Here is a 72,089-nt window from a genome sequence, read left to right on the forward strand (position 1 = left end):
TTCAAACTGGAATGGCATGGTGAGCAAAAAAACGATGGATTTAGGCCCAGATCTTTGTACTGGGGTGAATGTATGACATTGTTCTGCATTCTGTTCATCAACTGTTGTTTTTGCATTTGTCACACCGAGTGGGATGTGTATGCTCAGACGTTAATTCCGTGCTCTCCATGCCACTGGAATCAAGCCATCCTGGCTGATGGGGGCTGAAAGCCCGAAACCGGTCCTAGGATGCTTGTTTCCAGTCCAGGGAGGACCTGGCTTGGCAGTTCTGGATGGACTGTTCCCATGGGGCACAGGGTCAAGGCTGATTTGCATATGGCTGGGTTCAAACTGGAATGGCATGGTGTGCAAAAAAACGATAGATTTAGGCCCAGATCTCTGTACTGCGGTGAATGTATGACATTGTTCTGCATTCTATCCATCAACTGTTGCTTTTGCTTTTGTCACCCCGAGTGGGACGGGTATGCTCAGACGTGAGTCCCATGCTCTCCATGCCACTGGAATCAAGCTATCCTGGCTGATGAGGTCTGAAAGCCCAAAACCTGTCCTAGGATGCTTGTTTCCAGTCCAGGGAGGACCTGGCTTGTCAGTTAGGGGCTGGACTGTTCCCATGGGGCACAGTGTCAAGACTGATTTGCATATGACTGGGTTTAAACTGGAATGGCATGGTGAGTAAAAAATCAATAGATTTAGGCCCAGATCTCTGTACTGGGGTGAATGTATGACATTGTTCTGCATTTTGTCCATCAACTGTAGTTTTTGCATTTGTCACCCCGAGTGGGACGGGTATGCTCAGACGTGAGTCCCGTGCTCTCCATGCCACTGGAATCAAGCTATCCTGGCTAATGAGGGCTGAAAGCCCCAAACCGGTCCTAGGATGCTTGTTTCCAGTCCAGGGAGGACCTGGCTTGTCAGTTAGGGGCTGAACTGTTCCCATGGGGCACAGTGTCAAGACTGATTTGCATATGGCTGCGTTCAAACTGGAATGGCATGGTGAGCAAAAAAACAATGGATTTAGGCCCAGGACTCTGTACTGGGGTGAATGTATAACATTGTTCTGCATGCTGTCCATCAACGTTTGTTTTTGCATTTATCACCCCGAGTGGGACGGGTATGCTCAGATGTGAGTTCTGTGCTCTCCATGCCACTGGAATCAAGCTATCCTGGCTGATGAGGGCTGAAAACCCAAAAACGGTCCTAGGATGCTTGTTTCCAGTCCAGGGAGGACCTGGCTTGGCAGTTTGGGCTAGACTGTTCCCATGGGGCACAGGGTCAAGATTGATTTGCAAATGGGTGGGTTCAAACTGGAATGGCATGGTGAGCAAAAAACGATGGATTTAGGCCCAGATCTTTGTACTGGGGTGAATGTATGACATTGTTCTGCATTCTGTTCATCAACTGTTGTTTTTGCATTTGTCACACCGAGTGGGATGGGTATGCTCAGACATTAATTCCGTGCTCTCCATGCCACTGGAATCAAGCCAACCTGGCTGATGAGGGCTGAAAGCCCGAAACCGGTCCTAGGATTCTTGTTTCCAGTCCAGGGAGGACCTGGCTTTAAAGTTCGGGCTGGACTGTTCCCATGGGGCACAGGGTCAAGACTGATTTGCATATGGCTGGGTTCAATCTGGAATGGTAAGGTGAGCAAAAAAAACGATGGATGTAGGCCCAGATCTCTGTACTGGGGTAAATGTATGACATTGTTCTGCATTTTGTCCATCAACTGTTGTTTTTGCATTCGTCACCCCGAGTGGGACGGGTATGCTCAGACGTGAGTCCTCTGCTTTCCATGCCACTGGAATCAAGCTATCCTGGCTGATGAGGGCTGAAAGCCAGAAACCGGTCCTAGGATGCTTTTTTCCAGTCCAGGGAGGACCTTGCTTGGCAGTTCGGGCTGGACTATTAACACCATTAAAAAATTAGCTGAATTTATTAGAAGTCTGTGAATACCAGGTAAGTGTAGTTGGGGGTGACTAGGAAGGCCCATTGTGGCTAAGTAGTTATGAGTGCCGTTTGTTAGCATCTCCCGGGGAAGTTCATAGAGCATTTGTATGCCTACAAGCAATTGGAGGGTTACCCAGCATGGGGAGCTGAGGTGGGATGGGGAATGGGCACAGGGTAGGGAGCAATGGGATAAAAGCTTTAAAAAATTTTCTCTATATTACCAAAGAGCTGTTTTTATCTCCAGGAGCCCTAGATCTCTGTACTGGGTTGAATGTATGACATTGTTCTGCATTCTGTCCATCAACTGTTGTTTTTGCATCATACTGATACCTACCACATAGCAAATACCTATCACACCATAGCTTTTTTTGAAGCTCCCAGGATTCCTCTTAACCCCCTCCCACACCCACCCACGATTCACAGTATCATGTTCACCCTTTGGCACCGAAGAGTAGGTGCCTACACATTGGGAGCACACACATGGGTATTAAGCAATGAGGGACACCAGAATGGAGTAGGGGGCCTACACATCAACCCGCACCATTGCGCAAACCCACTCATTCATGCAACCGGCGTCAGCCAGCCCACTACATCCCACACTAGATTGTTAGAAGAGGAATACCTAGGCACAATGTGATGTTTCTTGCTTGTCATGTGTGATGTATAATGGGATGAAGGTTACATAATGTATTAATATCATTGTAAGAGGGCGGGTTTGATAAACAGGCGTGGAGGCGGTAGTGGTGGTTTAATGGAAGTAGGTTTATTGAAAACAAGTGACGATATGACAGGAGTTTGTAAAGATTCTTCAAACTTTTCTTCTTCTTCTGATGTCTCCGGGGAAGTGTCTGGTGATGAAAGGTCTTGTGTGGTCTTCGCCTTGTCTTCAGGACGTGGTTGGTCTCCCTGGTGGCTCATAAGAGAAGGGAGGAATAAATGAAGGGACCGTGAGAAGGACAATAATATCCTAGAGAGGAGTATTTCCCTTCACCACACCTTTAGTGCACATGGCCAGTAGGAAAGTGACAGAGTACGCAATCAATAGGCAATATTCTGTGATGGGTTTAGGTTTTGATAGTAAGGGATATGGGCAGAAGTTTATAGTGCCTAAGATAGAAAGTTAGGAGTGCTCACCGATAAGAGTGCTCACAGTGCCTAGGGCAAAACGATAAGAGTGCTCACAGTGCCTAGGGCAAAACGATAAGAGTGCTCACAGTGCTTACAGTTTGTAGGTTATGAAGGAACAAAATATGTCAACAAAGCGCCGTACGTTTAACCAGCCTATGTTGCAAGTCGTGGTCCGAGTATGTCACCAGATACACAATGCGCGCCAACACCATTAAATAAACAATCCCTCCCCGTATCTTTCCCACCCGCTACCCGCTACAGTCCCCTAGAGGCGATGTCACCCACCGACCCCGCCGTAACTCTTCCCAGAGTCACGGACGCTCTCCAGCATCCACCGGACACCACCAGTCCTCACACAAGCTGTCTTCGTCGACGTCCTGTTCTGGGGTGGGCTGGGTCTCCTCGGGTCCCGCGTCTTCCTGAACCGGGTCCGCACCGTCTTCAAGGGCTCCTGCCTCTTCTACGGGTCCCGCGTCTTCTTTCTCCATCTCCGTCTCTGAACTCCTTACTCCGTCTTCGGCGTGGACGACCGCTTTCTCCGCCCTCGCCTCTTTGTAGAGGTCTCCCATTCGTCCTGCCGTACTGAGTCCGGGTTGTTCCTCCTCCTCTTCCGGGTTACCACCTTCACCACGTCCGAATGCCTGAGGAGACACAGCAAAGGAGCGTGGTTGTTGCAGTCCGACTTTAGGGCAGCGCAAGGTACAGTTCTCGTCTATTCCGGTCTCCTCCTCACAATCATCTAACTGCTTGTGGGCACCTGACATAACGTCTAACTTGCAAATGCATAATGCTGTACCATGGAAAATCAAACTCTCAATAAAAAAATGTAAACAAATAAAAAAACTGTTGTTTTTGCATTTGTCACCCCGAGGGGGACGGGTATGCTCAGACGTGAGTTCTGTGCTCTCCATGCCACTGGAATCAAGCTATCCTGGCTGATGAGGGCTGAAAGCCGGAAAACCAGTCTTAGGATAATTGTTTCCAGTCCAGGGAGGACCTGGCTTGGCAGTTCTGGATGGACTGTTCCCATGGGGCACAGGGTCAAGAGTAAGACTGATTTGCATATGGCTGGGTTCAAACTGGAATGGCATGATGAGCAAAAAAATGATGGATTTAGGCCCAGATCTCTGTACTGTGGTGAATGTATGACATTGTTCTGCATTCTGCCCATCAACTGTTGTTTTTGCATTCGTCACCCCTAAATAGTCCACTGCAAGAGGAACTTGAACCTGGTTGATGATGATGGGCGTTGGCTGGAATATATGTCTTTTAACTTGGAATGTTAATGGTCTTAGGAACCGAGGTAGGGAGAGACTGGTGATGTGTACATTGATGTCTCGCCCACATCATTATTTTGCAGGACACCCCTTTGGCTGCAAGTGAGAGTAGAGATCTCCTTTCCAGGTGCAGATGGGTGGAGAGTTATGTGGTTTCGGATGAAGAAGAGGGTTGTAAGGAGGTGGTGATTTTGGTAAGGAAGGGCACTGGGGTTGAGGTTACATTTTCAAAAACTGATAGCTCTGGCAGGTGGGCCCTGGCTGGTATGAGATGTGCTGGTTTGGAGTTTGTGTGTGTAGGATTTTATGGTCCAAACTTGGATAATCTCCATTATATAGCAAATTTTAAATGGAATTTAAGACATTGCCCCATGGCTTTTGGGAGGTGATTCAAATACGCTATTAGACCCCATTCTGGATGGTTCAACCTGGAGAGGCTGTGTTCAAGCACCCCGGGCTAGACAGGCCCTTAGGAATATGCTCCAGGATTTAGGGTTGGTGGATGAATGGCGAAATCTAAAGGGCCAGATGAGAGGGTATACATTTTGATAAATCAAAAGGGAAACTAGGCTAAAGTGTACACAGTAAATCAAGAGGTATGATGTTCCTAAAGGTGAAACGAAGCAAGAGAAGGAGGAATAGCTCCTATAAGGAGCAAGAGCCCTCACACATCCCAAGAGGTGTCATGCTTCATCATAGGGCAGCTCCTTGATGAGCTAGCGCTGCAATGCCAAATGGGCCCTGCAGGGTGGCTCTTTGCTGAAGATCTTTATAGACCGTAGTCTTGGTCGTTGACATAAAGTGGGTGTGTGTTGTGTATTAAGGTGTTGAGGTGAGTGTGAAAAAGGGTGGGTTAAAAATCACTTTGGTGACCCCACTGAACTAACTTTAATTAGTGGGTTCCATGTCATGAATAAAAGATAGTTAATACTTGGAAAAAAGATGATAATAGTCTCTTCAAGTATTTAACTGTAAGCGGTGGTCGACAGGTCTCATGCCTTAAGTTGACACGATTGATCATGGCATTTCTTCTGGACCTAAAACAACTATTAACTACTCCAAAAACAAGGAGGAAGGAAATTAATACACATCAAAATATTAAAGTGCATTCACCCTTCCTTTTTAATTACACCGTCAATAGTCAGTGCATCCTCGATAAGTAGGAATCTCATCAAAGGGGACCCACGTAGGTGATCAGGACGGCAGACTGCTCCAGGGTGTTGACACCGCTCCGGACTCTCGGATGATAGGTCGGCCACCAGAGTCAGTCGTGACACCACTGTGCGTCCTGTCAAGTATTAAGAGAGCCAAAGAATCTGTCCGACTAAGGAGCAGAAGCAAAGATATGGGGCATCTCCAGCACAGGGGTAAGTGAGCTGTATCTGCTCATGCCAAACCTCTTCAGCACCTATATTCACAACATCTGTGGGAGTGCTGAGATTTAGAAGTTTATTAGACTGTATATCTCTTTGCCAGTGGGCTACAGGACAGCCTCTCCTTACTTTTGATTTATTGGAGCACTGCTGAAGTGCAGTTGCCAGCCTGTCCTTGGGTTAACAGTTAAACTTGGTGAGGCCACTGACATAGCTATGGGAAGGTCCATCTACAAGTTGTTAAGTTGACAGAACTTCCTGAAGTCCTGTTTCTGAGGGAGGGAGTTTGTTATTTTGTGTTCGCTGGCCAGTGTAAACAATGATGTTATGCCTAACCTTTCTACTTTTTCTCTGTTCAACTGTGACTGTATTTACATTTGTGCCCTGGTAATTGTTGATGGCAAATGTCTTTGTGCGTTGTGAGGAGAGCTTTCAGAGGAATGTAGGGCAATGGTGTAAAATATTTGCTCTCTTTTACACCAAAAGAGAAAAAGAGTCTGAGCTAGGCTTACACGTCTCCCTCTAGTACAACATCAAAACACAAATACGACATGGTAACCTGAACTGGAGCATTTAAAGACTTTTAAATGCCTACTCGAAGATTAAATATGCCTGCCACTACAACTTTCCTACTGTGAATCATGGCAATTCCAAGAATTGCATGAGGTGGTCTCAGTCACGTAATGTGACATGCTTCATCTAGGCCACCTCATCCCACCTAGGTAAGACAGCCCAACCTGAGGTCGGTCCTTCCTGATAGTACCATCTTACTGAAGTGGGATGAGGTGCCCTATGTTGAAGAATGTCACATTATGTCAGTGAGCCCACCTCACCCAAAGTTTGGAGTTTCCAGGATGTGTTGTCGTTCTAAAGGGTGAAGTATTGAAGTGGTAGTTGTGTGGGACATTTAGGGGTTTGGAGGTTCTGGAACCGAGCTGGATAGCCGTCAAAGACGCATTTCAGATGCATAGAAAAATATTTAGGAAGGTGTAACTGCAAGTTATTAAGTGTCATCAAAGTATAACATGTGAAAATGTCAATCATGAGCGCATCTCCGATGTGGCAATATCACAAACATGCAAACTAAAAAACTTGGCAGACCTGGTACAAGCAAGGTACATTATGAAATATAAGATTGTGGAAGGACCCAACATGTTGCTACCAATGTGAAAGGGGCCAAGGGGGGAATCTTTAGTATTTAATGTGTTACCCAAATGAAAGAAGAGCTGCCACTACAGGTGACTTGACACATACAGTCAGACAGAGGTGACGGTGAACAGGAGTTAGGGTGAGATCAAGGAATAAGGAGCATCTGTACTAAAAATTAATTGCTTGGATGAGGGTAAACATGTAAAGAACACCATAACTTTTTAAACTTATATGACAACAAATAGCATGGAAGGACATCCAGGAGATTTGGAGCGTAGGGATACTACAAAGAGGTAGTGAATTGTCCACCAAGCAAGGAATAAATGAGTGGCAGGATGCTTGAAAATGTTAAGTGACAATGGTTGTATGACAGAATATATTCAAACAACAATATTGTGCCAAACATTGTCTACAAAAATATCAAATGTACATAATTTGTATGTGAACTACCAAAATAGCAAGTGAAAAATATTGTTGAACAGAATATCATCAATAAACAGTATGCGTATCAAAATATTCGTACATATACCATTCCATGTAATCTATTTAAAATAGTAAATATAAAATAATAATGTAAAATAAATAATTTGTTTTAATTAATGAGTGTTATTGACAAAAATATATAGAGTACACGTAGTAAATGTTATTGTTCAATTAATAAAAAAAATAATGCATATTCGAGAACATAATGATTGAAAGGACACATAAATACGGTTTCATTAATGTTAAAAAGCAATAAAATCCCACATTCACATTTAATCTTGCAAAAATAAGCTTTAAGAACTTTGGGAAACTAGATAAATCAATGATGTCCTTCATGTTCAAACAGTAGCCCAGAGCATCCTTACATGTTTAACTCACACTCGTTAAAAAAACTGTTTTACTAGTAACTATGGGCGGAAAATCCGTTCGGCTCGCGGAATTTGTGGATTTTCTGCAATTTCACGATCCGCGAATCTCGCGAAATTGCCGAAAAATCCGCAAAACTGCTTGCGGGCGGATTTCAGTTAAGGCAGGTGCTCGAGTTGAAGAAAGCTAACTTTGTAACCATTTTAGAATGGCGCCGGCAAGCTGCCAGAGTTGCAACTTGCAAGTAAGCAACTCTGGCAGCTTGCTGGCGCCATTTTAAAATGGTTACAAAGTTAGCTTCAACTCGGGCACCTGCCTTAACTCTGTAAGTGCTTCCTGTGGGCCAAAAATTAAACCTCAATAGGAAGCACTTACAGATATAAATAATGCAGGTGCCCGAGTTGAAGCTCAAATTCAGTAACGTTTTAATCAGCCCAAAACATTAGTGAGCACGGTCGAGGCTGGGCAAGTGTGCTTTAACCCCATATCTGCTGTCGAAAAATAGCTGTAATACCCGAGGGAGGTCTTTGCATCCCTGAGATTCTCAAGCGCAATGCCCTTGTAGTTCCTGTGACCAGCAGGCTGCTTTCTCCTCACCTGCTGCCCTGCTTGCTCTCTGACCCTTTATACACAAGAGGCATGTTGACATGCATAGAAGCGCCACACCACACAGTAGCGGTATCAAACGTCTTCCCGCCCTTTCACAACTATGATGGACAGCTCACTCAAGGGACCTTGGCGCCTTTTGGCGTGGTGGCAGAGTTACAGGCACACATGGTCAGGAGAGACAAATCTTCTGCCCCTTTACGCAGCTGCAGTGTCGGAAAAGCACTTTACATTTACCCAATGAGGTAGCACTTACTGATTAGCCAGTAGAAAGTACTCCAGTTGAGTATAGGTATTGCACAAAACGGTGGCATCTTCGTGGATAACTATGCAGGGCAGGATTCATTCTGGCACGAGGCCCCTGTCACAAAAATTAAACCTCAACAGGAAGCCCTTACAGATATAGCAGGTGCCCAAGTTGAAGCTCAAATTCAAACGTTTTAATCAGCCCAAAACATTAGTGAGCACGGTCGAGGCTGGGCAAGTGTGCTTTAACCCCATATCTGCAGTTGAAAAATAGCTGTAATACCCGAGGGAGATCTTTGCATCCCTGAGATTCTCAAGCGCAATCCCCGTGTAGTTCCTGTGACCAAGAGGCTTCTTTCTCCTCACCTGCTGCCCTGCTCGCTCTCTGACGCTTTATACACAAGAGGCATGTTGACACGCATAGAAGCCCCGCACCACACACTAGCGGTATCAAATGTCTTCCCGCCCTTTCCCAACTATGATGGACAGCTCACTCAAGAGACCTCGGCGCCTTTTGGCGCTGTGGCAAAGTTACAGGCACACATTGTCAGTGGAGACAAATCTTCTGGCCCTACGCAGCTGCAGTGTAGGAAAAGTACTATCATTTACCCAATGAGGTAGCACTTACTGATTAGCCAGTAGAAAGTACTCCAGTTGAGTAGATGGAAATCGCAAAAAAATCCGCGAGTTCGCGGGAAAATACGCGAATTCCGGACTTTTTTGTGATTTTCCGCAAAATTCACCCATACTTAATTACTAGCAAAGGTTTTACTGCGATAACATCTGGCCAGCAACACAGGAGATGGAGAATTGTTTCCTGAGGAAAAAAAACACAACTCATTTTCACCTATATTTCTGCGTTCAGCTGGAATCCAAGCATGTGATGTTGTGCAAATTGTTCCTGTTCATTGCTCTTTTTATGTAATTCTGGTATTTTAATGTATAATACTTATAGTTAGGACCATGTTGCCATAGAAAATTGATTATTTGATTTGCTAATAACTATGGCACAGATTGATGAATCTTCACAAAACTTTACAAAAAGAAAATTCATCCACCTGTTCCTGGAATGTTTGGAATGATCAGCCAAGTAGGAGCCAAGAAAAAGCAGAGTTCCAAATTTTTTTTTCCACATGTAATTTTCCATAGGAAAATTGAACAGCGAAACTGAAAATGCAACTAAATGTAATCACATCAAATTTGGTAGAAAGCTAAATCTTGATCGAGAAAAAATGCTTTTTGCGACTGGGTGTAAATCCATTCAGTAGAGTTTTGCGAAATAAGGTTCACAATTTATGTACATTTCAAAGCATAGAGATCCGAGAACCTGCCATATTAAAAGATAAGATCTGATTGGCTGTCACAACATCAGCAAAGATGTTGCATCACCCGTTTTATAACTGAGGGACCCTGACCCCCTAGAGCCAATACCAGATTTATTTTGTGGACATGACAGCAAATCCTGGGAGGATCCCTTGCATTACCTGCAAAATTGACAAACAAATCGCTTAAACCTTCACATAATACATCACTCACAAAATGTTCAATGAGTGCATCAATAACATTCCAAATGAGAACTGAAATGACATAATTGATAGCAACACTGTGCATGGCAGAGGCGTGAGCTAAAGTTTCTTTAGGGCATGAGTTATAATCAATATACCGTGAATTTCAGTAGTTTTTGAGTTTAAAATGTTACCTTGTCACTGACATATTCACTTAACTATAACGACAGTAGGTAGTTATAGTTAGGAACAAAGTTTCCATTTGAAAAGCATTTTTTGTTTTGCCAATAACTTTGTCACTGCTTGATATTTCAATAAAACTTCCACTTCTTGGTTTAGCTGCTTAGTGTTGAAAGTTTTGGGGTGATAAGTCAAGCAGGAGCCAAAAAAAAGGGGGGTCCCAAAACGCATTTTCTTCATGTTATATCTATGGGGATTTTTCATTTTTTGAACATGACTACAGCCCAAACTGCTGAACGTATTTACACCAAATTTGGCAGAAAGCTAGAGGTTGGTCCAGAAAGCGTGCTTTTTGTCAATATCTGGGGATGCGAGTCCTTGTAGTGGACTGGTGGATCGTACTAAAATTTGAGTGGCTGCTAATACTTCAACCAGGAAGTGTTGGCAGCTATCCTGGGACTCGGCTTGAAGACGAGTCCCACAAAAAATGTTTGAAAAAAGAAAAGGGGGCAGGTTAGGAATACCCTGACCCTGCCAGATATGGGACCCAGCTGGGATTTAAAATCATTTTTTTATTTCACCACAAATTTGTGGGTAGATGCGCAAATCCATAGCAAAATTTTAAAAAAGACAAGCGGGCTGCCGTGCATTTTTATATAAAGCCCACATGTGGGACACATCCTGGGGGCCTATTAAAAATAAAGGAGGGAGCACAAGGGCCCCCCTCCTAGGGGTTAATTAAACTCCAGGGACTACCACTGGGGTTATTGTTCTGATTTATGCAGACATGCCTGCACGGAATCCCTGTGCCCGAGGGACCATCACTTCCATGGGGCTTGTTTATTTAATTACTGGAGGGGGCCTCTTGGACCCCCTCCCAGCCCCAGGGAATACCACCTCCCTGGGGCTTTACAGGCAATAATGTGGGTGGGCTGTGTGGACCCCCTCAGCCCCTGGGGCCACCACCTCCCCATTGCTTTAACTTTATCGATGGGGGCCATGCGGACCCCCCAGGCCCATGGACACCACCTCCCTGGGCTTTATTCAAAGAATGTGGGGGTGCGCAGACCTCCCCACATCCCTGGGGTTTATATATCATTTATGTGGGTGGGTTGCAAACCCCCGCAGTCCCAGGGACTGCCACACCTCCATGGAGCACTTTTTTAAAAGGAGTGGGCCATGTGGCCCCCTCCTGGATCCCTAGATGGCCCTGGGGACCGCCACCCCCTCAGGGATGGCTTCAACAATGTCCCGGGGTGCCCACCCCTGGGACATTGTAGTTTGCTAAGGCTTGGCACTGCTCCTGCAAAGCCATAGCTGATTTGAATAAGTGAGAGCATGTAAAATACTCTTGCTTACTCAAAGCAGAGCAGAATTGCTTTCGGACAGAAGGAGCTGCATATTCAGCGGTTCCCTCTGTCCAGAAGCAAAGCCGCCTCCCGCAGGAGACAGGGAGCCAACAGGGTCCCCAGGGGCCTTTAGGCTTCACCCCGGTCCCCAACATGAATAAAATGGGTGTCCTGGGTGGGATCAGGGCACCCAGTACTGTAGCCCGGCCAGGGGGAAAGGGACCCAGGGCCAATGAGGGTGCCCATGTGACCCAACAGCGGGGCCACATGGGCATCCTCCTGATTTTAAATGAAAAAAATAAACAAAGGGAAGGCTCCAGGGATGGGGTCTCTGGGGCCAGAAGGAGGGCCATGCAGCCTGCTTCCCTTAATTTGAAAAACAATTAAAGAAAGAAAAGAAAGGCCCGACCTCGGGGAATGCGGTACCCGGGGCAGAAATCTGCCCAGGGAAGAATGGCTGCATAGCCTCCCTTCCCTTAAAAAGAAACGAAAATATTTTAAAAAGCTAGCAACTCACAAGAGGCCACGCCCCCTTTCTCACCTTCTCTGTAAATGCACCTCCTAGTGTGCTGCTGATTGAGGGGTGAAGTCCCCTGGCTGCTGAGGGTCCATAGGGGCCAACGAGACCTCCTGTTCCCTCCAGTAAGCCCTACACAGTGGTCTTTCTGAGTGGTGGTCGGAGGCCACACCCCTGTTCTCCACCACTCTGCAAATTCATCTCTCGGCACACTGCTGGTGGGGGGATGATGTTCCCTTGCTTCCTGAAGGACTACTAGTTGGGCAGAGAATTCCACTTTAGACCTGTGGCCCTCAGGAGTAAATTGGAATTCATTCCCCAACCAGGAGCATGTCAGGAGGTGTGTGTGCAGAGTGGTGGAGAAAAGGGGTGTGGCCTCCACATCCTCTCAGCAATCCCAGTGTCAGAGAGCATCCCAGGGGACATCATCCCCCAACTACCACAACGCCAGGAGGCGCGTTTACAGAGTGGTTGCGAAGGGGGCGTGGCCTCCGGTGAATTACTGTAGGCTTGTTTTCTCCATTTTTTAATGGGAGGGTCCTGCGTGGCCCCCTTTCACTGGGCCACTTTCAGCCACAGGGACTTCCCCGGGGCACAGGCCTTTTCTTTTAATTAACAAATATAATTTATACGGAGGTGGTCCCTGGAGCCAGAGGTCCGCAATGTACCCCCTGCATATATATGATTTGAGCCCTGGGGAGATGGTGGCAACTGGGCCTACAGGGCGAGAGTGGGTCTCCCTGAATTTCTATTTATTATTTATTGCCCTAGAGAGGTGGTTACTACAATAATTGCCCCAGAGGGTGGTGGTCCCCGAAGCACAGGGGTGCTGCATTGGCACCCCCTGCATTACTATAAAAACTGCAACCAGGACCTGACCCACCTGGGGGCTAATTACTAATGAAGCCGTGGCTGAGGCAAAAATCGTTTTATGAATACCTGCGTGGCTCTGCCGGAAAGATAGTGCACCGCCCCATAGAATTGAGCACCAGCGTTGCAATCCTTGGGCTGAAAACTGTTATATATATATATATATATATATATATATATATATATATATATATATATATATATATATATATGTGTGTAATTTTGTTTTACTAAAATCTTTGAAGCCATTTGACGAATGTTCACAAAATGTTCAAAACTAGTTTAGGTGGTATGTGGAAAGAGGCTGGGGTGATTTGGGAAGCAGGGGGCCTGATAAGGGGGGTCCCAAAACACTATTTCCCCATTCATCAATTTTTATACAATACCGCAGATCTGCAGATTTTAGACAGATATATTGAACCGATTTAAAAAAATTATGTTTTTTAAATGAGTTTTGAGTCCTATAATGGCTGCCACCACATCTATGTTGATGGTGGGGGAGCCAATCAGATCTTACCTCTATCTGTCAGCTCCATGGATCCACAAAATCTGAAAGGATTTACACCAAATCACAAAAAGCACGCCTCCTGGGCCATAAGCTAGCTTTCTGCGAAATTTGGAGTCATTCTGTTCACCATTATGGATGTAGCAGTGTTTGTTTTTCCTATGGAAAATTGCACAGGATAAATGAGTTTGGGGACCCACCCCACCCCCCTTTTCTCAGCGCTTTTAATGGATCACTATAAACACTTCCTAAGAAAATGTGGCCCTAACTATACCTACCCAGCAGTGTACAACAAACTTTTTAAAGAACATATAAATTCCTTAAAAAATATTAAAAATATTTAAACCACAGTTTAAAAAACATTACTTTAAAATAGTAACACTAACTGAAAGGTAAAGATTAATAAAGATAATAATAATAACAAACATTGATAGAGTGCAACGTTCACCCTACAGATACCTTGGTGCTATAGCATCTTTACCTAGCCCTTCACACACAGTACAGTCCTACATCTGCAGCCAAAATCCAATATTATATCAGATCGGGCTAATCCTTCAATATAAAGAGCCATGTTTTTAAGTTTCTGATGGGGGCTAAAAGCTTTTTCCACAGCTGGGCCAACTTAATCTAGAAAGTCCTTCAACCCACCCTACCTTTCATGATTTTTTGTATACAGACCAGATTAGCCGTAGCAGACTGTTTCTCCATGTCCTTTAGTAGCTGAGTTTCCTGTACAGCAGCACTGGTCCAATTTCCTTTAATTCCACCATGGCGCGGGGGAGGGGGGTGCAGCGCCAAGGGGCTTGCGACGAGTCCAGCTCGTCACAACCCCACCCACTAATTAATTCTCCCGCACAGGTGGAGAATCAATTGCCCGTGGGAGTGCCGCGGCCTTTATGACGAGCCCAGCTCGTCATGAGCACAGCTCCACTGTGCCTCATGACGAGCTGGGCTCGTCATAGGCAGGTAAGGGGTTAATGCCTTATACACTACACACATTCATTTAAAGACAATCCTCTCTTACACTGGAAGCCAGTGTAGCTCTCTCAGAGTGGCTGAGAAAGAGTCATATCTTGATTTGTTCTATGCCAATTTTGTTGCTATTGTTAGAACCCTATACAATCTCCTAATCAAGCCAGCAGTCTGGGGCTCCCAGAAGAAGAGCATTTCAGTAATCTAATCTTCTAAAAATTGTGCATTGAACTACTAGGATTTTTTCTTGGCTAAGGCAATAAAGAAACAATTTTCCTGAGTTTCCTTAGTGTACCAAAGCATGTAGCTGCTGTTTTATTGATATGAGTTTCCAAGGGAAATTTCTCATCCACAAGCTTGAATCCGGTCCAGGGAAGGCATGGCTTGGCAGTTCAGGCTGGACTGTTCCCATGAGGCACAGGGTCAGACTGAATTGCATATGGCCATGTCTGAACTGGGGTGGCAGAGTGGGCTAAAGAACGGTGATGGATTAAACCCAGATCTGTTGACTGGGTGTGAGTGTTTGATTGGTTCAGATGCTCCGCCCATCACCACCCCTTTTGTACCGGTGTGAATGCGTTACCGGCTAGAAAAGTGCGGTTGTGCCAGCTTGCTTCCTCTCTAACATATATATGGAATACATATAAGAAACTCCATGTAAAAAGTATAAAAAAGAGTTTTAGTAGTAATGTGACCCAAATATGTAAATCATATATATATATATATATATATATATATATATATATATATATATATATATATATATTCACTGAAAAAACCATAGGTTATAGACCATATATAGTTAGGAATTAGCATTTAAAAAACCTTATTTTACTCACACAAAACCATTGAAATTCCATATATAGTTAGTTGCACTAACTATATATCGTGCACCCGCAATCCACTGCTGATCATGTCACATATTACATCATTCATGACATGGTCAGTGACATCACTGATGACATCACTGATGACATCTCAAATGACATCACTGATGACAACATCCAGTGACTGTATTTTTCTGTAAAGTTAAAATATGTCTTGAGTGGATGTATAAGTGTCTGGATGAAGGATTTAGTAGGTGCATGACTGACTGTATGAGTGAGTGATTAAATGTGTCTCACTGAATGCATGGGTTAGTGACTAAACTGTCTTAATTTGTGCATCATTATGTCTGTTGTTCTGTAAACTGCTGCATGTGTTGATCATTAGCTATACGAGAGGCTATATGTGTTATTAATTGGTTGCCCAAGTATTTCTATGGGAGATTGAGTTTGTGTGGGGGTGGCTGGAAGGTGTGAGACTCTATGCATAGATGTGTGAGCAGTTTATTCACTAGGTGTATGAGTTCAAGAGTGCATGTGGAAACAGCTACATGGGCAGTTGACTGTGTGCATGAGTGTATTGATGAGTGAATGGATATCTCAATGCTACATGTCATAGTAAGTACATATGTAAAACACAGTACATGTGAGAGTTGGCATATATAAATAACTGTGCATGAGAGCCACTGAATGAGTGAGTGGTTGTATCGATCATTGTGAACTTGTATCAGGGATTGTATAAGAGAGTAAATATGTGTTAGTATATGTTTCAATAAGTAAGGTGTGTTTAACTGTATAGTTGAAGAAATGGAGGTGAGATTGTTTCTTTGCATGACTGACTGGGTGTGTGAGTAACTCCATGGATGAGTGGCAGTGTGTGAGTGTCTGTATACACTGAGTGTATCTAAGGTTATATTAGAGTCTGAAGAGGTTTATCGTATTAGCACAAGAATGATGTCAAATGAGATGTCATCAGTGATGTCATCAGTGATGTCATTTGAGATGTCATCAGTGATGTCATCAGTGATGTCACTGACCATGTCATGAATGATGTAATATGTGACATGATCAGCAGTGGATTGCGGGTGCACGATATATAGTTAGTGCAACTAACTATATATGGAATTTCAATGGTTTTGTGTGAGTAAAATAAGGTTTTTTAAATGCTAATTCCTAACTATATATGGTCTATAACCTATGGTTTTTTCAGTGAATTTTCAAGGTTTTGTAAATGCTAATTCCTAACTATATATGGTCTATAACCTATGGTTTTTTCAGTGAATTTTCAAGGTTTTGTAAATGCTAATTCCTAACTATATATGGTCCATAACCTATGGTTTTTTCTGTGAATTTCATTGGTTTTTTAACAGCTAATATCTGTAGCTGTAAAATGTATTCTTCTTTAAATCCAAAAATATATTTTATATGTTTATGAATAATTTTTTTTTTAAATATTTTTTTTTCTTCGTTCCCGCTTCGCAAATCGGGAAGCTTCCCGTTAGCTGACCTTGATGCCGCGAAATAGACCGCGAGCCGGTAAACGTTTCTTTACCGCAAGTGCCGCGTTACAAAACAACATCGTGACGCCTCCCGTCCGCATGACGTTTCACGTTGTCGCGTGATACGTCATATGACGTACTACGTTAGCGAACTGGTACGCGAAGCGAGTCGCAAAGCGCAGGTTTCTGGAAGCAAACCGGGAGGCCCTGCAAAGCGCTTAACGTAAACACAGCAAGTCATGTGACTTGGTAATAACACTTTTCATTGGTTCATTTCACTTTTGGTTTCCTAATGATGTAAGACTAGGTCATATAATCTAAAATGAACACTTTTGATTGGTTGAGAACTCTTGTTTTTCCCAAATGATGAAAATCCCTCCTTCTTTCCTCACTCTGACTTTCATCATTGTGAGAGAAAGACCCTTTGTGATCACTGAGCAATGGCTTCTTTAGTAGCTTCAGCTGGTGCTTCCCCACCACCTCCACCACATCCAAGGAAGAGTGGACCACCTGCTCAAGTTATAATTCAACAAGAAGAAGAAGAAGAGGAACAGGAGGACGAGCACGAAGAGAGGCAGTTTTTGCCTGAGCAGCCCAGGACGTCTCACCGGAAAGAAAACTTCATTTGGCAATTTTTTAAAATTCCCAAAGGTCAGAAAAAAGTAAATGCAAGATACGTAACTTGCCTTATATGTCAAGATAGACTGTCCAGAGGGACCGACAAAAAATACAGTTTCGGAAACTACACAATGCATCGCCATATGACTAGGTGGCATCCTAACAACTACAGTGCTGCACAGTTTCGGAACGACCTAGATAATCTCCCTATTATGGCCAGAAGATCTGTTGTACCGGAAGTAACGGGACCAGAGGGCAGGGAGATGGTGCCAAATATACAAATGAGATTTGGTGAAGTAAAACACACCTGCGTATTTTGCGATGGATTCATTTCCTACGGAGAAAGAAGCATCACTCTGATCAACAGAGCTATTGACTATCATATGCAAGTTTGTCCGAAACGCCCAAAATAATAAATACTTCTTTTTTTTGTTTTGTTGCTCCTGTTGAGCCCTTTACAATGAATCGTTTTCATTGCCCCCTCCAAGAAAAATTCAAAAACAGTAAAAAAATGTTCAGAAAAATAAAAAAAAAGTTCTTTTCAGAACTACCTCCCCGTTATTAAAAAATTGGTACAATATTTGGAACTGTGCCAACCTCTATTTCTCTTAGTTCGCTTCCTAGTTCGCTCGCCGGTACGCGAACTGGAAGCGAACCAAAAACAGTAAGTATAAGGGAGGGAAACACACACTTATGTTAAAATAAAGACAGCTATAGGGGAGTAAACTAGAGATACTATTACCCGTAATCCACTGCTGATGATGTCACATATTACATCATTCATGACATGCTCAGTGACATCATCAGCAGAGGATTGCGGGTTTTTTGACAACATGCCTTATCCACGGTTTAATAACGCTGCCTTTTGCTTTATATAAGTTTTCAAATTGTATGAAATATATACCAATAGGTCGTTATGAACCTTTAGGTAGTGCTTTTCTTCATGAGGTCTGGTCGCTTCCATACACATACAGATGTTTCAAAGATGATCAAGAAGTTTATCTGAATGGAGAGGAATGCACTGAGACGCCAGATCATTCACTAATGTGTAGGCACATACAGTTACACGGTTCATGCAACAAACACCGACCAAATATGGCTTGCGTGTTGCAAGGCACGCCAGTTCCTGCTATCATCCCCACGTTCAAGTTGTTGGAAAATGGTAGTTATTTGATGCTCAATAATGAAGATTGTTCTGAGTTAATTAAAAGTATTCCTTTTATCGTAACAGTAAGTGAACGGGTTATTTGCTGCAGAAATGTTCTATTTCCTCCCACACATGAACATAGGGAGTTTTCAATCTGGCCACAAATACCAACCTTGGGACACGTTTCAACGGCATGGCAAGAATAAGAGCTCTTTTGTCTCAGAGAGAGGTGGCCTTGAGTTCGGCCCGTGAAACTTTCGTACTTCACATAGCGAACACCCGTACAGAGGTGCACACCCTTTTCAATTAAGATTTGCCTTTCAATTTCAGCAACATGTTTCCGACTATCTTTAACGCATCCTCCACAAAGTCCCTGACACACTTTTTTAAAGTTGTTACCAGTGGCCTCGTGACTTCATTTGAGAAAATCTTTGGAGTCATCCCTGCTTCCTTTCATTGTATTTTCTGCACTCTGGTTCGTGGATTGGCATTTTTACTTGCATTACCAGCGGACGCTCTTGTGCTTTTTTACATTTTTAAATATGGATGTCCCTCCTATGCAACCTCCCACCCTGCAGCTGCTGACACTGTTCCGCAATCGCATGCTAGAATATTATGGCACAATGCCGTTGGCGATATTAAGCACGGCATATGGATTATCTTTTCGGTTCTCCTACTTCACCTGTATCCAGCCTGTATTTCACTGCCTGACCTGTGATTTCGATTGGGCCATTGATTTGTGTCTCTGCGGACCGGTTTCTCCTGACGTCGACTTTAATCAGCTGATGACTCCTATCATTACTCACGAGTTGGTTTGTCCTGGCGAAAGGATTATGGCTGTGGCATTGATGCATGGACTACTTGGTCCCTGGAATTTACTGGCGGCAGCACAGTCTTTCTTGGAACAGAGCTTTCTTGAAAACCCACCGAGCTGTCCTCTGATGGTGATAGAGGATCCGGTGCTGGGAGAGCACGTATGTTCTTTTCCGCTTTTAAATTGGATGGCTGAACTGTTTTCGGATGAAGACGGTGACTTCCTATTGGAGGCTGTTGCAGCTTATTTTGCATACACAGTTATGTCATAGACCTTTTTCATGTTTGATATGCTGAGTACTAGCATTTCATTGACAATTCATTAACTTATTTGTCAAGTTTTTATTATTTACCTTGCCTATTGGCTTAAGACTCGATAAAGTACTTGGCTGTTTTATTTTTCTTTAGCATTAAATTTTCCTAGTTTTTAATGCTTTACCTTGCGGACCGTCCACATATAAACTTGCAATCTGCTCTCATGAGATGGCACTTCTATTATCTTATTCAGTTCGTTTCCGGATCATGAGGAGGTGTCATCTAGGTCCTGGATATCTTTACACCGTGTTAAGTTAGCATGGGCTCATTACCGGTTTAAACGCCATTTTTCCTTTTTTGCAACTTCTGCACACGACACTTAGTTGTTGCTTTAGCTTTCCACCTAGTAGTTCATCGTGGTTTACATGACAATAATATGTTATTGGTCTACTATCTGCTTTACTTGTTAAACTATATCTGTACAGCGAGTGCTAAAGTTTCAAGAACAACACGATACAGAATTGTTATGAGGTCTGATCTCCACGACTTCATACTCATAACATAAGTGCAACTTCTGCCAATTCTGGGCATGAGGCGGGTTTTATATTGCTTTGCCGAACACACATACACAACAGTTGATGCGGTTCACATGAAGAGAGAGCTGGTGTATGCTGATGTGATTCCTTCAAATCTAAGACACTAAAGTATGGGCACGCCCTAAACCAACACAAAGAGACCTTCTTAGCAAATAATATAATATGTGTATTAGGGAGGGTGAGATATAAGCAGCCGCGGGCCGTGGAGGGAGTTACGGTGAGGCAGGGAGGCGGGGAGGGGGAGAAGCAGGGTGGAGCCCTCTCTACCTTGCCCCTCCCCCTCCCCGCCTCCCTGCCCCACCGTAACTCCCTCCACGGCCCGCGGCTGCTTATAAGTGTTGCTAACTCTTATTCATTTACAGCATATTAACATACTGTCACCATTCGCTTTTTATGTACTAGTAACTATGCTGGTAATTTTGCTACTGATAATATGTGTACTTGTATTCTCCACCCTGCTTCTCCCCCTCCCCGCCTCCCTGCCTCACCGTAACTCCCTCCACGGCCCGCGGCTGCTTATAAGTGTTGCTAACTCTTATTCATTTACAGCATGTTAACATACTATCACCATTCACTTTTTATGTACTAGTAACTATGCTGGTAATTTTGCTACTGATAATATGTGTACTTTTATTATCTAAGGTACTACGCCTGAGAAGACGGCATTAGTAAATAAACATTTCAAATACACATCTGTTCTTCTTAACTCCATTTTCTGGTTTCTAAGAAATCTATAACGACCGACTGTTCATGAGTTCCACGTATCCTGAGGTACTATAAGTTCATATTCTGGATTGTCTAAACATTGAGAGTTTGTTATATCCAATGTGACACTGTACCTAGCTTGCTAAGGAGTTTTTGATTACTAACGTGAGTTTTGGGACACCCTAATTCGCCGAGGTTCCAATCCTCTGTCCACAGTTCTGTGTGAGAACAGAAACCCTGCGACAGGGGCACCCCCGACCCTTGCTGGAGCTTCATCACACTTGCGATACAACTCCAGCAATGCATTCGCCGAGGTTCCAATCCTCTGTCCACAGTTCTGTGTGAGAACAGAAACCCTGCGACAGGGGCACCCCCGACCCTTGCTGGAGCTTCATCACACTTGCGATACAACTCCAGCAATGCGCCACCTTTACGGCACAGATACATCACGCATCTGTGCTGTTTTTGCCCCATGATGCGCCGCATTGTAAATGCAGCACACCATAGGTGACGGAACAGCGGCACAGAATGACTAACACATCCCTGGTGATGCGCCAGTCATCATAAATGTATCCCTATGCTTCTTATCTTGTTAGAGATGAACCGCCATATATATCATCAAAGTTTTTTGCATTTCCTAAATAGCGAACTTTAAGGAATAAATAGCGATTCTTTACCATTCCTAGTTTGCGATGAGCTATTTGCTAATTAGCCGAATGTAGCCCAATGAAGCCCAATGTAGCCCAATGTAGCCCAAAGATGGCCGCCAGACACACAAAAAAACAAATGTAGCCCAAATATCAGCCAGATGTAGCCCAACTATAGCCCAGTGACAGAATGACCAATCAGCTTCGCAAACCTCCGTTACGCGAAGCGGAGCGCTGTTACAGATATATATCTTTTTTTGAACGTTAATTTCTCAAAATCCACTGGAGCACATATATTGAGACCTAGCAAAGGCACATCGGGCTACCAGTCCCTACAATTTTGCCAAGTTTCGTGCAAATCCATTCAGCCGTTCGATTATTATTATTATTTTTTTTTTTTGCCCCGCGGGGCCCTTTTAAAACCTCCACATCAAACCTAGGGGGTCAGCGAGGATCTACTATTCCCCCTTATGGTCATTTGCCCCTTCGCTTTGGCCTCCTCTTGTCTCTCGATCCTACCGAGAGACAAAATGGCGGCCGCTACGGACTGTTTGGAATGTTGACAGACGCCAGAGAACCAATCAGCTTCGCTTCACAAAGCTCCGTTGCGCGAAAAGTACGCGTCCTGGGCCGCTGCCCGGTCCGCTGTTACAGATATATATCTTTTTTTAAACGTTAATTTCTCAAAATCCACTGGAGCACATATATTGAGACCTACAAAAGGCACATCGGGCTACCAGTCCCTACAATTTTGCCAAGTTTCGTGCAAATCCATTCAGCCGTTCGGGCTAAAAGTGAGGCCAAGCGCCCTATGGAAAACTCAATGTTAAAAACACGTTTTGGGTCCCCCCTTTTTTCTCGGCCCCCACTGGACGAACCCCCCCCAAATTTTCAAGGGCTGCTCAGAAACAAAATGTGCCATTTTCCTGAAAATTTCAGCCAATTCCGTCCACAAACGCCAAAGTTATTAGACATAGAATTTTCAAAAAACCCATAGAGAAAAAATCCTAACTATATATACCTACTGGCGACCGCCAGTAGGTAATATATATATATATATATTACCTACTGGCGGTCGCCAGTAGGTAGTAATAGTTAGGACCTAGTTTCCATAGGAAATCCTCAACATTCTATTTGGATTAACTTTGGCCCTGGTGGATGAATCTTTGCGAATTTCTCAAAGAAGATGGCTCGGTCCGCTGCGCTCCTTCCCTGAAAGTTGGGGGGGATTGGTGAAGTGGGGGCTGAGATAAAAGGGGGGTCCCAAAACGTGTTTTCTCCATGTTATTTTCCATAGGACGTTTAGACACGGCTACAGGTCGAACGGCTGAATGGATTTATAAGAAATTTGGCAAAACTGTAGAGTCCGGCTCGCAGATTACGCTTTTTTTGGAATGGTGTAAATCCGTTCAGTAGTTGCTGAGAAAATTAAAGTTAAAGTCAATTATATATCTATACACACACACGGGTGCGCGCACTCAAGCGGCTGCGCGCGAGCGGAATTTTTTTTTTGCTGCGTGACGTCTGTTAACGTTCGATTCGAAGGAAATCAGGAAGTGTTGACCGCCATTTTGTCACTGCGAGTAAATATATTGTTCATTTCAAAGCGTTGGAACATGGAAAGGGGAGAAGGTAGAGATTGTTTTGCTGCGTAGGTTTTCTCAGGGTGTGCAGTAAGGTCCTTAAAGGCGAAAATATATATATATTTTTTTAAAAAGTTGCGGGGTGCGCGCACTCGGGCGTGCACACCTATTTAAAAGAGTGTGAAAATGGAGATAAATCAGAAGTTTCAGTGCTTTGATATAAGGTGGCTCTGAAAAGAGCCCTTGTGTTAATTGAGTTTTTTCTGCATTTATAAGTAAGTAGCGATGCAGAGCCGGATGTTGCAGAGGAAGATTCCGTTTCTGCCTTCCTTCTTACCTAGTTATGTTTTTTTCACTCCCACTCCAGGCTTTTAGTCTGTGGATGGAAATCCACGAACCTTGACTCACCTATGAAAATCATACTATTGATGCTTGACTGAGGCCAAGGAGATCAGAGTGGATGTGTGTGTAAGGTGATGTAACTCTGGGGAGATGATGTTACGTTTAAACGTAGCCCCTGAGTGCTTAGTTCGGTTCTGTTCTCTGTCACTGTTGTTGATTTAGAGCCCCAAATACAAAGGCTTGTTGTTGCTTGTGAATCCCCAAGTGTATATTTGCTCATACTGATCCATAACGCCCCGGCGTATCCATGTGGTAGGCCGCAAGAGTGGGCGAAACTCAGCTGGCCGAGCAAGACTTGGGGAGGGGGCAGGAGCCAAGAGGAAACAAGGAGGGGTTTTCATCATTTGGGACAAAAAATATTTCTAAACCAATGAAAAGTTGTATTAACAAGTCACATGACCTGTTATGCTTACGTTACGCGCTCCGCGCCGCGCCCCGGATTGCTTCCGGGAAGCTGCGCTTAGCGCCTCGCGCACCGGAGCACTTCCGGGTGCGCTAACGCGGCGTGTCATATGACACATTATGCAACAACGCAATACGTCGTTGGGGCTCCACCGGAACTGATTGAATTGGTAGTCTACAGTGTTTCTGGAAGTTTCAGACTGAAGCTGGCGTCAGCATGAGAGCACCCCGTGGCTACGTCGTGGCCATTCTGCGAGCAATCATGGCAGAAGCTCCCCACCGGAACTCTGCGGGAGTCGGGGGCCCCGGTGACTCTTGTAGAATCTTCAAGGCTGATGGGACGCTTTTGGGAATGGGGCCCATGCCGTAGCAGTCAAGCGTCCGAGTTCCAGGGTTGTCCAGAGCCATCCTTGCAGGCCAGGCCCAAGTCTGTGGAGCCGACCGCCATTTCCTGAGCTCCGTGGCAGCCGCCTGTCGCTGTACCGCAAGAGTGGGTGCAATTCAGCCGGATGGCGGGTGAGACAATGTAATAGCAAGAGCAGGCGTAATTGAGCTGGCCGAGCGAGGCAATGTGCCGCAGGAGCGGGCGCAACTCATCTTGTCGAGTGAAGCGCTGGGGTGCAGCTGAGAAACCTCCACCTGGGGAGGTGGGGGAGGCTCTTTCGCGCCGCCTCTCCCTTCCAGTGCACCCCACGCCGTCTCCTGGCGCAGGTATATGTGATGGTTGGACCAGGGCACCGCAGGACGTGTCTTCAGGTCAAACGGATTGTGGGACAAGGTCCAGAATGGAAGAGTCACCAAAAGGCTAAAAGTTCCGCCGGACCCCGGGAGCCGGCCGCCTATGTCGAGTGAAGTGCTGGGGTGCAGCTGAGAAACCTCCACCTGGGGAGGTGGGGGAGGCTCGTTCGCGCCGCCTCTCCCTTCCAGTGCACCCCACGCCGTCTCCCGGCGCAGGTATATGTGATGGTTGGACCAGGGCACCGCAGGACGTGTCTTCAGGTCAAACGGATTGTGGGACAAGGTCCAAAATGGAAGAGTCACCAAAAGGCTAAAAGTTCCGCCGGACCCCGGGAGCCGGCCGCCTATGTCGAGTGAAGTGCTGGGGTGCAGCTGAGAAACCTCCACCTGGGGAGGTGGGGGAGGCTCGTTTGCGCCGCCTCTCCCTTCCAGTGCAACCCACGCCGTCTCCTGGCGCAGGTATATGTGATGGTTGGACCAGGGCACCGCAGGACGTGTCTTTAGGTGAAACCCTCAACTATGGCACCCAACATCCAGGACTTATGCCATTTGTGGAAGGTAGTGACATCGAAGCATCTCAGGGACCAAGCATATCCAGAGTCCTTCCTACAGCCTCTGCGTTCCTTCTTACCTAGTTATGGTTTTTTCACTCCCACTTCAGGCTTTTAGTCTGTGGATGGCAAACTATGAACCTACACTCACCTATGAAAATCTTACTATTGATGCTTGACTGAGGACAAGGAGATCAGTGAAGCGCTGGGGTGTAGCTGAGAAACCTCCACCTGGGGAAGTGGGGGAGGCTCGTTCGCGCCGCCTCTCCCTTCCAGTGCACCCCACGCCGTCTCCTGGTGCAGGTATATGTGATGGTTGGACCAGGGCACCGCAGGACGTGTCTTTAGGGGTGTAGCTGAGAAACCTCCACCTGGGGAGGTGGGGGAGGCTCGTTCGCGCCGCCTCTCCCTTCCAGTGCACCCACGCCGTCTCCTGGCGCAGGTATATGTGATGGTTGGACCAGGGCACCGCAGGACGTGTCTTTAGGTCAAACCCTCAACTATGGCACCCAACATCCACGACTCTGGATATGCTTGGTCCCTGAAATTCTTCGATGTCACTGCCTTCCACAAATGGCATAAGTCGTGGATGTTGCCGTCTCCTGGCGCAGGTATATGTGATGGTTGGACCAGGGCACCGCAGGACATGTCTTTAGGGGTGTAGCTGAGAAACCTCCACCTGGGGAGGTGGGGGAGGCTCGTTCGCGCTGCCTCTCCCTTCCAGTGCACCCCACGCCGTCTCCTGGCGCAGGTATATGTGATGGTTGGACCAGGGCACCGCAGGACGTGTCTTTAGGTCAAACCCTCAAGTATGGCACCGAACATCCAGGACTTATGCCATTTGTGGAAGGCAGTGACATCGAAGAATCTCAGGGACCAAGCATATCCAGAGTCCTCCCCGGGGTATTTGCACAACGGTCCTCTACCCCTAGGCCGCCAGCTATGCTACCTTGACAGGAACAGTGTCATGCATTTGGATCGATGTTGCAGCAGGCTGCCATGTAAATAGTTATTTAATGAAACGTTTTACCCTGTTACTTTTTTGGTGTGTTGTATATATTTATAATATTTGCATAGGGTTTGTCGTTATTTTGGGCGGGGTGGGCGGCGGAGTAAATTCACTGAAAAAACCATAGGTTATAGACCATATATAGTTAGGAATTAGCATTTACAAAACCTTGAAAATTCACTGAAAAAACCATAGGTTATAGACCATATATAGTTAAATATCTCAAGTCCATCTGTGCACTCGATGGAGATACAGGTCATCGATCAGAAAATGTGCTGGCCACCTCTAATGGTAATAGCATGGCCAGGGCTTTTGTCGATGCCTCTGCAAATTGCACAGGGTGCACTTGTTTGACATGCCGCACCATGGTATGTATGGAAAAGGAATATTTTTTTGTTGGATTTCCTCTTGAGAGAAACAAGTCACATATCGTGCAGGTTACTTTTGGTGCATTTACTTTCTTTTGATCTTCAGGATAAGTGAAAAATTGCCAGATGAAAGATTCTTTTTTTCTTCTTAAAGGTAGTCGATCATTTTGTTCAGATTCGGAAGATGAATGAGAAACGGTAGCCATTTCACCAAAGTCTTCCGAAAAATGTAGGACGTTGTTCTCTCTTGAGAGTAGAAAAGATAGTGAGAGAAGTGGGTGGAGTGCTGCGTGTAAATTCCAGAATAGAAACTAGTAAGAACCAATTGGAAGTGTTGTTTTCATGTTGCAGCAGGCTGCCATGTAAATAGTTATTTAATAAAACGTTTTACCCTGTTACTTTGCTGGTGCATTGTATTTATTTATAATATTTGCATAGGGTTTGTCGTTATTTTGGGCGGGGTGGGCGGCGGAGCCGAGCTATGTTGCAGCCATCATGGCGTCGAGCTCGGTTTCTCTTACTAGTTTCATATTTCTCATGAGGGGTTGTTCCTAATGTTTCTATTTTAGCGAGGTCAAAAAGAGATCCTATCAGTTGCCTACTGATTTTGCTCGATTCCTTTTGTTTTTTCTAACGATTTTTAAGTTAAAGTTTGCTAGCACGATACAGCGGCTAGTCCGCATTTTATATATATGTCTTTTTTATTAGGGGTGTCCTCCGGTGGAGTCGGACGATCTACCTCTAATAAACGGTAAGTGTTCCTCTGAAGGAATGCGTCTTGAAAGTGGCTGACTGTAATGTATGATATTTCACTCAGTGACTTTCAGGCCCATGCTGTTTCAAAACTGTGCATGTGCTTGAAGCAGGCGTAGGTATTGACGCAGCATTGTGAATATAGTGCATTGGTGAGCCTTGCTGGAGCTGCATCACAGTTGCGATGCAACTCTAGCAATGTATTACTTTTTCAGCACAGATGTGTTACGCATGTATGGTGTTTTTGTACCATGGTGCGCCACATTTCAAATGTGGCACACCATGGGTAACGGAGCACTAGCATACTGTGGTGCACATTAACTAGTGCATATCTGGGTATGAAGTAGTTAACATAAATCTGCCCCATAGGTTACAAATCCGCGTTTAGTAGACAGTTTGGCCTTTGTAGTTTTATGTTTTTTCTGTTATTCTATGTAGGTATGTAATATTGCAATATTTTTGTCACGAAAAAGAAGCCATGAGTATTGGGTTTGTGAAAGATTGCAAGATTTTTAAAATTAAAAAGCAACAACCATGGCATTGTTTAATATAGTATTGTAAATACTTATCTTTAACAATGATGAGAGAGTAAAAAAAGGTTAACCTGATGTTTTAAAGTTATTCACAGGCTTCTTTAGAGGAAGTATTCTATATGATTGTAGCGTGGGTGTTTCACTTTTTTATAGGTAATACAATGCATTCTGTATGCTGTAGCAGGAGGAGTACTACATGCTTGAATATTCTTCAGTGCTTATTTTCATTTCGTAAGTGGTATTGAGACCGACACAGAACTTCAATGGATCGGAGGGGCTGTTCCTGTGCATCTGGAGGACTGCGAAGCCGTTGCAGCAGTGGGAGTGAGGCCTCTCACGACAGAGAACTTCAATGGATCGGAGGGGCTGTTCCTGTGCATCTGGAGGACTGCCAAGCCGTTGCAGCAGTGGGAGTGAGGCCTCTCACAGGGGCGTAGCACAGCTCCTTTTGATGCTCACAATTGCAGATAACAGGGTAGAGATGTCTGTGGAATTTATAGATGGTTAGTCACACTAGAGTGTGGGCGGCGCCCCTAGCACTTCATTACGGCACACAGGGGAGCCGCGTTGCACAGTTTGAGAATCAGAGACTTAGGAGATAAACCTTCATAATAGGAAGGCTTCTAAGTGATAAAAATCGCCGGTGCTCGGCGTTAAACATATCACTGCTATCGGTGGAATTTTCCACGGTGTTAGTGCTTCAACAGAAATGGGAACACATATCTGATAGAAAATCCTGTAACAATCTCAGTATTTCACATTATCGCGTGAAAAGAAAGTCTTTCGAAAGATGTTGAACGTTGTTCTCTTTTGAGAGTAGAAAAGATAGTGAGAGAAGTGGGTGGAGTGCTCCGTGTAAATTGCAGAATAGAAACTACTAAGAACCAATTGGAAGTGTTGTTTTCAAGTCACATGACTTCACATGCGCGTCTCAGGACGTGTACGCGGTGATAGTATCTGGTCACGTACGCCATTTGGAAGTAGCGGTCTAATTCAGCGAAGTTTCAAAACGTGAAAAGGAGTAAATCCAAACACATCCGGATTTAATATATCTTCTGAGCTCGATTCAAGCATACAATTGTTAAAGTATAAAACCTTTTATATATTTTTTTAAAAATACCAAGGTGTGTACATTCGGTCACGCACGAAAGTTTAAAAAGACATTCGGCTCCATTTAATGAAAATTTTCATAATAATAAAAAAGAAGCCTAGGTTTAGTGTCCTTGACGTAGTATAAGTTCTTTGATGGGTCTATGAAGAAATTTAATAAGTTGCAATTGCAAAGTTTTCACGAAATATATAGGCGGGTGCGCGCACATGGTCGCGCACGAACGAAAGCCAAAAAAGCGGAGATAAACCACCTTTATAATATGCTCCTGGAGCTCTTTTTGGTAGAATGAGTTAGTTCTGAAAAGAACTTTTTTTTTTGTTTTTTTTTTTAAAACAAGTGTTATGTTGTTTTTGATTTTTTAAACTTGCAACAACATTTTCATGTGTGACACAGGATCAAAATGAAATGAAGAAATTTATCTTTTCTCGGGGCATTTATGACTCTCAATTTTCAGTTTAGTAAGAATGAGGCTCTGCTCTCCGTACAGAAGAATTTCTCCACACTCGTTGCATTTCATGTGCACCTTTGCAAGATATGGTCTCAAGTCCATCACAGCACTCGATGGAGATACAGGTCGTCCACCAGAAGATGTGCTGGCCACCTCTGATGGTAATAGCGTGGCCAGGGCTCTTGTCGATGCCTTTGCAAATTCCACAGGGTGCACTTGTTTGACATGCCGCACCATGGTATGTATGGAAAAGGAATATTTTTTTCTTGGATTTCCTCTTGAGAGAACCGAATTGCATATCGTGCTGGTAACTTTTGGCGCATTCACTTTCTTTTGTTCTTCAGGATAAGTGAAAAATTGCCAAATAAAAGATTCCTTTTTTCTTTTTAAAGGTAGTCGCTCATTTCCTTCAGATTCGGAAGATGAATGCGGGGCGGCAGCCATTTCAGCAAAGTCTTCCGAAGGGTGTTGAACGTCGTTCTCTTTTGAGAGTAGAAAAGATAGTGAGAGAAGTGGGTGGAGTGCTCCGTGTAAATTGCAGAATAGAAACTACTAAGAACCAATTGGAAGTGTTGTTTTCAAGTCACATGACTTTACATGCGCGTCTCAGGACGTGTATGCGGTGATAGTATCTGGTCACGTACGCCATTTGGAAGTAGCGGTCTAATTCAGCAAAGTTTCAAAACGTGAAAAGGAGTAAATCCAAACATATCCGGATTTAATATATCTTCTGAGCTCGATTCAAGCATACAATTGTTAAAGTATAAAACCTTTTATATATTTTTTTAAAATACCAAGGTGTGTACATTCGGTCACACACAAAAGTTTAAAAAGACATTCGGCTCCATTTAATGAAAATTTTCATAATATTAAAAAAGAAGCCTAGGTTTAGTCTCTTTGACGTAGTATAAGTTCTTTGATGGGTCTATGAAGAAATTCAATAAGTTCAGATTGCAAAGTTTTCACGAAATATATAGGCGGGTGCGCGCAGTCGGTCGCGCACGAAAGCCTGGAAATGCGCTATCCATTTTATTGAGAACTGTTGCCGAGAGTGCGCACACCGGGTCGTGCACGAAAGTTTAGAAAGGCTATTTTTATTTACAGGCAAATTTTAATGCGTTGAAAAAAAGGCAAGGTACAGACTTTCTAATTCTGTATCGCTTTACAAGGAGTCTCTATGCAACTTGAACAGTGAAGAAAATGGCTTGTTTCCGAAAAAAATATTGCCAGAACTTTATTGACAAAAGTATAGGTTGTATACACGAGATATTTCTGAATTAGCATTTTAAAAACCAATGAAATTCACTGAAAAAAACATAGGTTTTACACACGTTATAGTTAGGAAGTAGCATTTACAAAACCTATGAAATTCACTGAAAAAACCATAGGTTTGACACCAGTTATAGTTAGCTGGAAATTTTACTGATATAAAACCAATGAAATTCCACGTTATAGTTAGTTGGACTCACTATAACTTGCGCGTGTAATGCACTGCTGATGACGTCACATATTACATCACTCATGACATCACTGATGACACCATCCTTGTGACACAGTGACAGACCTCCTTTCACTGTAATCTAACCCTTGAAACACATATTCAAAAATAGAAACTAAAATTTTCAAAAAAATGGAGATACCCATACCAGTTACAACAACCAATTCAATAATTCCACCATCTATATACACATGCACTAATTCACCAACAGTTCTATATAGTCACTCATACATATATTCACTAATCATATGTAGTGATAAACCTACACATCCTGTTACACACCGACAGTCATCCAAAAGTTATTCACACACATACTCACACATGCAAATAAACTATTGAACATCCATTTATTTGCATAAACAGCTATACACACACTATCACTTTACTTCTAAGGAAACTTACACATACTTACTCTCTTAAAAAATCACTTATAGAAACACATACTAATTTAAACAGGAACTCTTACAATCCCTCACTCTCACATATACTCACTTATATACATCAATATTCACATATACTAGATTAAAACATATGTAGTCACTGATAAAGACACTAATAAGACAGTCATTCACTCACTAACACAGACATATACACACTCATCCACCCATACAGTCCTGCACATATGCTGTCTTCAAAACACATACAAACAGAGACTCAGTCATTCTTGCATCTATGTACTAAGTAATACTCCCACCAAAGCATGCAAACACTCATACTGATACTAAGAAAAACATCTAATAACCTATATACATACACATGTACCTACTCATCAACCCATGCAGCCACTTATACACAAAGTGAAACACTAATACATATATTTAAATATTTAAGTATTACTCACTAGTATATGTATTCACTAAGATATTCAATAATATATACATATATAACACATATTTATTTTTTCAGAAAGACACACATTCACTGGATGGTGTCATCAGTGATGTCATGAGTGATGTAATATGTGACGTCATCAGCAGTGCATTACACGCGCAAGTTATAGTGAGTCCAACTAACTATAACGTGGAATTTCATTGGTTTTATATCAGTAAAATTTCCAGCTAACTATAACTGGTGTCAAACCTATGGTTTTTTCAGTGAATTTAATGGGTTTTGTAAATGCTACTTCCTAACTATAACGTGTGTAAAACCTATGGTTTTTTCAGTGAATATATATATATATATATATATATATATATAATATTACCTACTGGCGGTCGCCAGTAGGTATATATAGTTAGGATTTTTTCTCTATGGGTTTTTTGAAAATTCTATGTCTAATAACTTTGGCGTTTGTGGACGGAATTGGCTGAAATTTTCAGGAAAATGGCACATTTTGTTTCTGAGCAGCCCTTGAAAATTTGGGGGGGGTTCGTCCAGTGGGGGCCGAGAAAAAAGGGGGGTCCCAAAACGTGTTTTTAACATTGAGTTTTCCATAGGGCGGTTGGCCTCACTTTTAGCCCGAACGGCTGAATGGATTTGCACGAAACTTGGCAAAATTGTAGGGACTGGTAGCCCGATGTGCCTTTTGTAGGTCTCAATATATGTGCTCCAGTGGATTTTGAGAAATTAACGTTTAAAAAAAGATATATATCTGTAACAGCGGACCGGTTAGCGCTCTGGTTCGCGGACTTTTCGCGCAACGGAGCTTTGTGAAGCGAAGCTGATTGGTTCTCCGGCGTCTGTCAACATTCCAAACAGTCCGTAGCGGCCGCCATCTTGTCTCTCGGTAGGATCGAGAGACAAGAGGAGGTCAAAACAAAGGGGGAAATAACTATAAGGGGGCATAGTAGATCCTCGCTGACCCCCTAGGTTTGATGTGGAGGTTTTAAAAGGGCCCGCGGGGCAAAAAAAAATAATAAAAATAATAATTGAACGGCTGAATGGATTTGCACGAAAGTTGGCAAAATATTAGGGACTGGTAGCCCGATGTGCCTTTGCTAGGTCTCAATATATGTGCTCCAGTGGATTTTGAGAAATTAACGTTCAAAAAAAGATATATATCTGTAACAGCGCTCCGCTTCGCGTAACGGAGGTTTGCGAAGCTGATTGGTCATTCTGTCACTGGGCTATAGTTGGGCTACATCTGGCTGATATTTGGGCTACATTTGTTTTTTTGTGTGTCTGGCGGCCATCTTTGGGCTACATTGGGCTACATTGGGCTTCATTGGGCTACATTCGGCTAATTAGCAAATAGCTCATCGCAAACTAGGAATGGTAAAGAATCGCTATTTATTCCTTAAAGTTCGCTATTTAGGAAATGCAAATTACTTTGATGATACATATGGCGGTTCATCTCTAACAAGATAAGAAGCATAGGGATAGATTTATGATGACTGGCGCATCACCAGGGATGTGTTAGTCATTCTGTGCCGCTGTTCCGTCACCTATGGTGTGCTGCATTTACAATGCGGCGCATCATGGGGCAAAAACAGCACAGATGCGTGATGTATGTGTGCCGTAAAGGTGGCGCATTGCTGGAGTTGTTTCGCAAGTGTGATGAAGCTCCAGCAAGGGTCGGGGGTGCCCCTGTCGCAGGGTTTCTGTTCTCACACAGAACTGTGGACAGAGGATTGGAACCTCGGCGAATTAGGGTGTCCCAAAACTCACGTTAGTAATCAAAAACTATTTAGCAAGCTAGGTACAGTGTCACATTGGATATAACAAACTCTCAATGTTTAGACAATCCAGAATATGAACTTATAGTACCTCAGGATACGTGGAACTCATGAACAGTCGGTCGTTATATATTTCTTAGAAACCAGAACATGGAGTTAAGAAGAACACATGTGTATTTGAAATGTTTATTTACTAATGCCGTCTTCTCAGGCGTAGTACCTTAGATAATAAAAGTACACATATTATCAGTAGCAAAATTACCAGCATAGTTACTAGTACATAAAAAGTGAATGGTGATAGTATGTTAACATGCTGTAAATGAATAAGAGTTAGCAACACTTATAAGCAGCCGCGGGCCGTGGAGGGAGTTACGGTGAGGCAGGGAGGCGGGGAGGGGGAGAAGCAGGGTGGAGAATACAAGTACACATATTATCAGTAGCAAAATTACCAGCATAGTTACTAGTACATAAAAAGCGAATGGTGACAGTATGTTAACATGCTGTAAATGAATAAGAGTTAGCAACACTTATAAGCAGCCGCGGGCCGTGGAGGGAGTTACGGTGGGGCAGGGAGGCGGGGAGGGGGAGGGGCAAGGTAGAGAGGGCTCCACCCTGCTTCTCCCCCTCCCCGCCTCCCTGCCCCATCGTAACTCCCTCCACGGCCCGCGGCTGCTTATATCTCACCCTCCCTAATACACATATTATATTATTTGCTAAGAAGGTCTCTTTGTGTTGGTTTAGGGCGTGTCCATACTTTAGTGTCTTAGATTTGAAGGAATCACATCAGCATACACCAGCTCTCTCTTCATGTGAACCGCATCAACTGTTGTGTATGTGTGTTCGGCAAAGCAATATAAAACCCGCCTCATGCCCAGAATTGGCAGAAGTTGCACTTATGTTATGAGTATGAAGTCGTGGAGATCAGACCTCATAACAATTCTGTATCGTGTTGTTCTTGAAACTTTAGCACTCGCTGTACAGATATAGTTTAACAAGTAAAGCAGATAGTAGACCAATAACATATTATTCTCATGTAAACCACGATGAACTACTAGGTGGAAAGCTAAAGCAACAACTAAGTGTCGTGTGCAGAAGTTGCAAAAAAGGAAAAATGGCGTTTAAACCGGTAATGAGCCCATGCTAACTTAACACGGTGTAAAGATATCCAGGACCTAGATGACACCTCCTCATGATCCGGAAACGAACTGAATAAGATAATAGAAGTGCCATCTCATGAGAGCAGATTGCAAGTTTATATGTGGACGGTCCGCAAGGTAAAGCATTAAAAACTAGGAAAATTCAATGCTAAAGAAAAATAAAACAGCCAAGTACTTTATCGAGTCTTAAGCCAATAGGCAAGGTAAATAATAAAAACTTGACAAATAAGTCAATGAATTGTCAATGAAATGCTAGTACTCAGCATATCAAACATGAAAAAGGTCTATGACATAACTGTGTATGCAAAATAAGCTGCAACAGCCTCCAATAGGAAGTCACCGTCTTCATCCGAAAACAGTTCAGCCATCCAATTTAAAAGCGGAAAAGAACATACGTGCTCTCCCAGCACCGGATCCTCTATCACCATCAGAGGACAGCTCGGTGGGTTTTCAAGAAAGCTGTGTTCCAAGAAAGACTGTGCTGCCGCCAGTAAATTCCAGGGACCAAGTAGTCCATGCATCAATGCCACAGCCATAATCCTTTCGCCAGGACAAATCAACTCGTGAGTAATGATAGGAGTCATCAGCTGATTAAAGTCGACGTCAGGAGAAACCGGTCCGCAGAGACACAAATCAATGGCCCAATCGAAATCACAGGTCAGGCAGTGAAATACAGGCTGGACACAGGTGAAGTAGGAGAACCGAAAAGATAATCCATATGCCGTGCTTAATATCGCCAACGGCATTGTGCCATAATATTCTAGCATGCGATTGCGGAACAGTGTCAGCAGCTGCAGGGTCGGAGGTTGCATAGGAGGGACATCCATATTTAAAAATGTAAAAAAGCACAAGAGCGTCCGCTGGTAATGCAAGTAAAAATGCAATCCACGAACCAGAGTGGAGAAAATGGAATGAAAGGGAGCAGGGATGACTCCAAAGATTTTCTCAAATGAAGTCACGAGACCACTGGTAACAACTTTAAAAAAGTGTGCCAGGGATTTTGTGGAGGATGCGTTAAAGATAGTCGGAAACATGTTGCTGAAATTGAAAGGCAAACCTGTGTACGGGTGTTCGCTATGTGAAGTAGGAAAGTTTCACGGGCCGAACTCAAGGCCACCTCTCTCTGAGACAAAAGAGCTCTTATTCTTGTCATGCCGTTGAAACGTGTCCCAAGGTTGGTATTTGTGGCCAGATTGAAAACTCCCTATGTTCATGTGTGGGAGGAAATAGAACATTTCTGCAGCAAATAACCCGTTCACTTACTGTTACGATAAAAGGAATACTTTTAATTAACTCAGAACAATCTTCATTATTGAGCATCAAATAACTACCATTTTCCAACAACTTGAACGTGGGGATGATAGCAGGAACTGGCGTGCCTTGCAACACGCAAGCCATATTTGGTCGGTGTTTGTTGCATGAATCGTGTAACTGTATGTGCCTACACATTAGTGAATGATCTGGCGTCTCAGTGCATTCCTCTCCATTCAGATAAACTTCTTGATCATCTTTGAAACATCTGTATGTGTATGGAAGCGACCAGACCTCATGAACAAAAGCACTACCTAAAGGTTCATAAAGACCTATTGGTATATATTTCATACAATTTGAAAACTTATATAAAGCAAAAGGCAGCGTTATTAAACCGTGGATAAGGCATGTTGCCAAAAAACCCGCAATCCTCTGCTGATGATGTCACTGAGCATGTCATGAATGATGTAATATGTGACATCATCAGTAGTGGATTATGGGTAATAGTATCTCTAGTTTACTCCCCTATAGCTGTCTTTCTTTTAACATAAGTGTGTGTTTCCTTCCCTTATACTTACTGTTTTTGGTTCGCTTCCAGTTCGCGTACCAGCGAGCGAACTAGGAAGCGAACTAAGAGAAATAGAGGTTGGCACAGTTCCAAATATTGTACCAATTTTTTAATAACGGGGAGGTAGTTCTGAAAAGAACTTTATTTTTTATTTTTCTGAACATTTTTTTACTGTTTTTGAATTTTTCGGAACAGTTTTATATTTTTTTGGGTTTTTCTTGGAGGGGGCAATGAAAACGATTCATTGTAAAGGGCTCAACAGGAGCAACAAAACAAAAAAAAGAAGTATTTATTATTTTGGGCGTTTCGGACAAACTTGCATATGATAGTCAATAGCTCTGTTGATCAGAGTGATGCTTCTTTCTCCGTAGGAAATGAATCCATCGCAAAATACGCAGGTGTGTTTTACTTCACCAAATCTCATTTGTATATTTGGCACCATCTCCCTGCCCTCTGGTCCCGTTACTTCCGGTACAACAGATCTTCTGGCCATAATAGGGAGATTATCTAGGTCGTTCCGAAACTGTGCAGCACTGTAGTTGTTAGGATGCCACCTAGTCATATGGCGATGCATTGTGTAGTTTCCGAAACTGTATTTTTTGTCGGTCCCTCTGGACAGTCTATCTTGACATATAAGGCAAGTTACATATCTTGCATTTACTTTTTTCTGACCTTTGGGAATTTTAAAAAATTGCCAAATGAAGTTTTCTTTCCGGTGAGACGTCTTGGGCTGCTCAGGCAAAAACTGCCTCTCTTCGTGCTCGTCCTCCTGTTCCTCTTCTTCTTCTTCTTGTTGAATTACAACTTGAGCAGGTGGTCCACTCTTCCTTGGATGTGGTGGAGGTGGTGGGGAAGCACCAGCTGAAGCTACTAAAGAAGCCATTGCTCAGTGATCACAAAGGGTCTTTCTCTCACAATGATGAAAGTCAGAGTGAGGAAAGAAGGAGGGATTTTCATCATTTGGGAAAAACAAGAGTTCTCAACCAATCAAAAGTGTTCATTTTAGATTATATGACCTAGTCTTACATCATTAGGAAACCAAAAGTGAAATGAACCAATGAAAAGTGTTATTACCAAGTCACATGACTTGCTGTGTTTACGTTAAGCGCTTTGCAGGGCCTCCCTGTTTGCTTCCAGAAACCTGCGCTTTGGCACTCGCTTCGCGTACCAGTTCGCTAACGTAGCACGTCATATGACGTATCAAGCGACAACGTGGAACGTCATGCGGACGGGAGGCGTCACGATGTTGTTTTCTAACGCGGCACTTGCGGTAAAGAAACGTTTACCGGCTCGCGGTCTATTTCGCGGCATCAAGGTCAGCTAACGGGAAGCTTCCCGATTCGCGAAGCGGGAACGAAGAAAAAAAAATATTAAAAAAAAAAATTATTCATAAACATATAAAATATATTTTGGGATTTAAAGAAGAATACATTTTACAGCTACAGATATTAGCTGTTAAAAAACCAATGAAATTCACAGAAAAAACCATAGGTTATAGACCATATATAGTTAGGAATTAGCATTTACAAAACCTTGAAAATTCACTGAAAAAACCATAGGTTATAGACCATATATAGTTAGGAAATAGCATTTAGAAAACCTTATTTTACTCACACAAAACCATTGAAATTCCATATATAGTTAGTTGCACTAACTATATATCGCGCACCTGCAATCCACTGCTGATGATGTCACATATTACATCATTCATGACATGGTCAGTGACATCACTGATGACATCACTGATGACATCTCAAATGACATCACTGATGACATCACTGATGACAACATCCAGTGACTGTATGCTTCTGTAAAGTTAAAATATGTCTTACATATTGAAGAATGAGTGGATGTATAAGTGTCTGGATGAAGGATTTAGTAGGTGCATGACTGACTGTATAAGTGAGTGATTAAATGTGTCTCACTGAGTGCATGGGTTAGTGACTAAACTGTTTTAAATTGTGCATCATTGTGTCTGTTGTTTTGTAATCTGATGCATGTGTTGATCATTAGCTATATGACTAACTATATGGGTTATTGATTAGTTGCCCAAGTATTTGTATGGGAGACTGAGTGTGTGTGTGGGTGTCTGGGAGGTGTATGACTCTGTGCATAGATGTGTGAGCAGTTGATTCACTAGATGTATGGGTTCAAAAGTGCATGTGGAAACATCTGTATGGGCGGTTGACTGTGTGCATGAGTGTATTGGTGAGTGAATGGATATCTCAGTGCTACATGTCAAAGTAAGTACATATGTAAAACACAGTACATGTGATAGTTGACATATATAAATAACTGTGCATAAGAGCCAGTGAATGTGTGAGTGGCTGTATGGATTATTGTCAACTTGTATCAGGGATTGTATAACAGAGTAAATATGTGTTATTATATGTTCCAATAAGTAAGGTGTGTATAACTATATAGTTGAGGAAATCGAGGTGTGATTGATTCTTTGCAAGACTGACTAGGTGTGTGAGTAACTCCATGGATGAGTGACAGTCTGTGAGTGTCTGTTTACACTGAGTGTATCTAAGGTTATATTAGAGTCTGAAGAGGTTCATTGTATCATCACATGAATGATGTCATCAGTTATGTGATCAGTAATGTCAAATGAGATGTCATCAGTGATGTCATCAGTGATGTCATTTGAGATGTCATCAGTGATGTCATCAGTGATGTCACTGACCATGTCATGAATGATGTAATATGTGACATCATCAGCAGTGGATTGCAGGTGCGCGATATATAGTTAGTGCAATAACTATATATGGAATTTCAATGGTTTTGTGTGAGTAAAATAAGGTTTTCTAAATGCTATTTCCTAACTATATATGGTCTATAACCTATGGTTTTTTCAGTGAATATATATATATATATATATATATATATATATATATACCATGTCTAGTATGTCACATGACTAAGCTGGAGGCGGGTTGTAGGCGGGGTGTACTGCATTATAAAAATAACTACATTCTGCTACTCTCTGCATGTGAACAAGGGCCCGAAACGCGTCATCGCTGGTTTTCCCATCTGACCTTTTTCTGCAGTAAAAGAATTGTTACCCTCAATTGTGGTCCGTCTCCTGCTTCGCCGATCTCGTGGGATTGGAGGTGGCTGTTGGGAGTTCTCTTGGAATATATATATGTCATGTGAACAAGGCTCCGGGTGAGCCGAAACGTTATGGCGACTAGCACGCAACTTCTACAATAAAGATCAGCACTAAATTCGAGGTCCGTGTCTGTGCTGCTTGGGAAGACGCTTGTAGCGAGCGAACCTAGAGGCGGAAACAGAACTTGTCAATATATATATATATATATATATAGCAGGCTTCAAACACCAACCAGTTGCACTGCACGAGTGGGTGCACGCCAAAGCGGGGGTGTGCCCGAGTTCCAATATTAGCTCCAAAGTCCCAGGAAAATTAATCCAAAAGGAAGGCAGCACACTCAGGGGAGGTTTCACAGAAGATTTAATAGGGAAACCAACAGCAACGACGCGTTTCGCCTTAGGGCTTTGTCAAGTAATGCAGAGAGCCGAGGCGTGCGTCGGTTTAAAAAGAGGACAACATGCAAATTCAGATGTCAAGAAATCAAGGTAGGACTGTGCAAACTTAAACTTGGTCGCCATATTGGAACGGAGTAGGATACAATACAGGCAATAGAAACATCATGCTTCAGATAAATGCCTAAACCAATTACAATGTGTGGATCACAAAACTATCCAAGTTCTAAATGAACATGAAAGCGCAGTCATAACAATGAATCCTATCACAATAATCTGCACTACCTTTAAAATGTTTTGCGAAGCAGAGAGGAGAGAGGCGGAACAAGGAATGTTTAAAAATAAGAAAAAGTTCGATGGTCTACAAAAGGCTGGTGGAAGTCAAGCCAATGGGGGAAACACATCCGTACATTCCAAACTGATCTCACTGGAACGTTTATATGAACGTGAGATCAGGAAGTGGTGGGAGGCAACCTCATTACAGAACTACATTGAGGTTGACCGGGTCCCCAGAGGCTTGCGGATATATACTATTCCGGCGTATGAAAATCCGGACCCCAAAATGCTAGATGCATGGGCAGAGCATACCGCCGCATCATGCAAAGGGAGTCTACAAATCTTAGTACGCTTTGCCTGGAGTGACCGCGAAAAAGCTTTGGCACAAATCAAGGAAATTGAAGATGAATTATTAAAAGAAGAAGACCAGGAGACCCTGGGGGATAAACGTGAACTACTAAAAAAGCGTTTGAAAAAATACGAACAAAAAATCAAACAAAGAAAAGAAGAAAAATTTGAAAGGGACGAGAATGATTATCGAATGGGGAGAGTGTTGACCTTTGCGAAAAAGTATGACAACACTAGAAGGCAACTAAAAAATAAGAAAAAGACGGGAGTCTCCACTACTGCCGAATCAGTTACTTCTGAGTCTGATGTCAATCCAGACGATATAGCCAGTGAAGATGGCAGTGAGGAAGCTTCTCCTTTTCAAGTGGAATACCAAGTAATGCGCAACAACCAACTAGAGGGTGGAAGAGGGAAGCCCCCGGACAACCAAGGACCAAGAGGAAGACGCGGCGGGGGGGCCGTTGGAAGAAATCCTTTAAGCTCTCCTCCTGTGACCCGCAGCATGAAAAAGTTCTTCAAGAAACGGAACTGAATGGCATTCAAGAGTCCACTAACCCCCAGGATAATCTAACCATCATTAACCTAACAGAGAGAGTGTTAACGAATGAAGAAAATTCAACACTCCAATTAGGTTTATCTTTCTGTCCAAGTCGAAACTTTGAATTTGCTCAAACGCGCATTGATATTTTCAAATTTGTGAGGAAATTAAAACTACACAAATTCTTTAAACTCAAACCACCCAGTGAACACAATGTGGCAAGCAAACCTGTGGAGGATACAGAACTTATTTGCAGCGAGCTACGAGGCCTTAGAGCAGTAGAAGGCCTCCGTTTGGAAAGCAACACTAACGGTGATGGTGAGGTAACCAACACTCAGATGCTTGATAATTGGGATGTACAACAAAAAGGTGGGGCCAGTGAATTTAAACCGGTCTCGACATTTATGCCGGTCATGGGTGCCGATGCCATTGATGTCTTCTCAGATGCTGTGTTGAGGGATCTCACCAGACTGCGCATCACCAGTAAATACAAACCCAAAAATGATAACTTTACCAAAACTCAACAGCTTGCACTCACTACTCTTTGTGAAAACTCAGGATTGGTAATAAAGCCTTCTGATAAAGGGGGGAAGATTGTCCTACTCACTTCGACTCAATATGAAACAGAGGCTTGCCGCCTTTTGGGAGACACCGACACCTATGCCACTGTGAATGAAAGAACATACAATCTAAGTGTGGCTAATTATCATGAGATGATATCCAGATGGCATAATGTGAACATGCTAAATACAGATGAATATTTATTCTTAAGGTGTCTGAGTCCTGTGATCCCCACCTTTTATTACCTGCCCAAGGTTCACAAAGATTTGTTAAATCCCCCTGGTAGGCCCATTGTTGCATCCAATGGTAGTTTGACGGAGAATCTCTCCATTTATGTAGATTCGTTTTTGTCCCCTTTGGTGATGTCCCTGAAATCGTATCTTAGAGATACTAAACATTTTCTAAACTGTGTTGAAGAAATTGTCTGGAAGGATACATATTGTATGTTGGTGCTTGACATCACCAGTCTATACACGTGTATAGTTCATGGTGATGGTCTCAAAGCGATGGCCAGCTTCTTGGATAAACGGCCCATAAGATTTTATGAGCACAACAAGATGCTAATGGAATTCATGATGTTTAGCCTTAATAATAACATATTTTTATTTGGCAAGCAATTATATCAACAAATGTCCGGCGTCGCGATGGGAGCCTGCTCCGCCCCCAGCTTCGCGAATCTCTTCGTGGGGTGGTGGGAGGAGCAGGCATCCTGGAGCGAGAAATACCCTGAGTGGAACAGCCGAATAATAAGGTGGTATCGTTATATAGACGATTTATTCATCATATTAGAATGTCCAATAGATACTGCCAATAGCTTTGTAGACGCCCTCAATGATAATGACATCAATCTGAAATTTTCAGGACAAATCAGCACCACGTCAGTAGATTATCTTGATCTCACCATATATATAGACGATTGTGGTTGTATTCAGACTAAACTGTTTAGAAAAGAAACGGCGGGCAATTCCACTTTGTTCGCCACAAGTAGTCATCCCTGGCAATTAGTGGAGAGTATACCGTATGGGGAGCTACTGAGAATACGCAGAAATAACTCTAGTGATACTGATTTTGAGAGAGCAGCTCAGGCCAGCATGCAAAGGTTTAAAACTAGGGGCTATGGCGACAATGTGCTCAGTAAGGCCTATGAGAGGGTCAAAAAAATGAAACGTAAAGAGTTGTTGAAAACGAAACTTCAAAATAAATCTAAAAATGGTAAATTTCGTCTTATCACAACCTTTTCTCATAATGCAGGTCAGATTAAGCGAATTTTAAGAAAAAATTGGAACATCTTATTGTCGGACAATACCATTAAAGCAGATTTACCACCGAACCCCCTTATTACATTTAGAAAGGCGAGATCTCTAAAAAATCATTTGGTTTCCAGTCATTACTCTGCTCCTGAAAAGACCCCCAAGTTGCCTGTGCTTAATGGCTTTTATCCATGTGGCCGATGTAAGGCCTGCAAATTCAGTAAGCGGACGCTTACTTACAAGATACCTGGTGTGACCATCCCCAAAAGAATCAACAAATTTTTAACATGTTCCACGTCATATGCTATTTACTGCTTAACTTGCCCGTGCGGCCTGAACTATATCGGAAGCACGACTAATGCAGTAAAACTTAGGATACTTGAACATATGCGTGCGATCGCTAAAAAGGATGAGACTTACCCAGTGGCCAGGCATTTTGCCAAAATGCATAAAAGTAACAGGGATCTGTTAACTTACACATGCATAGATAATGTGCCTTCTAGCATTAGGGGGGGTGATCGTCTACTTAGACTTAGACGACTGGAATCTAGATATATAATTGACTTACAATGTAAGCATCCGCTTGGCCTAAATATGCATGAAGAACTATCAGTTCATTTGGGCTGATTGGTCGGGCTTCTGTTCTAGATATAATTTTCTATGTATTTCCTTGACTGTGCCTTAGTGGTTTTATGTGTATCCTATAAATTACCCTTTTAAGTTTTGTATATATGATATTTAATGAATTTTGAGACACATGCTTATATTTGATGCATTATCCATCCAGGATGGCATTATTGTGGGGTTTGACTGGTTGCTACGTAATTGGGGCAAAGAGCTGCGATTTTGATAGAATTTAGTCTTCACTGCTCGCTCCTTGATTTCTTGCAATATGTATGCATAAACTAATACATTTAGCATTAACTGTGTGCCCATTCGGGGCTTAATTGTTTGCTATACATCGTATTTTGTGACTGTAATTGAGTTTGCTCCGAGAAATAGCTGCTTTCAGTTCTCACCGCATGCCCATTCAGGGCGAGATTATTGTGATAGGATTCATTGTTATGACTGCGCTTTCATGTTCATTTAGAACTTGGATAGTTTTGTGATCCACACATTGTAATTGGTTTAGGCATTTATCTGAAGCATGATGTTTCTATTGCCTGTATTGTATCCTACTCCGTTCCAATATGGCGACCAAGTTTAAGTTTGCACAGTCCTACCTTGATTTCTTGACATCTGAATTTGCATGTTGTCCTCTTTTTAAACCGACGCACGCCTCGGCTCTCTGCACTACTTGACAAAGCCCTAAGGCGAAACGCGTCGTTGCTGTTGGTTTCCCTATTAAATCTTCTGTGAAACCTCCCCTGAGTGTGCTGCCTTCCTTTTGGATTAATTTTCCTGGGACTTTGGAGCTAATATATATATATATATATATATATATATATATATATATATATATATATATATATAAACAAAACAATACTTAAACAATTTTCTTTTTGTTACATTAAATGTGAACAATAACTTAATCATTAAAATAACAAATCCATAATATCAAAGACATATCGCAGTTATTATAAAAATAGCGTTAATATAAAAAACTCAAATAAAATGTACATAAAAATTACAATAGTTTTTTCGAAACAATATAGACATTAAAGAAAAAAATCTAAAATAAAAAAACACTAGCAAACGTGTGGGACTTCAATGGACCATTTTAACTCCGATTTAGGAAAAAGCAGGAGTGTTGAACTCTCAATGAGTTATTTTTACTATTCCTACTCCAAAGTTAGCAACAGTAGGGACAATGATGGACTTTGTAAGGGTTAGATTTTATATTGCTACTCCAATCTATGCAACAGTAGGAAAATTGTTGGACTTTGGAGGTATTAGATTTATCAATGAAAGCACAATCAAGGAAAGTGGTGGACTCTGAAAGGGTTAGCTTTACACTTCCCACCAATCTAAATAACAGTAGTGAAAGTGTTGGGCTTTGAAGGCATTAGATTAACTATTCCCACTTCAACATAAGCGAAAGCATGGAAAGTGTATTTTGGAAGGGTTAGATATCCCTATCCCATTCCTACTCATTCAAAGAAAAAAAAATTGAATACCTAACATTATACAAATATCATCACATATTTAAAATAAAAATGCAAACAGTATACATAAATTTAAATGTCATAAAAAAATATATAATTTATTATTAAATAATAATTTTGCAAATATAAATGTCAACTAAATACACTTCCCACCCTGCTAACCAACAAATCACTAGCTAATGAATATAAATATTAAATTATAAATATTATTATAAATAAAGCATTGATAAAATAACACAAAAATTGTAATTAAATAAAACAAATACATTTAAAAGAATTAAAAAATGAAAATTGAGTAAAAACGTACAAAAAAAAATAATTAAATATGTAATGTACATAATTATCAAGTAATCATGTATTAACCTAAAAATTCCTTACACGCAGCAAACCATAAATAATACTTTCAATAAGTTCCCACCCTATTGACTGCAAAAAACTCGCTAATAATTGTAAAAAAATAATTAAACTATAGAAAATCTATATTACAGATTACAAATCATGAAATACACTAAAATACGTACCATAATAATTAGCCAATTTAATATTCAGCATTCTTAATCATCAATTAAATATTTATCTAACATATTACATTAATTTACTGTAAGGAAAAAGAATTGTACATTAAAACTTACAAACTGTACTAAAACATTTATTCAGATTTTACTAATACCCCAAAATATAGCTAACATATATTAGTCATTTGATAATTAATATTCTCTACAGCTGTATTAAAGTAAACATTATATACAAAAATATTTAAAAAATAATATTACATACATTCAAAACAATATTCTTGGCTTCTTGTTTTTCTTGATATTGAAGTGACAATAATTTTGACAAAATATTGTTGATATGTTTGTAGCAATATTTTGGCCACTCAAAGTTTCACTAGTGAGAGGTGGAAAGAAGGATCACAGAAAACCACAAAAATAGTTGAAGTACCAGAGGTTCTGTGAAAAGATTAAGAGCCTGAAAATGAATTTGGCGGCGTTGCAGAGGGTCGCTACGCCAGCGCCCGCTGCAACTCCGCCAAACCCATAGTCACCCCGCCCACCGTATTCTGACTACAATACAGGTTGGGTGGTCTTCTAGCAGCAGACCCATGGCGATGCCTGTATAAGGCTCATAGGAGAGCCTTAGAAAGGCACTGCTGTGGGAGCACCGCGGCCCATTGCTGCACTGACCGAAATGCACAATGTTGTGCATTTTGTTCCGTGCAGGAACTGGGGGTGCTTACAAACAGGGGCCACACACCATATGCAATTCCTGCATGCACCCCCATGCACAGAGGCAACAGGAGGCCCTACAGGGCCCCGTTAGTTTCCTCTCCGCCACTCGACATGAAAAGGGTTGCAGTGAGGAAATGTGTAATATGCTTGGTGGTGCCGCAGTGGCAACATCAAGCATATTAACAGCCTCACACCACTGTACCACTGCTGCGAAATCAGGAATCACCGAAGGATGCGATGGTCCTGTTGCGGTCCCACCGCCATTGTTGTAATACGGCAGTTGAACTGAGCCACCACGGGTTCAGTAGTCCCATGAACCGCAAACTCATGATTAGACCCTAAGACATCAAGGAAGACAGAGCATGGAAGGAGAAGCTGCAGCAAAGATAAGTAAGGAAGATAAAGAGGAAACAACCACTTATGGAAGAAAAAGATGTGCATTTGTAAGGCCACCTTCCTTCCAGTTGTTATTACGTATCAATTCAAAGTTGCTGATGATTGCGGTGTGGGAAATGTTCTCAAGAGTACAATGAGAATTAGGATTTTAGAGACCTAGGAAGAAGTTAAACAATACATCTCCTTCAGGAAAAATGCTTGACACAGATTGCAGAATTACTTACAGGGACCCCTGGGATCTGTCAGGTGAGCTTTGCATTTGTGTATTTGAACCACAATACCTGCGCCCACTATAGGCAGAAGGACCCGATCGGGAGCCAAAGGCTGAATGGCCATGCACTAGACCTGATTGCTCTACTGGTGGTCAGATCCTATCAGCCTCTCAATATCAGAGACCATCCTTACAAAGCACAGAAAGGCATGGAGGATTAAGAGAAGCCACTAGTACTGAGACCTAATGATTCCTAAGTAATGAACTGTGAGCCACCACTGAAAGGACTTCCAACTCAAGCTGGTGAGTTCAGATTAACATGTTGGATCCTTTTACACTTTGTATAGCGTACATCTTTTCCCACAAACTCTGAACCCCAGTCATTGCCTCAGGCCTCACGCTTTCCAGTCAGGAATTAGAAGCACAGCCCCAAAAATAGGTGGATCTATGGAGACTTAAAAGAGACTTCACACAGCTCATCTCTTCTTATGCAGCCTCCATAAACTATGGTATATTGGAGCATTCTTGGCTTGAGTGTTGCTATCCCTGCTATAATGGTGCCCTGGATTAAGTGTACCCTCCTTGAATTTGTTTGAGCGATATAAATATATTTATCCAAGATTAAAAGTCTGCTTTCAGTAGCAAAACTTGTGATCAGGAACTAGCATTTTGATGATTGTGCTCAAAATTAGCATGGTTCTGAAATATATTTTAAAATTAAGTTTAAAGTGCTTATTAATGCCGAGTTTATAAACCTTTAATTCCGTAAAACCAGAGACCACTTTTTGCAAAGGAACATAGTTTTATTTGTGTAGAGGCATGTAATTATGTATATCGACAGAGCTTCTTATGATCTGGTCGCAGTCTGAAAGAGTGTCCTCATCTATCCGCTTTCTAGTTCTTTTGTAACTTAAGAGGTAGCACTGCTATATAAACCTATACGATTTGTCCAGCTCTGCTCTCTGTGGCCTATCGATGACTTGAGAATTGGATTACTCGATTTCCCACCCTACCCCTTCCATGTAACTTCTCAGTCATGTGCATGTGACAGATTCTTGGAAGGGACAGGGAGGGAACGTGGGAGTGGAATGTAAGAGTGAAGAAAAAGGTTGTTTATATATTTTGGGAAACAATAGGACATGTGAAATGTCATAACCCCATTTTTGTCAGCCGACTGAAATACCGATAGCAGTAGCAAATTTCTAGGGAAAATATGCTGACATATGCAGTCTCTGACACAATTATGTCAATGTTTTTATTGAGAGAGTGAACCGTCCTAACCGCCTAGGGAAGGGTAAAGCTTGTCCGGCACATCATGAAAGTGTTGCATAATTTAATTGGCGCCCCTTGTTGAGAACCTTTGGCAATGTAATAAGTTTACATACAAAGCCAGTTGCAGTCTAGCTTTATTTTTCTTAAAAATCTATCGGGGAAGTTCTCAGAGAGAAGGAACCTTCATGGGAACACCCCCACCCCTCCCCAGATGTAAAAGGTATATCTCATTTCACCTGCTTGCTGAAGATATTTGTGTCCCACTCCTTTCAAATGACACCAAACACCTCTGCCTTTTCATAACATTACTGCTGTTTTGCACATGTATTTGGTAGACAAGACAGGCACTATGGGGCAGATTTATGATGACTGGCGCATCCCCAGGGATGCGCCAGTCATCCTGAGCCGCTGCTCTGCCACCCATGGTGCGCCGCATTTACAATGCGGCGCACCATGGGGCAAAAACGGCACAGATGCGTGACGCATCTGTGCCGTAAAGGTGGCGCATTGCTGGAGCTGTGTCGCAAGCGCGACGCAGCTCCAGCAAGTCTCGGGGGTGCCCCATCTCCACAATGCTGCGTCAAGACCTACGCCTGCTTCAAGCAGGCGCAGGGTTTTGGCGCAGCATTGTCCTGAAAGTGACTGAGTGAAATCTTATAGATTTCACTCAGCCACTTTTAGGAGGCGTTCCTGCGCAGGAACACCCCCCCCCCTGCGCAGGAACGCCTCCTATGGCGCAGGGCTTTACAACGTGACGCATCTCCTAGATGCGTCACGTTGTAAATAGGGCGCATTGTTTGCGCCACCGTTGCGTCAAATAAAGTGACGCACCGGCGGCGCAAGGCCTTCATAAATCTGCCCCTATGGGGCAGATTTATGATGACTATGCGCCAGTCATCCTGCGCCGCTGCTCCGCCACCCATGGTGCGCCGCATTTACAATGCGGCGCACCATGGGGCAAAAACGGCACAGATGCGTGACGCATCTGTGCCGTAAAGGTGGCGCATTGCTGCAGCTGTGTCGCAAGCGCGACGCAGCTCCAGCAAGGCTCGGGGGTGCCCCATCTCCACAATGCTGCGTCAAGAACTACGCCTGCTTCAAGCAGGCGCAGGGTTTTGGCGCAGCATTGTCCTGAAAGTGACTGAGTGAAATCTTATAGATTTCACTCAGCCACTTTTAGGAGGCGTTCCTGCGCAGGAACACCCCCCCCTGCGCAGGAACGCCTCCTATGGCGCAGGGCTTTACAACGTGACGCATCTCCTAGATGCGTCACGTTGTAAATAGGGCGCATTGTTTGCGCCACCGTTGCGTCAAATAAAGTGACGCACCGGCGGCGCAAGGCCTTCATAAATCTGCCCCTATATGTCTTTTGTCTTTCATATTGTGAGTGTTATAACAAACAAATTGCTGTTCGATTTAGCAGCACAGGATAAAATAGACACCGCAAAAACTATTTTAGTTCTGGAGATTCTGTACACGCTCTGAGACCAGAGGCCTCGGCTACATTCTGATGCATGGTTGATAAATCCAAGCACTGTCTGACATTTATTTGCATCCTGCTGTTTCTGTGCGACACCAGTGCCTGGCTTTACAAAGCATGAAATACTTCTCAGAAAACAGGACCTAGAGTGTATCTGTTTCACATGAATTCTCTTTTTTTTTTATAGACCTCGATCTATATTGCTACTAGCCCCAGAATATTGGTGCCGGAGCTCTGGATGAAATGAAATGAAATGAAAATGACTGTCCCAGTTGGGGGAAAAGGTTGAGAATTAATTTGCTGATGACAGCGCAACTTCTGTTCTCATCGACGAATTGCTGCATAATTCAGAATACCATTGCCTTATGTTACGGAAAAATGCAACACGAGCAAAACTTTGTTGCACTAAATGGGAAATGGGTCCCCTTGTGTTCGAAAAGCACGTTTATTCTAGTGGTAACTGTCATGGCTGCCAATGGAGTGCCTGTTGGTAAACGTCACCGGCAATGACGTGCTGTGTCAGACATTGCAGGTTTCTTACAGGCTGTAAACGTCACCGTCAATGACGTGCTGCGTCAGCCATTGCAGGTTTCTTACCTGCTTTCCCGCCGTCCTTTTTCGTCTTCTTGTCGCGCCCGGACGTTCAGGAAGAACCGTCTGAAAATATAATTCACTTACACGACTGCAGTGAGAAGTGGAGGACCTTTTCTAGGGCATTAAGTACAGGGTGTCATTTAATATTAAGTGCCCTTGAATTGTTCCATTACTCGTCAAGCCATGGCTTCGCTCTTCTGCCAGCTTATCCAATCTATATTTAGACATGCCCTTCAGGACACAAGGTCATACTCCAAACGGTGTTGAGAGTTTTATACTCCCTGTAATGCACGAAACTAAGGGGACTTTCACCCTCTCTTGCTACAGCAGCTACTAAAAGCTAGCCTGGCTGTTGTGTCTGCTGCTCCTGGTTTTTGAAAGAAGTTGGAAACAGATGTGGGACCCTGCGGCTTTGTAACTTGGATTTTCTTAGTGATGTATAAATATCCGTAAGTGTTCAGGATGTTTTATAAGCTGTGCACTATAAATCTTAACAATGAGGAGGTGGCCAATGGCAGGGCCACTGGAATTATGTGGCAGGGAAGGACCAAATTATGTGGCAGGGTATAGTAAATCATGAGGCAAGAATTATGCGGCAAAATTTGCCATATTTTGTGCAGTATTATTGCATAATTTTGTCGATTCGATTTGTTAAAAAACTTTGGGCCAGATGTAGGTATCCAAATACCGGTCGGTAACGGCCGAAAATACCGATTTTCGGCCGTTACCGACCGGTATTTGGATACTGAGATGTAGGGCATCAAAAAACATACAGATTCGGTAAATTTACCGATAAGGTAAATGTACCGAATCGGTAATTTTACCGAATCAGTAAAATTACAGATTCGGTAATTACTGAATCTGTATGTTGAAATGTAAGTGGCACTGTAAACAGTGCCACAGGGCTTTAAGGATTCGTTATTTACCACCAACTTTTAGTTGGTGGTAAATAAGGAATACCTGTGTATATGCAAATCTTTGCATGTACACCTGTGCCATGTGACAGACATACATGCCCTTAGGGCATGTATGTGTACCACATGGCAGACAAGCACTAATCAGGGGTGCAACAGGGTGTCAAAGTGACACCCTGCCACCCTTGAATTTTTGGGTATTTACCGAATCGGTAATTACTGATTAGGTAATTGACATTCATTGCTATGGGCCTCCAGGCCCATAGGAATCAATGGCAAATACTGAATCGGTAAATACTGATTAGGTAAATACCGAATCTTACCGATTCGGTATTTTTTACCAAATTTTTATCTACATTGCAATTACTGATTCGAAAATACCGAATAGGTAACATTCAGTATTTTCGAATCAGTAATTGTAAATTACCTACATCTAGCCCTTTATTCGGCTAGTAAAAACTGCCATTAAAGTGCATACAGTTGTGCAACAGGATAAAAAGAAATTTGAGCAATACAATCAATAAAATCTTTAAAAAAATAACCACATAACATAGATATGCAATCATAAGCCCTAGAAGAGATGTAACACAATACATTTCCCTAAATAAATAGCTTTTAAAATAAAAGGGCAACATTAAAAAACAAAAATTGATCATTTAGTGCAAGCAAAAATGTCAGTGCAATTTTATAGCTTCTTATATTCTGTGTAATAAAAAAGGGTTTCAGATATTGACATTGCGACTCCTGGTAAAACTTACAGTATAGAAAAAAGCGCTGTGTGCTTTGCTTACTCTTGCCATCACAAGGACAACGAATTCTGTCACAGGGATAAGATTTCATCTTCGGAAATGCAACCAAATGATGAACCATACCACTTCTAAATCTAGTTAAGACATACCGATATTGATTTTTGACACTCATCAAATTCTCCTGACACCCCTCCCTTTCCTCCACGGGCATAGACATAACAACAGTCATTTTCTTCATCTCTACACAAAATCTAGATTCGTACCTATGCTGTAAAAAAGTGTCTTTATACACAATCAAGGACAGGGCTGGGAAGGCAAACAAAGCAACCATTTAAAAAAATATATTTTAGTCAACTTACAGGGATTTGCTAGGAGTATAACCCAACCGTCCCTCCGCAAATAATAGATAATACTTGAGCCTTATAGATCTCAATCATTTCCTTAGTGGGGCGCTGACCCAGTTAAGTTGAAAAGTTAAAAATACCCTCACAATTTCTGCTCATTTTAAGTTTAGCATTTGCAATCTATTGCACCCATAAGCCATAATTTGTAAACAGGACCCCAAATTGCAGAATGTGTTCACTCTATTGATTAAAGAACCTTCAATATGGAAGGGCCTACAGTTATTTGATTGGTTTGCAAATATCACTGTGAAAGTCTTTGATTTGTTAAATAGCATATTTTTAGATGCCATAAACTCCCCGAAGGCTTCCATCAATTTCTGCAAACCGTTGGGGGCCCTACATATCAATACGGAATGATCGGTGTATAACAACACTGGAATACGAAGCCCAGAACCGATACGTACATCTGCATGTAATGCCTGCCACACTTCATCCACCCCATTGATAAAAAGGGAAAAGAATAAAGGGGCTAGTAAACACCCCTGTCTAATACCCTTTCCTACACTAAAATCAGGTGAACATGCACCCCGTGGGCCATAACAGACTTTGCTCAAAACATTTGTACAAAGACGAGCCAAGAGAAAAATAATTGCCAAGGGAGCAACTAGGCTAGTCAGGGTTGACCAAAGAATAGAATGATTAACCAGGACGAACACACTACTAAGATCTATAAAGCAGACATACATTGATCTCTGCTTTGCCCTGGTATATGTCCCTCTTAAAAGGTCTGGATTGACACATTGCTTCGTTATCCCTAAGCCCCTCCTAAACCCATATTGGGCCGGGGAAAGAATATAATTTAATTTCAACAACTTTATTACGATCACACAGATCCTAAAAAGTATACAGCACACTTTTCTAAAAAATATACACTGAAATGTATGGATAAAACAATGTAGAATAAAATGCATAAACACATTAGTACAAATTCAATTTGACAAAGCCTCCAGGACAGTTATAAAGTGCATTTGTGCAAAACAGCAATTGTATGGTACACATTGAAATGCTTAGAGTTCCTACAACTGCAAGTTAAAACAAATGTTTTAAAAGTTAGATAACATTCTGGTCTGATAAGGCTTTCCAAAACGCAGTGTCTCAGCTACATTAATTTCTACACCTAATCCAAAGGGCATGCCAGAATCTAGCAAGACCAAATACAATAGGTTGTCTAGTACCAGTACACAAAAGTCTTAAAACCTCTAGGTAATACCCCCGGCCCACTAAGGAGCATAACGGAAAAATCAATTTTTTCCTCATCGACTGATAGGTCAGGCAAAAAAAAGTAAATGGACTATGGATTCAGAACTGTCTTTGCAAGTGGGACACGAATCGACCAAATCGTTATTAATGGACCATTTTGAACAAAACAAATTGTGGGGAGTGTTTTGTAGCAAAACTGCAGAAAAAGTTTCTGTGCCATGGGTGGAACAATTTCATCAATGGTTGTTTCAAAGAACAGAGAACATTTAGATTTGAGGAAGACTTCAGTCAGGCTGGATATTGGGGCTGAAAGAACTTCTTTTGAAACAGAATCCCAGAACACTTCTTATCATTCTTCCCGGCCCATTCCTCCAGCCTCTGAAACAAAATCCTGCTCTTCAATTTTACAGAAGAAATCAGGAGGATTTAGTCATTTTTTCACAGGTTAATACTGTCTGCACAAAGGTTTCACCTCATCAGTACCAGTTTAACATCCATAAACAGTAATACATTTTTGAGAGATGACCTGTCAACTTTTGCATAGAGCCACCATAACTTTTGTAACTTTGATTCATTTGAGCTAGAATTTTTTTTTCTCTAAAATCTGCAGATTATGCAGAAGATGATGAATGATGTGGCAAATGCGGCAAATCCATATTTAAGTGAAAAATGCAGCAGCTGTAGAATCACATAACTCCAATTTCTGTACCGAATAATACCAGAATATTGTGGACAAAATATCAACCTATAAAAAAATTATCAACAACAAACATATCATATCACGAAGGTAAGGATATTTAGCTAAGTATAAGTTAATGTACTTTACTTCTAAGCAGTGGTGGTAAGTATTTTAAGATTTAATGCTCTAAATATACATTCAAGGTTCCAATTCATCACGGCATCGCGCCCTGTATAACGATGCATTAAGCAACATAACGTTTACTATTGGAAATATCTCACAACTCGAATTTCTTCGTGCTCATTTAACATCTATTCAGATAATGAAGTTCTCACAAAATGGAAAGCAACAGCACTCACACTTCTGAGACACAGGAAAGTACCAGAGATTACCACACATAAATAAATACATTATTGAACTGCTAGATGTCTGCTTGCAGCACCTACTACCATATAGCCCCACGGTAAACTGTAATATGCACCTCATAGAACAAGGCAAATCTTCATGCAACTGTAACTTTGTACAATCAACTCATGTAGGACATGAACTGAACTCACCTCAAAAGATGCAAATGCTACATCTAAAACGACTAGTATATCATAATAGTTCAATCCCAGACAAAATGAGAGAAACATTTGTAGAAAGGAATGGGCAGGAGACAAACACAAGCACCACAATCAAAGCTACCAACACCTCAGAGCAGTGGCTTACATCTCATAGCCCAGACACATGACAACTGCTGAGAGGAAGGACCATGACAACCAGCAGCTGCCAATGGACTGGCACATCAGCAGACCTAAATACTATAGAAACCGGTCACTGTGACTCTAGCTTCTACATCTGTAAGTCGCAACCAAATCCCAGGGGACAGCGATTAGGGTCACCTGGAGTAGGCTAAACAGGAACACCTAGCAGGGTAGAGGCATCACGTATAGGGCAAAATGTAGAATGGTGCAGTTTACATTGCTATGAAGTGTTTATTTGACAAATATGTACTGCATATCTTACAGCGCCGTGCATAACATCTGGGTGTCAAATTTGATGCTGAGCTATCTCCGCCCACATATATTGTCACTGCTGACACTTTTTTCTTTGTTACACTCATTAAAGAGAGTTTTAGGCATCAATGCAAGTTTACATTCTCTGGTTACACCTGGATTGAGTTTTGTAAGCTTCCTTTATCTTGGTCTTCTTCAGTGTTTATGAGGTAGCTTCTACTGGTGCAAAATGCCACAGCCAGGCTGAGTTTGAAGATACCACATTATCAGAAGATAACACAACATCTCAGATCCCTACACTGAGTAAGAGAATTCTTTTTAAAAGCTTATTCCTTATACACGACTTTTCATGTGTTGCTCCCAGTTGTCTGATTGACCGTGTAAAATATTACAGATTTGAGATGGTCAAATGCACAACTCTTAATTCCCAGGACCAAACGGGTACGGATAAGATGGGTGTTTCATTGCTCTCATGCCTGCATACCTTTGGAATTATCTTCCTCTTGCTTCACGTGGCATTGACAACAAGACTTGCTTTAAAAAGCATTGATAATCTGTCTCTTTATATTTTCCTAACCAATGCTCACATACTTTCATCATGCCTCCTCCTACTTGGTGTAGCACTAGGATCCTCGTTTTCGGTAGCTGTTGTGATCCACAAGCAGCCACGGCCCGTGGAGGGAGTTGCGGTGGGGCAGAGAGGTGGGACGGGGGAGGGGCAGGGTGGAGGGTGCTAAAAACCGGCATATGGATAATTGGAGGTAAGTAAACAATTTAATTAATAAAACGAATTTTGCAGCGTGCCCTGCATCGCAAAATGTGATGCAGCACGCGCTACGAAATTTGATTCACTGATGTTCCCAGTGGCACCTAAACTCCCCCAATTACCATATAAGCCTGTACATTTGGGACAATTGGGCTGGGTCGCCCATGTAAAAGAGTCCGGCAGCCTGAGTTACAAATCCAGTGGAAGTGTTTGTATGAGTTCCTTCAAGACCTGCTGACTGCTGCTCTAATTAGGAAAACAAAACATATATTTTTTATCCAATCGATTCAGGTTAGTGCACTCTTAGCAGTTTCTCCAAGCCCTATTGCCCAGCTATTCTAATGTGAGGCTGTCACAAAGGCTATTGTAGTGCAACAACATCTCCACGAGTGCAGCCTTTTATTTCAGGAAAAGGGTGTGTTCTAATTGAACATACTAAGCATCATAATGTCAACACGCTGTTGATGTAGGAACAACCTCCATTTTGGTTTTGGCTCATTCAATGGAGATGCACCGCCATTTTGGATTACGTCGTTGACATGTAAATGCAACACCATTTAGTTTGGATTCAGTCATTAGTAATACACCACCATTTTGTATCAGGTTGGGTAACCTAGTTAATTTCTGTCAATTTTTTAATTGGCTAATTTTACATCTAGCATAAATACATTTGTACTTTTGCTCAGAGGTTTTCTGGTAATTCCAATGTATTTGGTGTTGTTTGGTCATAGCTTTATGGCAGATTGCAGGTCTCGTCATAGCACAATTAATCCTCCTAAAGAATTCCTATCTATTCCGGGTCCATCACTTTTATCATGGTCTGAATAGAAGGATTATTTTATTAATTACTTAGGTACCATTGAAGACGAAGGGTCACATTGTCCCCTGGAAAGAAAAAAAGACCATTATTGCACAATTTGGGTGTGGAAGGGCAGAACGTTTACAATGGACTTCAGACAACTGGCAGTAATGGAGGTAATGATGATATTTTTGCTAAAGCCTTGAAAGATCTAGTTTAACACTATTCAACAACCGTTTGCATTGCGGTTACTATATTTACTTTTTTCAACACAAACAAATTTTTTCTGAAAGTGTGGAAGAGTATGTGGCACTCTTAAATTACTTGAGAGGAATTGTAAATTTGCTCAATTGCAAGATGAACTTATCCGAGACCAAGCGAAAATGCATGTAAAGACTCAGAGTATACAAGACAAACTTTGGATTAATGGGGATGCAGCTCTAAAAGAAATTGTTACTAAGGCTCTTAGGACCGCACTTTCTGAAAGCTGTGCCAAAGCTGTGCTTTATCATTTGAGTAAAATGGAACAAGATACTGTGATTACGTTTTCTGGTCAAAGTCCGACCAAAGAAATAAACGTAAAAAACAATTTTTGACAGCAAAGAAAATCAAATCTGCCAATGCTTGTTATAGATGTAGTAACACATTAAACTCCACAAATTATCCTAAGTGCCCTGTGAAAAATGTGAAAGGTTTTGAGTGTGATAAGTTGGGACACTTTGCTAAGGTGTGCAGAGCAAAAATAAGAAACATGTTGTGAAATGCATCAGAAATGCAGAAGAATACAATTCTTCAGATAAAGAATCTGACGTTCTCAGTTAGAGCACTTAAGTGGTTTTAAATATTGTTTGCAAACCCTTGTGTTGCGTACATTTTGGAGGTGCTTCTTTGTAATGGCAGAGGATTCGGGCTCACAGTATACCATAATTGCAAAATGTGTATGAGAAGGTGAGTTTATTGATAAAAATGACTCACAGCTTGATTCCCCTGATGTTAAGCCTGATACTTTTGTGGGAGATATCATTGGCATGATTAGGTATAGATCAATAATGTTTAAGTTTAAAGGCAGAAAAGCTTTGTGTAAATTGTAAGTAGCTCAAGATGAGCCATCGGTTCTAGGGTGGAGGGATATTCTCTTCATATTATCCTGGGCCCTAACAGTCCTGCGCAAGTATTAGTGGCATGTAACGGTAAGGACACAAAGTTTCATAATATGAAGTGTGTTCCTACAGTTTTTGAGAAAATAATTGGGCAACTGAAGGGTTTTTCATACAGAATTGTTTTTAAGTTTAATGCAAATCCAAAGATTCTCAAAGTATGTAATATTCTTTTTTTTGTTAGAGATGAGGTTAAATCTGAAATTAAGAAATTACTTGATTCTAATATAATTGAGCCAATTGAATACTCTGAATGTGGATTTGCCATGGTTAGTTGTGGGTCAATGGCAAAATCCAATTTGACGAACCTTAATAGCAATATTGTGGTTGATCAGTTCCCTCTTTCAAGAATAGAAGAAATGTTATCATAAACAGGTAACGCTAAAGGGTTTTCTACTATCGACCTATCGTCTGCATATCACCAGATTTCTTGACATCCTGATTGCAAGTCACCTACGTCTTTTATCACACCTTTTGGATAGTATCCATTTTTCTGTATGCCGTTTGGGCTAGCATCAACTGGTGAAGTCTTCCAAAGGTTTGTGAGTGGATTGTTTGGTGATATGCAAGAGGTTGTATTTTTTCAGGATGATATCCTTGTTTTTGGTACATCCAAGTATGATCATGATGCTAGGTTACATAGTGTCATGAAAATCCTGAAACAAAAAACGGCTTACAGTAGAAATCACCAAATGCATGTTTGCTGAGCGAGAACTAGCTTACCTTGACCATGTCATTAGCAAGAATGGCATTAGTCCCAAAATTAAACTTGTTGAAGCCATTAGAAATGCACCTACTCTGCAAATCAAGGAGGATGTAAGATCATTTTTGGCTATGACTGAAGTTAAGAATGTTTCAAACCAAACTTTTTAATTATGGTCCCTCCTTAAAAACGAATGCAAGTTTGAATGGTCACCTTAGCACCAACATGCATTCCAGGAAGAGAAGGATGCTAATCGTTCAGCACCTGATCTTAAGAGTCATGATTCTTTAGCTCCTATTACAACTGATGCCATTAGGTATGGTCTTGGTGCTGTTCTATTTTAGACTGATAAACATGTCAAGGAGTATGTAATTGCATATGCTTTACGCTCTTTGTCTCCTTGTGCGGAGCAGTACTCAATTATTGAAAGAGAAACCTTGGTGGGTGTGTTTGCACGATGGAATATTTTCACAAGTATGTTTGGGGACAGAAATTCACCTTTTGTTGTGATCACAAACCACTTACCAAGTTACTTATAACTGATGGTCTTGTGTCTGCATGTCCCAGAATTACTAGAATGTCTTATTTAAGAAGCACAGTATGTGCCTGGAAAGAAAAATATTAGTGGCAATTTTTTTTAAGCAGAATGTCATTAACCTTGGGAGAGTTGGATATGAACAATTGGAATATTACTGCAGATTTTTTTAGGCAGAATGTCTTTACCCTTGGGAGAGTTGGATATGAACAATCGGATTGACTTTTCTGGAGCTTATGTTATGAGAATGTTTGTCAAGCTATTTCTGAGCAAGGATGGTGTTCAGCATACGATTCTGATGACGTTTTGAGTAAAGAGAAAACATGTGTTATTAATGGCAGGAATGGAGAACAAAAACGTGATTCTGATCTCAAAGGTTTTTTAGAAAATGCATAATGAATTGAGTAACATCACTCCTTTCTCAATGAGAGGTAATAAAGATATCCCTTCAACACAGTAAAGGGGTAAGGTTATTCCACCTTTGCATGAAGTACATTTAGGCATTGTGAAAACCAAACGGAGGATCAACAAATTGCATTGGTCGAAATACATTGCCATTGAGAGATTGGTTAAGGAATATGTTGAGTGTTAAAATGCGGACAAATCACATAAAACGTTTAATCCTCCTTTGTGCCCAATTGAGAGTCCTTCTGGAGTTTGTATAGTCTTGCTGTAGATATCACGGGACCAATTATGTGGGATGATGGAACTTTTTTTTTATCTGTAGATTTGATTTTATGAGCATATGGCAGCACTCAGTATGAACTACAAATCACTTCACCGTATTTGATTATTTTGAAATAAAGAAGCACATATTTCAAAAGATTTCAACATATTAAACCATTAACACTGGTTAGTTGACATGCCGGTGTTGTAAAGAAGTTACAAATTTGAAAAAATTGTATTGGAAGTTTTATTGTTTTTCAAATAAAACGAACAATAACTGGAAGAGCACCACCTTACCACATCAGCAGATCATAATCTAAGCAGGACATTTCTGGTATAGTACATCCTCCCTCCCCCTCCCTGTGCATGATGAAGTCCCCCTTCTTATGCGATTTATTTTTAAACTCTTGACATAAGCTAGACCCTGTGTGTGCCTATCCATCCTCTGATCTCCACCTTCTACCCCTGTGCCTCTTCTATCATGCTATCTTGTGGCAACCTCCCTATTCCTGTGTTTCCTCCTCATCCCAGGTCCCCCATTTCTTCACATATTTTTTCTCACAGCCTTTGCCCTTATAGACCTCTTTTTTAAATAATTTTGTAGCGTGCCATGCCTTCTTCACAGTTCCTGAACAATGGTGACTTGTCGTATCACCACTTCTGAGGGACATCTCTTTTAACCACCATGTACCCCATGTCCACCAGAATCTTCTGGTACCTCATGAGCTCTGAGGGTTCCCATATGCCCAGCAAGGCCCTATGGGGTATTAGATCAATAGTGGCCTCAGCCGCCTCCTCCCAGGATTTGGTCCTAGAATGGGCGTACCCTGGGGCGATGCCACCATGAATGAATAAAAGTCCCTTCAGCACCACACTTTTGGAGACATACAAGGTTCTAAACCCTCTCAATTTTGTGAAGTAAAGTTCTGGTATAATATGTCCTGTGTAGTACTTTAAGTTGGATTAATCTGAAGCTGGTGTTAATGGCCCCATCTGCGGCGAAGCCCAGTGCCTCTCTTGTGAAACTTCATCATCAATGTCCCCAATATCTTGCTCCCATCCATCTTTAAGGTTTGAAAGAGGCCCCTGAGTATTCCATATTAGCGTTTCATAAGTCTGTGATATCAATGGAATGATGGAACTTTTAAATACATAATTGTACTAAGTGACCTTTTCTTCTAAATGGTTGGAAGCAGAAGTTGTCAACAAGGTGGACACACAGTCTGTGATTAAGGGCCGGATTATGATCTTGGCGGATGGGATACTCCATCACAGATGTAACGGATATCCTGTTCGTCATATTGCAATTCCATTATATCCTATGGAATTTGTAATAAAGCAGACGGGATATCCGTCACATTTGTGATTGAGTATCCCATCCACCAAGATTGTAATCAGGTCCTATATTCCTTTGTAAGATTTTTGTCAAAGAAGTTTTTTCTGCATCCATTCTTACTCATAATGGCATACAATTCAAGGCTAATGGCATGTTAGAATCTATGCAACACTCAGGTATTAAACATAAGTTTACTTCATTGTATCATTCTAGTGAGAATGGTGGTGTACAGAGGATGAACCGTAATATCAAATTCACTTTAAAGCTTGCCAGGGTGTTTGGAAATAATTTTGTGTGTGAATTGGAAAGAATGCTATGTGCATACAGTACTACTACTTTGGATGCCACTGGGTGGATTCATTTTGTGATTATGAGGGGGTTCATTCCTTTTTCTAAAGCTGATCCAAGATTAATAAAAAGAAGTGTATTGATGTATTTGGACCTGAATGATGTCAAACGCACCATCCAATTGCCTCCAAGAAAATATAAAAATCTGTTTGACAGTTGCCATGGTGTTAGAAATGTGAATGTGTATGGTAGGAGCAACTTTGCAATGGCGTAGGAGCGTTTCCCCACTGCCTGGCGCAGCGCCAGCAATCCAAAAATGAAACAACGCTCTAGCATTGTTTTATTGTTTGTTTGTCAGCTTGTGCATGGAGGGGCAGGCATGGACGTGTGGAGGAGGAGTGGTTGTGCACTCCCTAAGTGCTCATGTGTGTTTGGACGGATGTTTCAGGACGACCAAAACACACAAGTGCACTTAGGTTTCTTCAGCCCGGCAGCATTCAGCAGCTAGGCTGGAGAACCCCCCACAGACTCCCTGGTCGGAGCAGTCATCTTTACTGCCCACTCAGACCAATCCCTGTGCTGCTCTGCAGAACAGGGGTTGGCTGGCAGTCTGTCCCAGGGGCTGCTGGGACCCAGGAAGAGGAGGCTGGAGCAATGCTCCAATGCTCCAGGGGTCCATTTTAAGTCCCTTGCTTTTTAATATCTACCTCACTCCGCTGATTTATCTCGCTGAACAACTAGGGGCAAAAATTATGGCGTATGCCGACGATACGCAGCTTTTGTTCACCTGGCCTAAAGATAATTTAGATACGTCGGATGCCCAACTCTGTCTGTCCTCTGTTTTTCAATGGCTGGCACACGCACAATTAAAATGCAACGAGAGTAAATCCGAGGTTCTGCTGTACGGCTCTTTTCCTGAGGATTTTAGTGAGCGTCTTTGGCCTGCTGATCCCCCCCCCCCAAAAGCTACTTCTGGCCCAGTGAAAAACTTGGGAGTCTGGTTTGGCAAGAACCTTAAGTTCGAGGACCATATAAAGAAACTCACGGGGGTTTGTTTTGCCACCCTAAAAACCCTACGTAGGTTCTTCCCTCTTCTACCACAAGAAGCAAAAGAGACAATCATCCGTGCCTTAATTCTCTCTAGACTAGACTACTCGAACGGACTGTTCTGTGGATTGCCGGCATACCTGATTCACCGCCTTCAGGTCATTCAGAACGCCGCCGCCAGACTCCTGTTTAATGCACCTAGGCGCTCCAGCGCCCGTCCCCTGCTTTGTGCTCTCCACTGGCTCCCGATCGCCCACAGGATTTTGTTCAAAATTCTAGTGCTGGCCTTCCGAGCCATCTATCAAACTGGCCCTGTCTATCTGAGAAAAAGGTTCTGTTTGTATGTACCTAACCGCCCTCTACGATCGGCCAACTTGTGCCAGATGTCTGTCCCCAAATTTAAATATTGCAGACTTGGCGGCCAATCAATCTCGGTAAAAGCAGCAAAATCCTGGAATGCCCTTCCCTTCCACTTAAAAACTGCACCGTCTCTTAATATTTTTAAGAAAGGACTGAAAACTCACCTTTTTAATATTAAAGTCTAATCCTTTCTGCTATGTTTCTTAATATTTGTCCTTTCCCAGTCTGTTCCGCCTCTACCGCGCCAGGATACTATTTTTTAGTAATAGAGCGCGTTATAAAAGCCTTTAATAATAATAATTAATAATAATTAATAATTAATAATAATAATAATAATAATAATAATAATAATTAATTAATAATAATAATTAATAATGCAGGAGAAGGCCCGCGGCGTCAGGTACATTTTTAAAATGATTATTTACCCGTCCCGTGGAACCTCCCCATCCCCCAGTGCTTGCTCTACCGCCCCTGTGCTACGCCCTCCCACCTCACCACCCTTTGATAGTGGCGGCCACCATTGAATGTATATGCTAGACAAAGGGTAAGTATGCAAAGGTAAGAGCAAGCTCAGTGAACCAAAGCAGATTATTAAACTCTTCACTAATGCAGTTATACTTGATGATGGCATATGAGTGATATTTCTGTTGTCAAAGTGGTTCTATTGGAGTTCCTAGTCATTATTCCGATTCTTACGAAAAGAAGTTTTGGTGTTGAGCATAATGATTCTTGCAATAAATAGGGTTGGTGTAAGTGATGTCAATGAGGATGATGGTTTGATTCCTACTGCTTCGGGAGGGGGTTTTGAAGATACCCTAAGAATCCCTGTTTTGCAAGGGGATACTAATCCATGTGCCACTGCGGTGCCCAATGTAGTGAGCAAGATGTGTACTGATGTTAACATACAGGGTAAATTTGAACAGCTGCCTTTGGTGGATCATGGAAGTTTATCTCCTGATGCCAAAGTAAATCGTTCCGGTAGGGTTAGTAAGTTGCCTACTACATTCGAAGGGTTTGTCACATATGAGTAGTTGTTTTCATGCTTTGTTGTTTTTCTTTCTTCTTCTTGTTTCTTTAATTTCCTTCTTTCTCTTCTATTTTCTTTTTCACAGGTTTACCCAGTGATTTAAATATAGAAAGGGGAGACATATATGTAGTGTTATGTATTTTTAAATTTTTGTTTGAATATGGTGTGTGTGCACTTGTGCTTGTTTGTTAGAATGTTGGAAGGATTCCTGGGTATTAGGGGACAGTTGGAACGGTGAAGGTTGAGAATGAGATCAGAGTGGAGAGTTGCGGTGTCTCTCTCTTGCTACCTGTTCATCTAAATAAAGAAGTTTACTACTCATGGTGTAAGAATTGTCATTTCAAGGGTCCATGACACCGAAAATGTCCTCAGGTAAGGTGCCAAGAGTGGCTACACCTTGAGGGTGACAGTGGTCAGCACTACATTTGCCAGAATTTTGTGGAACTGGATATGTGCATTCTGCAAGTTTTGCTTCTGTCAGGAACTGAGGGGATATTTATTGCATCAATCTTGGCCTTAGGGTGGCTACTTCTCTGGAAACCTTCCACTTTTTTCTCTGGACTTCTTAGAGTCCGCCGTGGGACATGCCCCATGTTTTTCCAAGCAAGATTCTTCTCAAAGAATCAATCACCACTTCGTCCTAGCATGTGGATAATAACTTTAGACAACCCTTGCTACCGTGAACCCTAGGTCTGCCTGGCCTTAGGGTGGCTACTTCTCTGGAAACCTTCCACTTTTTTCTCTGGACTTTTTAGAGTCCGCCGTGGGACATGCCCCATGTTTTTCCAAGCAAGATTCTTCTCAAAGAATCAATCACCTCTTCGTCCTAGCATGTGGATAATAACTTTAGACAACCCTTGCTACCTGCCTGAACCCTAGGTCTGCTTGGTCAAGCACCTATTACCCGATTTGCCTTCTAAACCCAGGCTTTCAGGACTCTTCCTTCCGTAAAATTGTTGGCATTATATCAAGTGGAGGAGTGATAATCAACAGCAGGCAGCTTCTGGCACTCGCTGTCAGTTATCACCTGATTACCCCATCACTGGTTTCCTGCAAATGCATTTCAGCCCACTACCCCTATATGATGACTTACCAGAAAGTGCTCTTAATCTATCCAAACTACGATTAGAAATATTTAACAACAAATCCAAAGAAATTTTAAAAAAAAGCTGAAAATAGGCATTTATATTTGCTGTCCTAGAAAATCTGCCGATACCAAAAATAAGAATGGTCGATATGTCATATCGGATTTGCTAATATCGAATCCAGTATTACAGCAATCAGTAATATCATTTCTGCGATAACATTCCTGCTTAGCAGCTAATATAAGCATAATAGGGCATGTTTTTAGCAATAAATCAGGCTGTAAAATTATCATTACTGGCCTGTGTTTCACGAGTCATCGCAGCCAATAATTTAGGTTTGCAGTTTAGACAGCTGTAAACTGCAGTCCCTGAGACACGGAAGCGATTTCACTTAATATTATTAGTTTTGCGCCTGAGAATGCACTGGCAGCCAACATGATCCATGCACCAACACATTATTGCAGGCTGTTGCTTCCATACTAGGCATGTAACTCTTTCACAACCCTTTTTAGGTTTTGCCTAGCAATGCGTACGAAGTACGCATGCGCTAGCAAAACCTCTTGAGTTCTATGTCGGGTGATGACCCGCCTCTGTCTATCATTGGCTAGCTCCATAAATGGAGGCTAGCCATTGGGAGACAGAGGCTGTCAATCGCGCTTTCTCTTGAAAACGCGATTCGGGGGCGTTTCTGGTGCTTTTTTTAAGCCCCGCCCCTTTGTCCCGGGCCGCGCTGCGATTGGCTGCCGGCCCGGGACACCCCCGTGACGTCATTCCCGGGCCGCGCTGTCATTGGCTGCCGGCCCGGGACCTGACTAAACAAATCACTGCTGCCTGCAGCTAACTAGGGGGCACCGTGTGGGATTCAATGACCAGCAAGAAACGCCATACATTTCTAATGACAGTCACACTACAGAGGTTTACGGGCACACTTTCACATCTTTAAAATTCATTGATACTGCTAGGGCATTAGCTGAGGCCCAGCGCTTTTCAAGTTCTGCTGAGAACTTTCAAAGGGCGGCCTCAGGACAGTTCCATCAGCCAGCACGCTTCCGCCCAGTGAGCTCACAGCCCCAGAACCGCTCACGGAGGGCTCGGGGCCTTGAGTGCAGAAGACATTACCAGAGCTACCGCTGCTCGTGAACCCTCTTGGGTGAAGGGAAGAGAACCGACACGTGTGCATGACAAGTCTCCCATGGACGCCTCTGCAGGGCCAGGAAACACCTGCAAATGTAATCACGTTTACGGAAGCGGAGAGTTATTTATTTTTTGTTGCAATGTCAGAGTAAGGAAACTGCTTCTTTCTCCGTTTTTGTCATCTCTCTTTAGCCTGTAGAAAGACGAGCCCTATTATCTACATTTATAGAAATCTGATTTTCAACAGCCCTGGTATACCTTTTGCCCGTCATTAAAAATTCTAGAGCAAGTTGAATGTTGTCCGTATCTCGCTCTTGTCAAGCTCCTAAAACGGCAGAATATTCAAGAGGTCGTGCACTCGCTGATCTGTTATCACAAGGCCCTCTCCATTAGATTTTGTCTAACAAGGAAGCTGCCCCTCGGGGGCTGGAATCCTTGGAGTAGGTGGTATCATAACGAACACTAACATTTCCTTGTCAGGATTTACACTGGAAAGGCAGTTTATACACAGAAACCACAAGTCTGCGATGGAAACATCCAACTTCCTGAAAGAATAAACAGTACAAAGGTGAGCTTGTTTTTGGCGGAACTAGAGGCCATCATAGGAGACTGGAAGCGGATGGGGTTGAGGGAGAAAAAAAAGGTTTATGAATTCGATTAGACGACATTTTTTAAAGGTTGCTGATTTCACAAAAGCAATGGAATCGAGGTCAACAGATTAAGACAGTTATTTCTTTTCTGAGTGCAGCCTTTTGTCCGCTAGGTTAAAGCACTATACATCGAGAATATAGTATCCTAAGTTATTCTAATAAACCTTCCTACTTTTCCAAATACTTCTCTTTATAGGTTATAGAAGGCTTTCTATGCCAATTTAAGGGCACCTGAAAGCAGTGTGTGGTGCAGAATAAGACACCGGGTGGGCAGGGCGGACGGGCAGCCAGGATGAACCACTCAGTGAGCGGGCCACCTCGGCGGAGCAAAGGGGCTTCATTAGAGCCTGCTTAAAGCCCGTCTGTCTCGGCCACCTCGCTGACTATTTTCAGGGGGGGGGGCAGTCGCGGGGGAGGGAGGGCTTTTAGTACCTGCAGAAGAATGTCTGCTTAATGGCGGAGGGAGGCTGCTCGGTCATGGGCTCATAGGGGGTGGGGACGGACGAGGAGCTGCAATCCAGAGCGGGATCACAGGAAATCTTTCTTCCCTGGAGCATCCTGTGTGGTAGGAAAGACTGCAAGGCTCTAATTCTATGCATTAAATTAAATCGCGCGGATGTTGTGTGGCTGGAGAGGAGGTTGAATGGTTATAAGTGGCCACGTTTATTCTATTCAAGAAGTCTAGGTACGATTTCCATTTGTAGCCCGTTTGGGAGATGTCTCTGCAGGGAGTGTTGAACTGATTTGAAAATGTCCTTGTATATAAGCCTACTATAAAGGCCATTACCAAAGTTCGATCTGAAGAAATCCACTGCAAAGGTCAAGGTCATAACTGAGGTTCTCTTAACAGCAGAACCATTCCCTCAACAAGCAGACAATGTAAAAGCAATTGTGAAATCTTTCTTGAGCTGGAAAAAAGGAGGTTATCAGTGAAAAGCACCCTCAGATTTCTGTCCTTTGTAACGCGTGCGCGAGGCACTGTCTCTGATGGCTGCAGACAAAGAGACTGCAATGTGTTTGGGCCGGTGAGGAGTGCCCTCTTCCTGCCCCCCACTCTCAAACATGCGAAACCTTGTGCCTGGGAGTGCGTCTCAAAGCTGAGAGCCTCGCCGGCTAGCTTTGCGTCTCGCTGGCAGGACGGAGAGTGGACGGCTACAGCTGCAATGTAATGTGTCGGAGCAGGGGAGAGCTACAGTTTGTTCTCTTCTGGAGTTCCTCGCCCCTTGGTCCTAGCAGTTTTTACTCCTTACAGGAGGGCCCTCTGCGTGCAGTTTCACGGGAGTCCGCCCGAGCCCCAGCAATGCCTTCTTGGGTGCAAAGGGCAGCAAGGCCGGTAAAATTAAAAACATGCATTTTAGCAGCTGTGTAAGTCGCGCGCTGACAGCACTGTAAAGGCTGGTCAGCAGCACACGCAGAGTGGAGTGCACGGACACTGAGCCCCCCCCCCGCCCCCTGGACTACAGGACGCCGGCCCCCACTCTCTCTTCCAGCACCGTGATAAGAAAAGAGGTCCTGAAGAGCTCTGTGCCCCCGCGTCTGCACGCCCCCTCACCAGACCCGAGCGGTGCCCATCAGCCCCTGTACCCATCCTCCCCTGCTGGTGTTCGAGCCGGGCCCCAACCCCCGCCCCGAGGAAACTGACTGCTGACGGGGTCCCCCTCTCTCTTCAAACACCCCATCTCGTTCCACACGCCTTCTATCCTGAGGGGCTTCGGTCCCTCTCACCCGACAACTCTCACTCCCCGCCCTCTAATGTCTCTCTTTGCCCCTGCAGGTGTCTCCGGCCCTGAGGTAAGAGAGAGTTTGTTGGGGGGTCCGAGGGTGGGGCCATGGGTGGTGGTGGCATCTGTCCGTGATGTACACCGGGGCACTTGACCGGGGGTGGTTGCAGGGGATGTGCGCAGGGAGTGATGCGCAGGGTTGTGGATGCATGGGTGTGAGGAAGGATGCATGGGCTCTAACTTTGTCAAAGGCGAAACCGTTGCATTGTAAATGCTTGTTTTATCAGACGTTATTTTCCTCCCCCGCTCCCTGATGAGGCCACATTCACTCCTGCCTTCCTTAACCATATGCACAGTGATGACCCGAGACCCGGAAGCAGAGTAGATGCGTCAAATGACTCCTCTCCTTTGTGATCAGACCCCACCCACGGCGCCTGCCCTGAGGACCACAGTCGGTCACCTGATGACATATATGACAATGGGCTTCCTAGAAAAGTCTCCGTCCCAGCTTCTCTTTAATGTACGTTTTTTCCGCATAATTAATCACTGATTTCTTCTTGTTATTAAGGTTAACCATCATTCGATTTCTATATCCAGTAACAACCTTTTTTTCTCTGAGCTGCGACTGATAATATTACAAGCCCGACTCCCAAAGATTCGAAAAAACAATCGAAAGTTATCACAAGTGTTATTCAGCTTCTGTTAGATGGATATTCAAACAAAAATACCTTAAAAGGAATTGGATCGAGCTGGTATAAGCCACCTTCTTATAATGCGTGCTTATTGATGTGACAATGATTTCCTGCCACCACCGCCCCCAACTCTGGAGGTCAATAATGACGTGAACAGGGGTTATAATAACAATGAACAGAGGTTAAAATAACAATAGGAAAGGCATCTCAAGCATTTTTATTACACATCTGTCGAGATTTGTCTGTAAATCGTGGTGACTAAGAGCAGAATAATTGCAGGGTACGATTTGATAATAAAAGAATGTCTACAATTTGATAGACTGGTGGCTGACTCATGCCAAGCATCATTGAGCAGTAATGCACAGATCCATTACAAGTCAAAAATAATGTACTCTGGGGGAACTGAATGCAAAGCTTACACAGTAATGATGTGGATTATAACCTTGCTATTATTATAATTTGCAGTTATTTTCACTCCTGCGCATTTTTCATTAATTTGAAGGTTAACAACCTGTTTGATGCTGATTGATTTTTGACAGTGAAGCAATTTATTTTCTTGATTGAGAATAGGTGGTTGATTTGCAATATTTAAATGAATTTTCGTCCTCTGTCAGGATTCTAGTTGAACTCTTTCTCCTTGAAGAGGCTCAGTAATGATTGAAGTGTAGGTGGGATTTATATGTTCTCTTAGACATTTTTAACGAGCTTTTGTGGTGTGAATCCAGTGGTCTTATTATATTAAGCATTAAGGACCAGATATACAAAGTATTTCTACAATCACAAATGCTCAGATTCAGAGTTTGCAACCATTGACAGCTATTTATCAATCCCATATTTGGAATTGTAAAATGTTTTCTAACTCCTACAATAGGATTCTAAAGGGATAGCGACGAGTTTCATTGAAGGAGCATCTTGTTTGTGTCATATGTATCAATGTTTTGAAACCGAAAGTCAAGTCACAAAACATTTAAACTTTGCAGACCTCCACGAGGGTGGTAACCCTTTGGCATAATCCCCCCTCACTTTTACGACTTAATCAAGTGTAAGAGTGTTGGCAATTGTTGCCACTGCCAATTCTTAAGCAAAAGTAAACTCTTCTTTTTCAACGCAGTCTAGTTTCCTCTGAAGAAACTGGACTGCATTAGGGGACCCAAGATGCCTTGAAAAAAACGTTTACTTTATTGAAAGCCAATCACAGTCATGGGGGATCTGCTTACCCCAACAGTCCACCATCCCTGTGATGGTCTCCAATTGCAGTTAGTTGCTATTTGTGACATGACTCATGAATAATAACGAGGTAGGCTGAATTGCAACCCACCCTTAATCTGACTTTTCTGAACCGCCTTATTTGTGCAGAGGTCGATTTGAAACGTATTTACTGGTCACAAAATTACTGGTCGCATATTGTGATCAGTATTTTGCAATCAGTAAAGAGTAAATCTGCCCCTAAATGTTCAAACTGGGTTTTATCTCTATCAGCATTTCCTTGTTGCTTATTCCTCCTGAATCCTAAATAAAAATGTTTTTATGGAAGACATTCCTCCTATTAGGGCGATATTAACTTAATAGTTACGAGGTCAGTGACCCCTCTCTGAATTTCCAAAGATCCATGCTTTTCAGAAGTGATATGGGGACTCCTTGTAGTTATGAAAGCATACTCACTGTATTTCTAGCCGTTAAGACTAAGTATGACCTTCATGCAGTTTATTTCCTAGAATCTTTATTTCAGGCCACAAAGCACAGCTCTGAAAAGATCTTTGGGTATATGCGCATTCATGGTGGTCGATAACACAAAGTAAAGCAGAGTAAAACATATAGGGGCATATTATCAAGGGATTTATCTCCGCTTTTTTGGCTTTAAAAGCCAAGAAAGCGGAGATAAAATAATCTCCCTATCAGCAACAGGGTGCTAACACGCAAATTTGCATGTTAGCACCCTTTTTCTCTACGCTTCCCCTTGCATCTCTAATGAGCTGCAAAAGGGGCGTTCCAGAGAAAAATAATAGGAGAAATGTTGTTAAGCGTCATTTCTCCTATTATCAAGGATTTCGCTAACCCTGTTAGTGATAAAAATAGCAGTGCTAACCGCGGTTAGGGCTGCTTTTTTTACACCTGGTATTTTCCTGACTTAGCCATGATATCCTATGGAAGGTGGATATCATGGCTAAGTTTGTGAGCCCCTATCATCAAGCTAACGCCAACCTTCAAGAGATTATCGTTGGTTTTCCAGCGAGAATCTCTCATTTGGCAGTTAGCACAAGGATTTTTATCACTTCTGAGATAATCCTTGCTAATAGCAAGTTATCTCTGCGAAAATTTCCGGCGATGCTTAGCGATAAAAAAATCGTTGCTAAGCCTCGTTAGCGATAAATATCGCTAATCGTTGGTAATATGCCCCTTAGTTTTTGGTGCTGTGTTAAGTACTAAGGATGAGCTGAGCTAAGATTTTACAGTATTGAAATTTCAAAGGAACGGACTGCTTGTGAAGAGGTTTTAGGTAGGGAATTCTACTAGTTAGCGCATTTTGGAACTATTTCATTAATACGTTACATAGGGCCAGACAGGCTTTTTATTACTCTAGGCATTTCCCCTTTGGGCTGGAACCTTCGGAGGCCAGTTTTTAGGACAGGGGTGCTCATGGTGCCACTATCGCTTAAATACAAAACAGAGATGCCGCGGTCCACTAAGAGTGTTGCTGTACTAGTCGCTAAGAACCAACAAGGATAATATAAACGAATAACGAGTTACATCTGGCTGAGAAATTCCCATCAGCCCACCCTTCTGGCGGAATCTCATCATGTGGAAGTTGTTAAACAATCCAAAAAACCGCCCACACCATCAGTTGATAGTGCGG

At 42.5% G+C, this 72,089-nt stretch overlaps 1 long non-coding RNA gene across 1 annotated transcript; it reads right to left on the reverse strand.

Moving 5' to 3' along the window:
• Positions 1-2,692: 2,692 nt before the first annotated feature.
• On the reverse strand, positions 2,693-50,456 carry LOC144761638 (uncharacterized). The gene is made up of 3 exons (XR_013595829.1): positions 50,329-50,456; positions 3,358-3,713; positions 2,693-2,850 (listed from the first exon to the last, which is right to left on the reverse strand). It is a non-coding gene; the product is annotated as an uncharacterized LOC144761638 (long non-coding RNA).
• Between the last annotated feature and the right edge of the window lie 21,633 nt (positions 50,457-72,089).

Source organism: Lissotriton helveticus, chromosome 6 (assembly GCF_964261635.1).
Source record: "Lissotriton helveticus chromosome 6, aLisHel1.1, whole genome shotgun sequence".
NCBI classification, from domain to species: domain Eukaryota; kingdom Metazoa; phylum Chordata; class Amphibia; order Caudata; family Salamandridae; genus Lissotriton; species Lissotriton helveticus.